The sequence below is a fragment of the Oryctolagus cuniculus genome, chromosome 1, assembly GCF_964237555.1.
Source record: "Oryctolagus cuniculus chromosome 1, mOryCun1.1, whole genome shotgun sequence".
NCBI lineage: Eukaryota > Metazoa > Chordata > Mammalia > Lagomorpha > Leporidae > Oryctolagus > Oryctolagus cuniculus.
The window spans coordinates 93,996,401-94,068,489 of record NC_091432.1 but is presented as its reverse complement, the minus strand read 5'-3'; the positions used below and the strand labels follow the sequence as shown (position 1 = coordinate 94,068,489).

General features: G+C 43.5%; 1 protein-coding gene across 2 annotated transcripts; it reads right to left on the bottom strand.

Moving 5' to 3' along the window:
• Window positions 1-12,823: 12,823 nt before the first annotated feature.
• Window positions 12,824-32,281, bottom strand: BIRC3 (baculoviral IAP repeat containing 3). 2 transcript variants are annotated; one of them, XM_008262123.4, is made up of 9 exons: window positions 32,070-32,281; window positions 26,001-29,167; window positions 25,792-25,891; window positions 21,477-21,555; window positions 20,532-20,580; window positions 17,646-17,888; window positions 13,699-13,953; window positions 13,403-13,444; window positions 12,824-13,278 (listed from the first exon to the last, which is right to left on the bottom strand). In XM_008262123.4, exons 2-9 carry the CDS (start codon window positions 26,851-26,853, stop codon window positions 13,085-13,087), a joined length of 1,815 nt encoding a protein of 604 aa, XP_008260345.2. In that variant the 5' UTR covers window positions 26,854-29,167; window positions 32,070-32,281; the 3' UTR covers window positions 12,824-13,084. The 2 variants fall into 2 exon arrangements, with proteins under 2 accessions (XP_008260345.2, XP_002708629.2); XM_002708583.5 differs by having other exon boundaries at window positions 32,064-32,230.
• Window positions 32,282-72,089: the final 39,808 nt, after the last annotated feature.

Genomic DNA, 72,089 nt, shown 5'->3' with positions numbered 1-72,089 from the left:
CCGCGGGGTGCTGCGGCTCGTTCGCCTGAACTTGGCGTTTGCACGTTTTAGCCGCGTGGTTGGCGCCCCTGTGACATCTGCCTCTTCTCTGCCGCGGACGTTCTCCTGAGGGGGACGTGGCAGAGCGTGAGCGGTTGCGTTGGAGGCTCGGGAAACCCTGCGGAAACGCCCTGGCGCAGGGACTGCACGTCGCGGGCCGCCCCCTCGTTGGGTCCGGGCCCCCGCGGGACTCTCGCCGTGCTGCCCCTCGTGCGTGTCCCGCAGCGCAGCCCGGGAGCAAGCCAGGGTGCACAGCCGAGACATGCAGCGAGGACGGCGTCAGGAGATTGCTTTTGAAAACTTGAAGCTTTTTTTTTTTTTTTTTTTTTTTTTTTTTTTATCAACCAGCGTTTCTTTTTTTAAACTTTCGGTTTCCTGCTCTGGAGACAGGCTCCAGGGGAAGAGCTGTGTTTTATTTCAAATGTGCATTGTTAGCCACGAGAGTCAGGCTTCAGTCCGAGGATTTGCTGGGTTTGAATAAAATGGAACGTATACGTTATGTACGTGCACACATATACAGGAAGCGCCAAGGAGTTCACTTACGAAGACAAAGGATTTTTTTCCGTATGGGGACGTGATGGAACACGCGTAAATAAACCTTGGTTGCATTAGCCTGGGCCATTTGGCTCTCGTCCTCTGCGGCGTGGAATGCGGCTGCGCTCCTGGGCCGTGGGGTACATGTTGTATCGCGGTGTCTGTGAAAATAGGCTTTGTCAATGAACTCAGATGCTTGCTTCTTTCCGGGGAACTCCAGGGGCAAACATTTCAAAAACTTCCAAATAAGCCACTTAATTAGGCAGCCAGGGGAATTCCAACACACTGAACCATTTCCCATTTCCTGTCCTGTCATTTCTGCCTGCCAGTCAGTCACAGAGCAGGAGGTCCTCTGTTCCATGGTTGGTAGTAAAAAGAAAGTGTGATAGAGGAGAAATGCCACGGCTCCCAATGACTAAAAACTTCCAAAAATGCACATGGGTCTTGGTAGTAGTTTAGTATTTAGTTCAAGTTATGTTTCTCGGAAAGTTACAAAACATTCCCAAAATATGTGGGAAAAGTATATAGCAAGAATTGTTCATTCTGAATTCAAGATTATTTCTCCTTTTCAGTTCTTGTCCTGACCAAAAAAGGTAATGAATGTACTTCTGTAGAGGGGGAAATTTTGCATTTCAAAAGCCTTAGATATTTTTCCCCAAAATATTTCATATAATTTAGGTATAATAAATAACTTTTAACCCTATTTAACTTTGTAACCTCATGTTAAACTTATCCAGTGATTTTTTTTAACTGACAGTGTAAAATCGTTGGAAGTTTTTGAAAATAGGTTATTTGTTCTGCTGAGGTTGCCATGCTAACATCTTTAATATTTATATAGAAAAAAAATACAGGATCTGAGCCAATTTTGAAGAAGAAAAGCAAAGTTGAAAGGACTTATCTTACTAGATAGCGTGTCATATAATAAAGCCATAGAAGTTGCGACATTATTATTATTAAATGTAGAAGGATGGACAAAAAAAGGAAAGAGCTGAAAAAAGAGACCTATGTATGCATATATGGAAACTTGGTCGGTGACCTTGTTATTACATATTAGTGAGAAAAGGATAGCTAGTCAATAGTGCTGAGTGAATGGTTATTCTGGAGGAAAATAAAATTATATCACTATTTAAAACAATTTCTGGTGGATGAGCTCCTTGTTAATGGCCTGGTGAAAGCAGCTGAAGTTGGCCCAAGTGCTTGGGCCCCTGCTGCCCACAAGGGAGATCTGGAAGAAGCTCCTGGCTCCTGCCTGGCCCAGCCCTGGCTGTTGTGGCCATCGAGGGAGTGAACCTGAAGATGGAAGAATGGAAGATTCTCTTTCTCTCCCCCTCTCCCTCTCTCCCCCTCTCCCTCTCTGTAACTCTGCCTTTCAAATAAATATAATAAATCTTAAAAAACATTCTGGTGGATAAAAGCCCTTAGAAGTGAACAGCCATAATTACGAATCCAGTGATGTAAATAAACTTGCTGAGCTGTATCCATTGAATTTACTGTCACTGTTGGTGCTCAGGTTATTTCATCTTGGGCCCATAGGAGCTGTCCTGGTTGGCTCCTGGCTCTTTTTGACACAGCTGTGGTAGTTTTTGCTTCTTTTTGAGGCTTAATTTGCACATTTCTTACCCATTCCTCTGATAAGCCATTTATCTGGAGTGCCCCAATTCTTTAGTGGGAAATAGTGTTCAAAGACCATAATCTGAATGTATATCATGCTAATTGCTAATGAGTTCTATGGTGTCTATACCTGTCCTATGGACAGAGCTGGGTAATATGGTTTAGTTTGTTGTTGTTTTTTAATAAAATGCATCATGATTACAAGTTCCTATTCAAATTAAGATTTAAGGCAGACACTGTGGCACAGCAGGTTGGGATAAGTCCATTTGGGATGCCTGCATTCCATGTTGGAGTGTGTGATTCATGTGTAAGATACTTTGTGTGTCCCGCTGATATACATTGGGAGCAACAGATGATGCTCAAATGCTTGCGTTCCTGCCATCCACAAGGGAGACCCAGATGGATTTCCTGACTCCTGGCTTTGGCCTGGCCCAGCCCCAGCTATTGTAGGTATTTGCAGAGCAAACCAGAGGATGCAGGGTCTCACTCCCCTGCCTCTCTGTCACTACTCTGCCTTTCAAATAAATAAATCTTGAAAACAAAAAGAATTCAAGGTTTTATTTAGCCTTTTTTTATTGTAGATCTGTAAGTCTTTTTTTGTTTCTACTTTTCTTCAGTAAAGAGTAGCATATTTTTCTACTTGTTTTACACTTAATAATAAATTCAAGGGACAGGCATTTAGTCCAGGAGTTAAACTCCTGATTAGGGTACCTGTATCCCATATTTGAGTGCTTCTCTGATGCTGACCCTGGGAGGCAGTGGTGATTGCTCAAGTCCCTGAGTTCCTGCTACCCACGTGGGACACTGGATTGAGTTACCTGCTCCTGTTTGGGGTGCAGCTCAGCCCCAGCTGTTGTAGACATTTAGGAAGTGAACCAGCAGATGGGAACTGTGTGTGTGTGTGTGTGTGTGTCAATGCTTCCCAAATAAGAATAATTATGAGCTTAGGCACTCAGTAGTAGTATATGCAGATAGATATTGCTCCTTTCTGTACAATAGTACTCCATTGTGTAGTTGTACCAGAAAATATCCAACTTGAATAGTTTTATTCAAAAAAGCAATCAAATACCACTAGGTCTGTGCAAAAGACTCTGGAGCCAACCTAAATAAACTTCCCTGGTCTAAGATAAAACTAAAATCATAATATATTCAACTACTTCCCTGTTGATGGACATCTAGGTGGTTTCCTTGTGTCTTTTGCTGTTACAAATAGTGCCGTAATGAATAGTCACAGGCATGCTTCTTATTTTAGGATAAATTCCCAGAAGTTGGATTGCTCTTTCAAATGGTAAAGTCACATGTGATTTTGCTGGATGTGGCCAAATACCACTCTGTGTGGATCCTGGATTCTTGTAATCCGACCAGCAATGTATGAGTGCCTGTTTTCCCCCACAGCTTCACTGGTGGACTATATTGTCAAACATTTGGATTGTTGCCAGCCTATTGGAAAACAACAGGGCCGGCGCTGTGGCGCAGTGGGTTAAAGCCCTGGCCTGAAGCGCCGGCATCCTATATGGGCACCGGTTCAAGGCCCAGTTGCTCTACTTCCGATCCAGCTCTCTGCTATGGTGTGGGAAAGCAGTGGAATGGCCCAAGTGCTTGGGCCCCTGCACCTTCGTGGGAGACCCAGAAGAAGCTCCTGGCTCCTGGCTTTGAATCAGTGCAGCTCCAGACGTTGTGGCCAAATAGGGCGTGAACCATTGGATGGAAGACCTCTCTCTCTCTCTCTCTGCCTCTCCTTCTCTCTGTGTAACTCTGACTTTCAAATAGATAAATAAATCTTAAAACAAAAACTGACAAACTGGGGTCACATCAGAACTTTCCTCCCCAACTTATAGTTAGTTACAAGCATCTCAAGCATCATCTTAACATCTTTTGGAAAAAAATCACTCTCTATTTCTTGTAGTAAGCTTTGGAGTTTTTTCATAAGAATTTCATTGGGTTTTGAACTTTGAAAATCCAGTAGTTCACTTGTTTTATTCAATTGGTTTTATATTTGAGGATTCAGCCAAGGTAACTGCCAAAGAGATTTTTATAGATATATTAAGGATCAGAACACATATAACGGCTTTAAAATTTTAATATCTATTATCAAAAGTCATATTTTTAAAATTTCCAGGAAGATTTTAATTACATAGCATTTTGTTACTATAACAAAATCCCTGATACATGCTGTTTATAAAAAAAGACGTTTATTGGTGGTGGGCATTTGGCTTAGTAGTTAACATGCTGCACAAACCGTATGCAAACCACAACAAATTATTTAAAGATTTAGCTAGTAAACCTTAGTCATTTAAATTAGAATGGCAGAAACTACAGTTTCAAAAATCCATGAGCTAAAAGTTAGGATGGGGGCAAAAACTGGGGTGAGTGAGTGAAGCCAGCACATGGGCTGTGCACATTCCACACTGGGATCAAGTCCTGCCTCCATGTTTGATTTAGCGTCCTGGTAGTGCACACACCGGGAGGCAGAAGGTGATAGTTAAGAACTTGGCTCCCTTCCACTCGTGTGGGAGACCCAGATGGAGTTCCTGGCTTCTGGCTTCAGCCTAGCCCAGTGCTGACTGTTGCCTGCATTTGGGGGGTGAACTAGCAGATGGGATCTCTCTCTCCCTTTCCCTCTCTCTCAGTATCTTTCTCTTTCTGTCTTGCTCTGCCTTTCAAATAAATAAAAAATTAACAGGTAAATTTTTTTTAAAAAACGGGATGATAAAAGTGTTAAGAAGGACCCCTGTATATTGGACCTGCACTGTTTACTTCTTCATAGCAGACTGGGATCAGTAACTCAAAAGCTCACTTGGCCAAACCCACATTTTTACACATCCAGCTGCTTTACCCAGATAACCACATTTTTAGATATTTAGCTAGAGCTGCCTGTGCTGCACGCCCGCCCCAGGAAGCGGCTCCTAGCATCTGCTCGCCCAACACCTGGGCCATCAAAACCCCAAGCCTCTGCTTCCTTTCTAGGCTCTCTGACCCAGAGACTCCCCATCTTAGTGCTGTGCAACATTGTCTAGACAAAAACAAAACACCCTCTCCGGGTCACTTCTCTCCCCGCCCCCCCCCCCCCCAGTTCCTTTGCCTTTCCTCCTCTGGGTGATGGTTCCACATCTGTCTCCTGAGGGCTCCAGCTTGGGGCACTTTCCCTTTTGCACACTGCCAGTCAAGGATCACCCGCAAAAAAGCTGTGTGTGTGTTACTGCCACCACGTGGCAGTGTCTTTCCCTTGATTAGCTCCCAAATCCTTGAAGTCAACAAAAAAGCTTTATCTTCAGGGAAAACCAGTAACAGGAAGCCATGACAGCCCACCCCATATTTCCTGTCAAGAAAGGAAAGAGGAATTCTAGTATCCAAGAAATTGATGGAAACCTCAGGGAAAGCCCTTCCCACGAGTTTCCAGAAGGCAAGCACGTGAGAGACGGAGCACACAGAGGCACGGAAGTGTTAAATAATTTTCCTAATGTTACTCAGCTTTTTTATTATTTTATTTTATTATTTTTTAAACTTTTATTTAGTAAGTATAAATTTCGAAAGTACAACTTTTGGATTATAACGGTTCCCCCCCCCCATAACCTCCCTCCCACCCCCAACCATCCCATCTCCCACTTCCTCTCCCATCCCACCCCTCATTAAGATTCATTTTTAACTATCTTTATATACAGAAGATCAACTTAGTATATACTAAGTAAAGATTTCAAGATACTCAGCTTTGATTTGGACCCAAAGCCTAAACTTTTCCCCCCTGTGCTTAAATCGCCGGTCTTAAATTACAGTAAGACTCAAAAATAGTGTCTATAGATGCTTGGTAGATGCAGGTTCATTCAATGTTAGTGGAGGAAAGTTTGAGATTGACCTCATCCCTCTGAAGATTGGATAACTTCAGTCTGTCAAAGAAGCTGACAATAGGCAGATAACCAGGAGAGAATAACTGAATTTTATGGACATGCCTCTACGAGGGAGTCATGCACACGAAGGAAACCCAAAGAGGGGCAAGATGGCTGAGCCATGCAGAGGGAAAAAACAGGCTAGGGTTTGAGTTTCTGGGTGCGCAGGGAGCAAGGGTTGTCCTGCTGTGCAGGTGAGTCTCCCAGGTAACAGCCTCCTTAGTCATCTCGGGGACAGGTCTCAGACCTCCCACCGCTCCTTCCCATGACAAGTTCTTCCCTAAGCGGAAAGGGGGGCTAGGAGATGGAAAAGCCTCTGCCTGCCTCTCTGCTGACGTCACTAATGTAGCCAGACTGAACTGCTTTTTATAGGACAGCTTTTCAGAGCCCTTCCTGTGCCTGCAGAGGTCTGCAGTTTCTCTGAAGAACCAAATCAAAATATGCCAAAGGAATACATTTGGGATGGGATATTTTTTTTCTCCCACATCTGTTTGTTATTAAGATTCTAATGCCCATATATGTGTCTTGTCTTGGGCTCTTTCCTGAGGTGAAATGCTGTGCCTTGTCATTTGGAAAACATTTTCAACTACCACTTCCCACATGAATTCATTTTTTTTTTTCAAGTTAAGAGGGCGGGGGTGGAGAGAGGAGCGGCATATGCTCCCATCTGCTCCTTCGCTCCCCAAATGCCTGCAATAGCCAGGGCTGGGCTGCCCAAAAGCTGGGAGCTGGGAACCTCAGGTCTCCCATATGGGTGGCAGGAAGCTGCTGCCTCCCAAGGTCTGCATTAGCAGGAAGCTGGCATTGGGAGCTCGAGCCGGGCCTGGGACTCAGGCACTCTGATGTGGGACGTGGAAGTTTCAACCATTAAGCCAACACCTGCTCCTGACTCCTTTCTAACTAGGTTGATCTTTCCCTTCAAAAGAGTTCTTTTTATATGTAAATGAGGGCAGAATTTGGCCCAAGACTCTCTACTTTGTCAATGATCACGCCTTGGTGCTTTATCAGCAGTAGTGTGAACAGAGCCCCTATTTAACTCACTAACTGACAAAGGGACTGACACAGGATCAGGCTGGCCACACAAGACCCCAGATGACAACGATTTAGAATTTAATTGTCACCTCAATAGTTAATAGCCTAATGCTAGACTTTACTTAAGAGCTTCATAGTAACTCATAGACCCTGATCAAACGAAGTAATAACCAATCTACCTGAGACCACAAAGTGGCAGGAGCCTACTTTACCATCCCAGGGTTCTCAGACCCCGCTGGCTTCCTGTCACTGGCCCACTGGGGGAAGGCCATGAGCACCAAGGATCAACCAAGAACCCACAGGCAAGCCAATCATGCACTGCTCGACCCCAGATTTAATCCGTAAAAGTCACCACCCTAATCCCTTGGGACATTTGAGACTTGAGCAATAGCTGCCCAACTTCTTGCTTTGAATGTTGCAAAATAAACATCTACTTTCTTCCGCCACCTCAGTGTCAGTGATCCGCTTATAGAGGGTCAGGGTCATGGACACAGGTTTTTCTGTGGGGTCTGCAACAGATTTTAAAAATGTATTTATTTGAAAGATACAGTGACACAGAGAGAGAGAAACAGAGGGGAAAGAGAGAGAGGGAGAGGGAAAGAGAGAGAGAGAGAGATCTTTCATCAGGTGGTTTACTCCCCAAATAGCCACAACAGCCAGGACTGGGTCAGGCTGAAGCCAGCAGCCAAGGACTCCATCTGGGTCTCCCATGTGGATGGCAGGGGCTGGACTGAAAGTGGAGCAGCCAGGACTGGAACCATCATTCATATGGGATGCTGGTGTTTTAAGCTGTGACTCAACCTACCACACCATTCATCTGGCCCCACAACAGTATTTAAGAAGAAGTTCCCCTCACATCCAATGCCACTCACAAGAAGTCAATCATTTGTTCACTTATTCAAGAAGTCTGTTGCTTTTAAAAAGAGGATAAGGCACTAAGCAAACAATTGTTTAGATAAAGTGTGTTGTTATGAAGAACAAAGGGACTATTAGAGAGACAATCAAACAGATATAATTTAGAAGAGAGAGATGAGAGAAAGCCCTTCTGAGAGGGTAAACCAAAACTGTTTTTTAAAGATTTTATTTATTTATTTTAGAGATAGAGTTACAGACAGTGAGAGGGAGAGACAGAGAGAAAGATCTTCCTTCTGTTGGTTCATTCCCCAAATGGCCGCAACGGCTGGAGCTACACCAATCCGAAGCCAGAAGCCAGGAGATTCTTCCTGTGGGTGCAGGGGCCCATGCATTTGGGCCATATTCTACTGCTTTCCCAGTCCGCAGCAGAGAGCTGGATTGGAAGTGGACCAGCCAGGACTAGAACCGGCGCCCATATGGGATGCCAGCGCTGCAGGCGGAGGATTAACCTACTGCGCCACGGTGCCAGCTCCAAACCAAAACTTCTAAAAAATGCATTTATATTTCTGAAAGGCAGAGAGGACACACACGGACACATACACATACACGTTGGGGCAGGGTGGGGAGAGAGCGCTGCCATCCACTGTTTCACTCCCTAGATGCCAGCAACAGCTCATGCTGAAGCCAAGAAGCCGGAACTCAGTCCATGTCTCCCACGGCGGTAGCAGCGTCCCAGTGACTCGAGCCATCATTGCTGTCTCGCAGGGTCTGCCCCGGCAGGAAGTTGGCGTCAGGAGCTAAAGATGAGCATCAAACCCAGGTCCTCCAACATGGGACCTGGGTGTCTTCACCAGCATTTTAACTGCTCTGTGTGCCACAGACAAAAACTCTTCAGACTGAGAAATCTGAAGGATCTGACACTGGAGGGATTTCTGCGCTGTTCTGAATGCTAGCTAGAAAGAAAGGGCTGGTCCTGGGCTAAGTTCCTGTAGCCACCAGCAGCAAGGCTAGGAACCACTGGAAAAATGTCTCTCAACCCAAGGAGCCAGAGTAGCTTATAATGACAATTTCAGGGAAAGGAAGCTTAAATTGCTTACGCTGACCAGACATTGGCTATAAATAAGAATGGGATAAGACAATGCAGGCAACTCCCAGGATAGGAGGGCTGTCTGTGAGACGTGACTGTGGCTTCTGGAATAGCAGGGGTTGTAAGCAAAATACCGTGTTTCCATGGTGGTCACACCCCCATTAACTTAACTAACTCTTTTCCTCTACATCCTCTGACCTTTATGACTACATCTAGGCTATCTCAGAAATTTCCTCTTAGGGTTAACTTTTTTTCAAGGGTTAATGAATCAGTAAGAATTTTCCAGGGAAAACTAAAAACATTCCAGCTGTTAGGGTTCAGAAAACTACATGCCAGAGCAAAGGCCTCCCAGCAGTTTCTCTCTCCTTGTCCTGCCCACCTGGCTCTCACCACTCATTCTGCCCTGAAGAAGCCAGAGGAAATAGGAATCCTCTTTCCCAAGCTGGGGAATGGAAACACAGAACTCCCAAAGCGAGCCCTAAAACTCGGAACCGTTACCCTAATCTCCCACCCCCATCTATCTCTGGCAGAGCTGGCCACAAAGAAATTAAGACCCTCATTCCAGGCCAGCCCTTCCCCAAACCCCCAAACTTAGGAGGAAAAAATACCACAAGGGAGGGGCCAAGAAGAATCTGAATAAACAAGCCTTGCTGGTCACTTCCACCCCCACCCCAGTCTATTTTCATTCACACACCCCCTTTTTATCCAATTATATTTCTACGCGGCCGTCACTGAACCTGAGCATAAAGGGATAATTCTTTTGGGTCTTCAATCTGAAGAGGCTCCTGTGCCCCATGAAACTATGACAAAATCAATGTGTATGCTCTTTTTCTTGTTAACCTGTCTTTTGTTACAGGGTGTCAGTCATGATGGCCCCTTGTGATGAGCCAAAGGGACCAGCCCTTTTCCACCTCATACACAAAGTATGAAATATTTGGAAACTGAAGAAAATGGAAGAGTCTGGGTGATAGTGAGGAAGGGGCAGAGAGGCAGAAAGTGAGGCCAAAGGCTATGCAAAGCCATGTCAATCTGATGGGACGCAGCTATATTGTGCAAAAAACAACAACAACAACAACAACTGTCATTTGCACAGTACAAACACTGGAAATCAGGCCCTGCCTAAATCCTCTTGACAAGACTCACAGGGATGGCAGAGGCCTTGCCAGCTTCCTGGTAATGCACATACAAGGAGGCAGAGGTGAGGGCTCAAACAGCTGGGTCCCTCCCACCCACATGGAGATCTGGAATGAGTTCTGGCCCCTGGCTTCAGCCAATCCCGGTCCTGGCTGTGGCAGTATTTGGGGAGAGAACCACTGGATGGGAAGATTTTGGTTGCTCTGTTACTCTGACTTTCAATTAAATCAACATTTTAAAAATTAAAAAAAAAACTGTAACTCTTTCAAATAAATAAATAAATAATCTTTTAAAAAATTAAAAAAAAAAGCAGCAATACTGGGGCTGGCACTGTGGTGTAGTAGGTTAAGACCCTACCTGTGGTGCCAGCATCCCATATGGGTGCTGCTTCGAGTCCCACCTGCTCCACTTCTGATCCAGCTCTCTGGTGTGGCCTGGGAAAGCAGTGGAAGATGGCCCAAGTGCTTGGGCCCTTGCACCCACGTGGGAGACCAGAAGAAGCTCCTGGCTTCAGATCGGCCCAGCTCTGGCTGTTGCAGCGATTTGGGGAGTGAACCAGTGGATAGAAGACCTCTCTCTGTGTCTCTCCCTCTCTCTGTAACTATCCCTTTCAAATAAATAAATAAATAATTAAATAGTAAAAAAAAAAAAAAAGCAATACTAACCCTCAGATAACTTTTCAAAGGTTTTTAGTTTTGCTTCTGAAATAGGGACTCCCTTAAACATCATACCTGATAGCTTTGCCAGGAATCTATTTGGTAAATGTCCACACTGTATTCTAGGATGTGGAAGATATCAAAAGGAGGTAGTGACACCTTCGCAAAAAAGAGGTGAAGATAAGTTAAATAACAGTGCCTTAATGGCACTTAATGACATCAAGTAACACAAGGAAACTAATGAAAAGGCTGGATGGAAGCTGTAACAAGTGTGGCCTAAGTATGAAATTAAATCCCCTGAAAATTACAACACTTATTATATATTATAGACTGAGGCTTAAATCAGCTATCTAATTATGATGGTCAAAGCAGTTAGATGGAGGTGGGGAAGGAGGCAGTCAAATGGGTGAATGTATGTCAGAATCCCCAGAACAGTACCAGACGCACTCAGCAAACAGAGCTCCCTTTATTACCTAGAGTGATTTATTGTTTTCCAAAACAAAATTGCGGCTTAACTAGTCCTAGGGCAATACATATTTAAATCAATAAGATGGTAATGGTAGCTTTTTGTTACCAAAATGATTAATGAACAAGAATGGAGGTGAGAAACATTAACTATAGTGCGCAAAAAAGAACCACATAAAAATAGGTGTGGCAAATAGAACATTTACCATCCAACTATTTATCCTATAGCTGATTGATGAATCACCCAAGCAAGACTACAGTTGATTCAGCTCATTTCTCTCCAGGAGCACACTGGTGAGCATGTGGCTAGCCAGCTGAGTCTTTCAGCAGCGGTAAAATTGCATACATGCCTCTCAACATCAGAATGGAAGATGGGCTCTTCTCCCTTGTGTGGTCTCTACATATTTTTTAAAAAGATTTTATTAATTATTTATTTGACAGGTAGAGTTACAGACAATGAGAGAGGTCTTCCTTCCGTTGGTTCACTCCCCAAATGGCTGCTATGGCTAGCGCTGTGCCAATCTCATGCGGGTGCAGGGCCCAAGGACCTGGGCCATCATCCTCTACTGCCCTCCCTGGCCACAGCAGAGAACTGGACTGGAAGAGGAGAAACCAGGACTAGAACCGGTGGCCATATGGGATGCTGGCGCTGTAGGTGGAGGATTAACCTAGTGCGCCACGGCACCGGCCCCTGTGTGGTCTCTAATCTTTCTCTTTAGAACTAGCAGATATCTAGGGCCCGTTTAGATGATTGGTCTTTGCCTGTCTTCCCCACCCTACTCTCCATTACCATTTTACTTCTGGCCTTTAAAGTCCTAATACCTCTAGAGGGAACAAAGGATAGAGAAATATGTGTTGGACATGTTGAGTATCCATGAAGCTATGTAAGGGAGGCAATGTTGCCGTCCTAACAAAACAGAACACACTTCCTCACCAGGACAAGCTATTGGTGCCAAGGGCTACTAAGTTCCAGAATAAATACTCAAGTGGTGAGAGTAAGATGAGGGGCTTTTCCCCATGGGTAGGGATGGCGAGAGACTTCCGGAATGAATCAATAGAAAAATGAACAAATTTACTGAGGAGATGGTTTGATTTTTGTCTCAGGCATCCCATAAAATGCTACAGATGAAAGCCAGGTGTGTTGATCTTTATGCTGTACCATTATAAATGAAGAAACATCTTATAGGAAGGGACCTAAGCTGGGGCTCAGCCCTGAGGAGGTCTTAGGGAAGTATGGAAGTATGGAAGAGGTCTGCGGGTGAAATAAAGGTAGAGAGTAATTTCTATTGCTTTAATAAACTGTTCCTCATGGAATTCCTCAAAAAAAAAAAAAAAAAAAACCCACCATGTTCCTAAAAAGAATCATTCAACAAATATCAAGACTTTCTATGTATAGGATGCTGACTTATACATAAAAAATGCAAGGAATTCCTGTTAATATTCAACAAAAGCCCAAGATATTTAAAATTTTGAAAGATAAAACTCCAATATCTTAAATGTTGCTTCACTTATAATTTCAGTAATGCTGCAGTTTTCACTGAGTATTTTATTTATAATGTTGTCCCTATTTTTTGTTCATAAGAACAAAAGCCTATTATTGTCTTGTTATCTAAAATATGCATGGCCACATGTTCTAGATACATATTTATGTAGGCATATTTCTACAAAAAGTTTTCTGAATTGTAATAAAACATTTACATCAAAATCACTATCAAATCAGTGTAAAAGTAAACACTATGATACATTTAATCCATTAATTCTAAAGTATATCAAAGTTTCAATCTTCTTTATGAAAGAAATGTGCGAACTGTACCCTTGATTGTACCCCTACAAATAGGACATTTTCTTAGAGAAGGGGCACAATCTTTGCATACAACTAGGTGACCACAAGGAATAAACACAATGGACACTTCTTTGTCCATACACACTTTACATGTTCTTTCTTCTTGTAATCTCCGCAATTGTTCTTCCATTGGTAAATCTAAGAGAAGAAAAGAATTTTTAACAGTTATTTGCTTCTCTTCCAACAACAACAACAACAAAAAAAAAAACCAAGAAAATAAAAGCAATGTTTTCTACTGACTTTAAAGTGTTAATGCTATTACCTGAAACATCTTCCGTGGGAATGTACTTTATGTCCTGTTGCACTAAGGAGGGAAAAAGAAAAATCATTACAATGATGAAGCCAATATTATCTCTAGAATATATTTTTAAATGAACAGTTTAGTTTTGGAGCAAAAATATGAATAATATCAAGGTAACACAGTTATCAATCTGTTATACAATTAATGTTTATAAATTAAATTGAATTGTCAAATAATTTTAATAATCATAAATTATTAGTGAAAGACTACTTTCAGTTGATATAGAAAATTCCCAGAAATAATTTTTTAGCACTCACCAAATAAATGCTTGTATAACACAGGGTCAGTTTCTTGTAAACAATCTTTGAATACGGTGGCTGCAATATTTCCTTTTACTAAAATAATATCAATGAGTTCTCTGGCTTGTAAAGATGTTTGTGTTTTCTGTTTAATAACAGCATGTTCTTGCTTATTAATCACTCCAGAAGTTAGAAGACTGTCCAGGATTGGTATCACACAAGTCAAATGTTGAAAAAGTGCCATTCTATTCCTCCGAATTAACGACAGATCATCTTAATAAAAGAAGAAAACAACAAACATGCTTAAACTTTGCTCACAGACTTCCTCCCATGCTTGAATGTAACTGAATGAAATCCACCTTTAATTCACAGTCAGATAGGCACTGATGTTCCTTGCTAGGCTTGGGGGTAGCTGATCCCCTGTGTCTAATAATAATGCTGATTATAAGTTCTAACCTGAACACTGACTAAGCACTTTACATGTGTTAACACATTTCATCTTTACAACAGCCTTTTGAGGTATATGCCTCATTTTAACACATTGGGAAAACGCAGTCACAGTGAGGCAAATAAGTTACTGGGGCTGGCATTGTAGTGCAGCGGGTAAAGCTGCCACCTATAATACCAGTACCCCATATGGGTGCCAGGGCATGTCCCAGCTGCTCCACTTCTGATCCAGTTTCATGCTAATGGCCTGGGAAAAGCAAGGACAGATGGATGGCCCAAGTCCTTGGACTCCAGCCATACACTAGATGAAGAACCTGGCTCCTGGCTTAGTACTGGCTGTTGTAGCCACTTGGGGAGTGAACCAGCAGTTGGAAGATCTCTCTCCCTCTCTCTGTAACTCTGCTTTTCAAATAAATAAATAAATCTCTTTAAGTTACAGAGACAGAGGGAGAGAGAGAGATTTTCCATTTGCTGCTTCACTCCCCAAACAGCCACAGTGGCCAGGGCTGGGCCAGACCAAAGCCAGGAGCCAGGAGCCTCTTCCAGATCTTCCAGGTGCAGGGGCCCAAGGACTTGGGCCACCTTCTGCTGTTTTCCTAGGCACATTAGCAGGGAGCAGGATTGGAGTGGAGCAGCCGGGACTTGAACTGGCACCCATAAGGATGCTGATGTAGCAAGCGGTAGCTTTACACGCTCCGCCACAGTGCTGGCCCCAATAAATCTTCAACAACAATACAAAAAATATAAGTTGTCAAAGGACACACAAGTAGTAGAGGTCACACTGAGGCAGTCCAGTGTCACAACACCTGCTTTTGACCATTCTGCAATTATGCTAAACCCTAACCCAATAAAAGTTAGAGTCTAATAAAACTGAAATTTCAATTCAATCTAGTCAAAAGGGGAAAGGTAAAATCAAGATAATTTTTTCTTAAAATATCATTCTTCCATAAAATGTCTTCAATATTTCACATTAAGTTGAAAGTTTAATCATTTCCCCAAATTCGGCATATTGTCACTACCTATTTTATGATAAGGAGGAAATGGCACTAATATTTTGAGAAATAACCCCCTTTGTCAATGACTACCTTCTTGTCTTACAGGATCATCTCATTCCCTTTGAGATCTAGATTTTCTAATGGTTAAAAAAACCTGTATTTTGAGATAATAATGTTATGATCTCTTTATAATATGACTCATGGATCTATATTTATTAATTATCATATAGTTTATTGTGATCCATAAAGCCATTTTCATAACCTAGTTAATGGCACAAATTGGATCATCTGAAGAATTATTTTAGAAGAGTTGATTATTAGATTTTATTTTAGACACACTGCCTCTATCAAGTAACAGGACCAATAAGTATAACCATCTTTAAAAGTATTTCTTAGTCAAAAGGTCATAGCTACCGATATGTGCTTGAAGATATTTGAAGCTCTCTCTGAGAATCAAGTGAGAAAAGACTAGCCCTAGTCCTGGCACAGAATCAATATTCCATAAATATCTGGTGAATAAATGAACAACAAATCCTTAGTGATTTAGAATAGGAACTCAAAAATGGTAGCAAAAGAGTAGAGATGTGGAGCTTAATATAATCTGTTAAATTGTCTTCATTAGGGTGGTAGTGATATATTAGAAAATAAAAGTATAATTTATTGGTGTTAAAGTACATTAGCTTTTCCATCTAAGATTTATTTTTCTAATTACCATTTACATAACCGACTATAATGAATTCTTCAAAGTTTTTAAGAATTCTAAAATTTGATTGCCAGTAGCTGGGAAAAAGTCTCATTTCAAAGTCATGGACTGTTTCATGGCATATCAATTGTGAAGATTTGAATATTCCCTTAAAGAATATTGTTCTCTTATTCTGGAAAAAAAATCCTAAATCACCTGGTTAGTCACATACCACCCACTCATCTTCGGAAACTGCAAAGTAATCATGAACTTCATGATTCATTAAGTCATTCGGAAAAGACTTAGCAAGTACTGAGGGTAACACACCACATGAAGGTAGTGGAGACAGCATGATGAGGCTGAGGGGCTAGGACTCTTGTTTTGACAGTGTAAATCACTGTGTATTGTTGACTTGAGGTCACCTCTAGAGTCTTGTTTAGGAAGAAAGAAAGTTGATTTTCTGTGGAAGAAATAAATATTCTACGGGTAGATAGCTTTGGATTTTGTGGTGTTGCAACGATTGCAGAGATGAGAGTTCTCCGAACAACTGCTGACACCATGGCTATGACTGAGAGTGAGAAGGCCACTTCAAGAAAGGCATTCTTGTTTAATCCTCACCTCCTAAGGAAGGAGGTAATGGATGCTGGGCAAACAGGAACTTCAACTGTGCTGCTGCTGCACTGGGGTGTTTAGGACTGAGTAATCCACACTTTGGTAAATGGATAAAGCTACATTTCTATAGTTTTATTATGTATGTCTGGACGGGACAGAAGACAAATCTATCTTCATGGGCAGGGACAGATTTATCCCTGAATGGAGTGGACAGTTGGACTGTCAATCATCCTAGAAAGAAATAGATTTCAGATGGTCTTGGGCACAGATAATGGGTACTCTTTTTCTCTTTCTGGGCTTGGTAACTATCTGTGGGCTTGAGCTTTGATAAGGGAAATGCTTGGGATTTTCTTAGTCATTTGCTGCTAACTGACCAGAGCTACACAGAGAGGAACCAGAAGCCAGCAGAGGAATTTATGAGGATAGGGTTGGGGTACCAAGAGCATTCGCATCTAGTTACAGCTGTAAATTTTCATCTGTAATGTAATTCCCTTCCATGATCCCTAAATCACCAGTGAGCGCTTGTGGAAGGTGAAGTCTGTTTTCAGCTGTGTTGGGAAAGCATGGCACAGAAGACAACAGCATTTCTCTTTGCCTAGGCCACAGCAATGATAGCAGTCAGAGAAGAGGACGGAACTGCTCAGAGGAAGAGACATTGGAAAGAAAAAAGAGGAGAGAACAGAGCAGCCGGCAAGGCAGCATGGCAGGACTTGGACAACTTGTCTTTAAAGAAAGTGACACAGCATCCCTGGACTTCCTAATACTAAAGAGCACCCTGAAAGAGAACACAGTACTTGTGTGGACAGGTAGGGACTTAATGCTAACTTGTGAATTTATGTATAATCACTAGCTGAGATATACCTTTATGCTGATAATCAACGATGATAATAATGTTCCCTGATCGTATCCTAATTAATAGCAGAGGGGAACAAGCAACTAGCCGGGATCAAAAGTGTACCCTGAATAATTGCATACAGAGTCAACCACTCAGAGTAAAAATATGGATTAAGGAAAATATACTTTTCATTTACTGCATGCATTTTCAGTTTAATGACCAATTCAAATATAATTCAATGTGAAGTCAGTTTCCAGAATTTGAATTCAGAATATTAAAAGTAAGAAAATCTGACTAGGTTGGCTGAATTGATTAGTGTGTATTTCCAGTAACTTCCATGGGGTGATGCTCAAGCCTCTATGGAAATAGAGAGTATGTCAGTCAATACGAGTACCTGACTCTTTTTCCTCGCTTGCTCTTTCCTTCTCCTCTTCCCTTATTTCATCTTCTGCATTTAGCAAATCCAGTACAAGATCGCTGATGGTTTTGTAGTTCTCTCCAGTGGCTAGGATTTTACTCTGGACTGTCTGCTTCACTAGCCTTCTGCTGAAGCCCATGTCCAAGGCAGCTTTAACCACTGGCGTATTCATCATGACTGCATCTTCTGAAGGGTTTTCACCAGGTCCAAAATGAACAACTACAGAACAAAGAATTTCACACCCAATAGGATCATTTGCATATTTTTAAAGTTGAAAGTTACTGCATTATCAGAAACATAAAACCCAGAGAATGCGTAGGTACTATTTTATATTTGTTAAATTTAAAGTTATACACATTTTTCAGTCACCAAAGTAGGAATATGAAATATGTATTTAGATCTGAAATATTCATGTCAAGAATCAACCCTCATAAGAATGAAGAGTTGGGGCTGGCTTTGTGGCGTAGTTGGTAAAGCCACTGCCTTCAATGCTGGCATCCCATATGGGTGCTGGTTCCAGTCTCTGCTGTTCCACCTTCAATCCAGCTCCCTGCTAATGCACCTGGGAAAGCAGTAGAAGATGGCCCAAGTGCTTGGACCCTGCACCCACGTGGGAGACCCGGATGAAGCTCCAGGCTCCTGGCTTCAGCCTGGCCCAGCCTGGCTGTTGTAGCCATTTGGGGAGTGAACCAGCTGATAGAAGATCTCTTTCTCTCTTTCTCTCACTCTCACTCTACCTCTCTAACTCTTTAAAATACGTAGATAAATCTAAAAAATAAAAACACAGATCTGCTTGCATTATACTCATTAAATTCCACCAGCAATGCTGCTGCTCCTAGGATGAAATCCAATCTTTAACCATGGCTTACAAATTCTCATGCAGTCTGGATCCTGTTGACCTCTTCAGCCTCCTCCCTTGCCAAAACTGTCGGCTCTTGGATCAACTTCTGCCTGCAGTGCTGACCACTTTACTGCTGGCCTGCTTCTCTCCTTTATCTGTTTGAAACTCTTTCCTTTTGTTCAGCTCTTCAAATGTGCCTTTTCTAGATTTCACTTGGGCCTATCAGATGCTGTGCTCTCTACTTGCAATTCTCTTTTCCTCCCTTTGTCATATTAATTCCTACTCTTCCTTTGGGTTCCCTGCTAATACAAAGCCTCTTCGGATTTCTGAGTCTGGGTTACTTGTCCCTCATGGGGATCAGTGTTGAGGCACAGGAGGTTAGACACTGCTTGCAATGCCAACATCCCAAATTAGTGTCAGTTCAAGTCCTGGCTGATCAGCTTTATGCTAATGCACCTGGGAAAGCAGCAGAAGATGGCCCAAGTGCTTGGGCTCCTGCATCCATATGGAAGACCAGAGGAAGCTCCTGGTTCCTGGCTTTGGCCTGGCCTACCCCTGGCCACTGCAGCCACTGGGAAGTGAATCAACGGATGGAAGATTCTCTCTCTCTCTCTCTCTCTCTCTCTCTCTCTCTCTGTAACTCTATCAAATAAAGAAAATAAATCTTTTTTAAAAAATGTCCCCCATGTACTCACATATTACACTTCACTTTTCTTACCACAGCCCCTTCTCCTGTGTGTTTAACTATATTCTGCAGATTAATAGCTCATGAGAGCAGGAGTTATATTTATTTGTTCTCGAGTCTTTCTTTAGAACAGCAGATACACAATAAATTATTGAATTAAATTGAAAGATAATACAATAGATGAGCTCATTAAAAAACTGACTATAATGTGTTCTTAGGCTTTAGTTGATGGACAGATCACTTAATCTCTCAGAGCCTAAGGGTCCCTAAGGAAAAATAGGAATTTATTTTCTACCCTCTCCATGTTACAGAAAAAATATGTGAGCAATTTAATTTCATGATACATTTGTTCCCACACTGGTCCAAGAACCAGCGCTGGGCTAGTTGCATGTAGTTTACTAAAACCAAAGATGCATGTGGCCAGCAGTGTGGTGCAGTGGGTTAAAGCCACAGCCTACAGTGCCGGCATCCCATATGGGTGCTGGTTCGAGTCCCAGCTGCTCCAGTACCAATCCAGCTCTCTTCTCTTTGCTATGCTCTTTGCCTGGGAAAGCAGTAGAGGATGGCCCAAGTCCTTGGGCCCCTGCACCCACATGGGAAACCTGGAAGAAGCTCTTGGCTCCTGGCTTCAGATAAGCTCAGCTCTGGCCATTGCGGTCATTTAGGGAGAGAACCAGTGAATGGAAGAGCTCTCTCTCTCTCTCTCTCTGTAACTCTGTATTTCAAATAAATAAAACAAATCTTCAAAAAAATAAAATAAAATAAGGACTGGAGCCGTGGCTCACTAGGCTAATCCTCCGCCTGCAGCGCTGGCACCCCAGGTTCTAGTCCCGGTTGAGGTGCAGGATTCTGTCCCAGTTGCTCCTCTTCCAGTCCAGCTCTCTGCTGTGGAGGATGGCCCAAGTCCTTGGGCCCTACACTCGCATGAGAGACCAGGAGGAAGCACCTGGCTCCTGGCTTCAGATTGGTGCAGCGCCGGCCGCAACGGCTATTTGGGGGGTGAACCAACAGAAGGAATACCTTTCTCTCTCACTGTCTAAATCTGCCTGTCAAAAAACCAAATACATTTAAAAAATAAAATAAAACCAAAGATGCTCAAGTCCCACACTTAGATATTCTGATTCATTTCATTAGGTCTGAAGCAGAAACTAGAAATCGACAATATTTTTAAAGTTCTCTAGGCAAATCTGATATGCACTCAAATTTGAGCAAAACCAACAGAGTATATTTGAAAATGTATCATAAACTAATACAAGTGTATATTATTCTTATGATCAAATTTCAATCTTAATAGCACCAAAGAATTGTATTTCAATGCAGCAGTCAATATACATACTTGGTGGCTCTGCATTTTCATCTTCTGGAGTGTCTGATGTGGATAACAGCTATGGGGGAAATTTATATAAATTAAAATACAAATATTACCCTACCATCACAACAAAAATAAGTAAATAAACTGTTTTATTCAATTTATTGAAAAAGGACTTGCTTACAAGCAAAATAACTTTTAATCACAAGCAACATTTCATTTAGATTCAAAAGTTATTCCCTAGACTAAAAATGAATAGAATTTCTGTGTGAATGTATTTCTTGACAAATCTATTTTCATTAAGCAGGAAAAGTTACACTGTTTCAGCAATCCATGAAGCAATCGGTTTGTCTTCCATCTCCATATCTCACCTTCCCTGGGTCATCCTCTGAGATAAGTTACACCTTTGATCAGTTCCACTGACCATGACTAGGAAGAGTTTAACTATCAAACTGTAAGAGTATTGTCTTCCAAAAACTCATGCAAAATACTTATTATGGAAAATTCTTACTATGAAAAACTGCATGCATTTCAAAGTTGTTTTGCATAAAAATAAGCTTATCCATTTTTTCATGAAATGCCTTTGTATAAGTTCTTAATTGCTTTCCCAAGAAGACCAGAAAGAACAACAAAATTCTTAAACATTTTTAAGAAAAATATATATAGCAAAACTACTATAGCTACCATTGTTGCCAATTTTCCCCCTTCAGTTTAATTTATAGCAACTTGATCAGAGAAACACTTAAAGAAAAACTTACCAAATTCAACTTTACAATGTTACTAATTATGAATCTACATTTCTCCAAATAGTAGTTTCTAAGATAATTTTGGGTTTTATAAAAAAATAAAATATTTTTTAAAACACCTATTGTATTTTCATTAAAATACCATCTTCTGTAATTAACAGAAAATAACTTCTCTCTTATTAGCCAATAATTTAAAAAAATAATAAGAAGGAAAAAAATGTCCTACCTGCTCAAGTAGATGAGGGTAACTGGCTTGGACTCTACTGATGAATTCCTGTCCTTTAATTCTTATCAAATATTCACACCTGAAAAATAAACAAAATAAAGTTTTGGGAGCTTATTTTATAAAGGTGAAATGCCAATGTAATAATGCAAATTCTTCATCTTTTGGTGTTTATCCCATTTCAAATCCAATAAAGTCTTTGCCCCAAATCACAGTCTTTTAAGATCACTGATCTAAAGTTAGAATAATATAATAAATAGATCCTAGCCAAGAGGGAACTGATTTTATACTTTTCTTTTTCTTTCAAAAAAGCTTTCATAAAATTAACCTATAAGGGGCTGACACTGTGGCTTAGAAGGTTAAGACTCCACCTGCAGTGTCAACATCCCATGTGGGCGCCGGTTTAAGTCCTGGCTGCTTCACTTCCAATCCAGCTCTCTACTGTGGCCTGAGAAAGCAGTGGAAGTGGCCCAAGTCCATGGGCCCCTGCACCTGCATAGGGGACCTGGAAGCTCCAGGATTGGCCCAGCTCCAGCAGTTGCAGACATTTGGGGAGTGAACCAACGGATGGAAGACCTCTCTCTCTCTCTCTTTTTCTGCTTCTGCCTTTCAAATAAATAAATAAATCTTTTTAAAAAGTTGTTACTTACCAGTTTACTAGGAAGTTTTTCATACAGTTTGAATTATTTACAAAATTAGTATTATTTAATATTACTGAATAATTTTTGATTAATAATTGATCTTACTATAAATACCAGTGTACTGTATGCTTCAGCTAATTTTGAAAAGCCTTAACCATTTATATTAATTTGTGCAGAGCTAATCCAGCCATTTGTGGACTGGTCGATATTTCAAATGAACATCAGTAAACTATGACCACTTCACCATTGATTTGGTATGTGGGAAGGAGGAAGAGACACTGCAGTGGAAGGCAAGTTGATACAACAAGAGGAAGAATTAACTGGTACTCTGCCATGGCTGAGGGTAAGGGTCTATAGCCTCTCAGCCTGCTCTGACAAGAAGCTCTGTTGGAGCTTCTCGCTGCTCTGTTCAACTACTCTGTGGTTCCTAAAAGCACCCTGATACATGACACTAAAAACAAAGGACAGGAAGGCAGGTAGAAAATCCTCCATGTGATACTGCTCATCCCTGGAGCCTACAAGCTGAAAATGCACAAACAAGGACAAGAGAGGAAAAAAGAAGGGAACAAGACATTTTCTCATGCCAGATACTCACAAGTTTGGCAATGACTAGATAATATGCAGTCATTTTCAAATTTAAGTACAAAACAAATACCTAACAGTAGCAAATTAAATTTGCCATTCATTTATGTATATGACCAAATTACCACAATGGAAAGTTAGTACTTTTCATAAAACTTATGTAAGTGCTGTTTTTTAATTATTTAATATTTTTTAAAATATCTATTTACTTATTTGAAAGGCAGTTTCCGAGAGAGACGGAAATACAGAGAGAGAAAGAGATCTTCAATCTACTGGTTCATTCCCCAAATGGCTGCAACAACCAGGGCTGGGCCAGGTGGAAGCCAGGATCCTGGAGCTCCATCCGATTCTCCCAGATGGGTGGCTGGGGCCCAAGCACTTGAGCCATCTTTCACTGCTTTCCCAGGTGCATTATCAGGGGGCTGAATCAGAAACGGAGCAGCAGGATTTGTACCAGCACTCATATGGGATGCCCACATAACAGGCTGCAGCTCAACCTGCTGAGTTGCAAGGCCAGTCCCTTAAGTAGTGTTCTTTGGAGTTTACATAATTAAAAAAATATATATTTGTTTGAGAGGCAGAAAGAGTAACAGAGATAGATAGATAGATAGATAGATAGATAGAGTCCCCATCTACTGGATCACTCCCTAAATGTCTACAACTGCCAGGTCTAAGTCTGGGCTGGAGCCACGAGCCAGGAGCCAGGAGCCAGGAACACAATCCAGGTCTCCCACGTGGGTGGCAAGGATCCAATAGCTTGAAGCAGCACCACTGCCTCCCAGGCTCTGCATTGGTAGGCAGCTGGAATCAGGAGCCAGAGACAGGTATCAAACCCAAGCAGTCCGATATGGGATGTGGGTGTCTTAGCCAATGTCTTAGGCCCAATGCCAACATTCTTCACAAGTCTTTAAATCTGCAGTAGTTAGAGAGCACAAAATTGCTATAAAGGAAGATAAAGTACTATATTTAAAAATGTATATATAATGGAAGTTTAGAATGCCAAGTTTAGTAATCAACATTCAATAATACTCAAAGTTTTGACCAAAAAAACTATAGCTATGGGTCACCTGACTGAGATAAGAAGGACAGCATAGAGTAGAATAATCCAAAGTGTAAGACATAACAGTAAAGTGTGAATAGTGATGAGAACAGATGAGATGAGTCTACAGAGGCCCTGACACCGCATTTCATGTTGCAGCCTGCCTGGCCCTTTCTGTCTCCCTGTTCTCCTTTTTCTCTTTATCCATAGCACTTATTATCTTCCAACATGCTATCTAATGTAAGCTTTTTAAAACTGTCTGTCCCTTACGGCTATAAAGTAAGTTTATAAGACCAGGGGTTGGGGCTGGCACTGTGGCGTAGCAGATAAAGGCCACGGCATTCCATATGGGCATGAGTTCAAGTCCTGGCTGCTCCACTTCCGATCCAGCTCTCTGCTATGGCCTGGGAAAGCAGTGGAAGATGGCCCAGGTCCTTGGACCCCTGCACCCATGTGGGAGACCCGGAAGAACTCCTGGCTCCTGGCTTCGGATCCATGCAGCTCCGGCCATTGTGGCCATGTGGGGAGTGAACTAGCAGATGAGCAGATGGAAGACACTCTCTCTCTCTCTCCCTTTCTGTAACTGTCCCTTTCAAATAAATAAATAAATCTTTAAACAAAAACAAAAAATAAAATACCAGAGGTCTCTGTTTTGTTCAACTATTTTATGCACCTAGAATAGTTTAATGAAAGGAAATATGCTCAAAACATACATGGACTGACAAAATTACATATAACATCTAATTCATATAAAATTATATACATATATGTATCTATGTATATATACATCAAGAAATATCTGGGCCGGCGCCACGGCTCACTAGGCTAATCCTCCGCCTTGCGGCGCCGGCACATCAGGTTCTAGTCCCCTTCGGGGCGCCGGATTCTGTCCCGGTTGCCCCTCTTCCAGGCCAGCTGTGGCCAGGGAGTGCAGTGGAGGATGGCCCAGGTGCTTGGGCCCTGCACCCCATGGGAGACCAGGAGAAGTACCTGGCTCCTGCCATCGGATCAGCGTGGTGCGCCGGCCGCAGCAGCCATTGGAGGGTGAACCAACGGCAAAAGGAAGACCTTTCTCTCTGTCTCTCTCTCTCACTGTCCACTCTGCCTGTCAAAAAAAAAAAAAAAAAAAAAAAAAAGAAATATCTGCAGGACAGGCCTTTAGGCTAGCCATCAAGACACTCTAATTCCACAACAGAGTGCCTGGATTTGATTCCCAGTTCTGGCTCCAAATTTGTTTCCTGCTAATGCAGACCCTGGAAGGCAGCAGGTGATGGGTCAAGTAGTTGATTCTCTGCCACATATGTGGGAACCTGGCTTCAGGTATTTGGGAAATGAACCAGCAAAAGGGAGCACTTTGTCTTGCTTGCTCCTTCTTGCTTTTTCTCTGCCTCTTTTTTTTCTTTAAAAAAGGACATCTTGGGGCTGGTATTGTGGAGCAAAGGGTTAAAGCCCCGGCCTGCAGTATAAGCATCCTATATGGGCACAGGTTCGAGTCCTAGCTGCTCCACTTCTGATCCAACTCCCTGCTAATGTGCCTGGGAAAGCAGCAGGAAGATGATCCAAGTGCTTTGGCCCTTGTACCCACGTGGGAGACCCAGAAGCTGTTGGCTCCTGGCTTCAGCCTGGCCCAGCCCTGGTTTTGCAGCCATTTGGGGAGTCAATCAGTCTCTCTCTCTGTAACTCTGCCTTTCAAATAAATAAAAAAATAAATAAATCTTTAAAAAAAGGACATCTGGAGGGATGTCCACCAAAATAACAACCGTGGTCATTTTAATTTTCTTTCTCTGCACTTTTCTACCATGTATGAATTTGTTCTTACTCTGAACATGAATTATTTTAATATATATTCCTTTAAAAATTAAATAAAATCAAACCTACTTATTCTTTCCCTTAAATCCATCAAAATTCAAGTAGTTATTTATTTAACTAGCCAACTTATTCACAGATGTGTTTTGAAAGGGAGGCAAGGTAAAATAATGGCTAATTATAAAGTCAACACATAAATCCCACCGAAGAACAATCACAAAGTTTGCAAACAGAATTTGACAACAATTACCTTGGAAACCACTTGGCATGTTCCACCCACGGGTCATCTCCCAGTTCCCAGCACCTCAGTCCACCATCGCAGCAAAAGCACTTGACGTCGTCACTGTGACCTGAAATGAATTTTGGACCAACACTTAGGAAAAATGTATCATTGGACCACTGGAATGTACAAGAGAGCCCACATGTTGAATTTTGTTGTTCTCAGGTCAAGTTCCTTACCCACATAGTAAAATCCTGCGCTCGCGAGCTGCTCAGGATGAACTAGAAGACTCGAGGGCCAGTTAAAGAATGTTTTGAAGCGGGCAGCATGGGTCTGCATGCTCAGGTTCGAAATGGTGTATCTCGAAGCATCTTGGAGCTGATTTTCTACAAATGGACAGTTGGGGAAATGTCTCAGGTGTTCTGACATAGCATCATCCTTCGGCTCCCAGTTGCTCAGTTTTCCCCCACAGGCGAAGCAAGCCACTCTGTCCCCCGGTCCTACGTAGTAAAAGCCTGCTTTTGCCAGATCCATCGGTGACAGAAAGGTCAATGGCCACGACTGGAAGGTGAGTAATCTGGCTTTTTCGGTACTCATCGCAGAGTGGTAGGGACTCACCCTGAAGGCAGAAAAATCTTGATTGGCTCTGGAGTTTACAGGATTTGATGGAAGACTTGAATACGAACCGCTGTAATAGCCACTGTGTTCCCAACTTGGGAGGAATGAATGTGTGGAGTTTGTGACGGAAGAGGGAAAAGTAGACCGAGAGTTTGCTTCCCAATTGTTGACGGAGTTGAGACTCTGCACAAAGCTGCAACTAGGATACAACTTCCTGTGCTTTTCGATGGGTTTGTCTCCTTGTTTCCAGTTATCCAACATCAGGCCACAACAGAAGCATTTGACCTTGTCATTCACTCCAGTGTAATAGAAACCAGCACGAGCAAGACTCCGTTCCGAGACAGGGACCCCAGCAGGGAACGTGGAATATGTGGACATTCGGTAGAGCTCACACGAAAAGTCGTATTTCAGTTCAAAAGTGTTGGCGCTTTTCATCAAATTCGCTAAAAAGATGCTATTTTCTACTATGTTCATGATGAAATGTAAGCAGAGGAAAAGGGACTAGTCTTTCTCTGGGGAGGTAGTTTTGTGCATTGTTTTTGATTTCCTTAGTTTGAGCATCATGGAAAATAAGAAATCATTCATTCTTTTTTCTTCTCTGAGTATAGAGTTTCAGCTCTGCAAGATTCTACGTCCTAGACAGACATTTTTAACAGACAGTTACGCCTCACCACACCATGATACACTCCTGTTGACACGCAATGAAAACATGAGTGACCTGTGACAAAAGCTAACTCAAACTTGATAGAAGCTAAAGTGTTCTAGGTCCTCAAGATGCCACAGAGTGCCGGGCACAGGTCAACTCCTGCTTCAGCGGCATTCAACTAAAGACAAAATGACTTCAAAGCAAGCTGCTTTTCATGGCACAAAGCCGTGCTCCACAAAGGTCTCTAGCAACATATTCAAATCATATTTATTTAGCTTGTTGGAAGTTGTGAAATTTGTTTGCCAGGAAAAAGAAATAAAAGCATGAGACTTAAGTCAAAGGAGGAAAAGAATTAAGATCTTCCATTGCTTCTAAGGTGCCTGTTTGAATACCTGTTATCGACAGTTGTCTAACCTCTGATGGCAAAACTTTTTAATTAGCAGCATTCTTTACTTCTTAAGGTACACTTCCTCACAGATCATGAGAAACATGCTTGCTTGGAGTGATACTCTAAGATCTTAAAAAAAATTCTATTTTAAATAAATCATCAGATTAGTATATTTGCTTGGTTGGTCTTTTGGACCCAACTTCATGCTGTTAAAGCAACTCAACATTACTGCTTTGTCATCCTAAAGGCATGGTTGGCTTGACCCTGAAAATACCCCTTATAATTATGGTAAATAACAGGTGTTGCAAACAGAGATTGTGCCACAAGCCCCCAATAACAAAATTGCACTAAATTACTATATTCAGGGTTCTTTTGGAAAAACAGAGTCATTTTACATATTATGTTCCCTTGACTAAACAAAAATTTTCTTAAGATAATTCGGATATGGTTATAAAATAATGAATCCTTTCCAGATGTTTTGTTTGGGGCTAACATGGTAGAGTTATTCAAGTTATCACCTGCTTAAACAATTTTGTTTTCCTAATTGTCCCTAGAGCCAACATTAAATTTTCCACTCTGGAATTGAATTTTTTAAAAAACAGTTCAAAAGACACAAAGTGGCAAGTCTAAAATGGATAGTCAAATTACACAAATTTAGTTTGGGGCAGAACTTACTTCACAGATAGCATACCTCGAACCAGAATGTATCAACACAAAAATAATAATAAATTTACCATTTGAACAGCAGAAACCTTGTCAAAATTCAGAATTTCCCAATTATGACTTACTAGCCATTGGTAAATGGGTTCTCTGACAATAATACTCTCAATGACCAGTAACAAGTCATTGTGATTTGCAAGCATGGTTTCCTTGATCTCACAGATGTTGGGGTTTTCTAACTGCAGATTTCAGTACTCTGTGTCCAGGTGGTGGGAGAAACATCCTGTCTCACTACCCATGAATACTTCCTGCAAAGGGAAGTCACTGTGTCTAACTTCATCAGTCCTTTCACTCAGCCAAGATTTCACACATGGCTATACAACCTTTCTTTATATTTATCACTGTCTTTGTACAGATTTGCTTTCCAAGTCACTTTGTTCGTTTACCAAAAGGTAATAATTCTACCATCATCCTCAGAAATAACAGCCCATTTGAACAAATCTTGCAACTGGATAATTTCTTCACCAGTCATCACGTTTATCTTTCCTATTTCCTCTAAATTTGTTGTACCTATCAAAATATTTTGTTATTGACATTTCTTGGCAGAAAATTCTTAACAGATCAAAAGTTTCAATTGCATACTTCCCTAATTTTACCACGTGTTGACTATTGACTTTTTGTTCTAGATAACTGTCGATCATTGTTAAATCTTACAAATACAGATTTGTTGTTGTTTTATTCTACACAGCAGTCAGCAGGAAATTGCCAAGCCAATCTTGCAAAAGAGTGCTTCAATAGTATGCCCCAGCTACAATCACTCCTATTCTTTACTCCTACAAATCTAATTAAAAATCAAACTCATACAGTTATACCTCATATAATTAGATCAAAATTTTAAAATGAACACTTTTTGGCTTCTGTAACAAAAATGCCGGTTAATTGATTAATTTGTTTATTTATGCACAAAACTACCTCCCGAGATTAGACTAAGTCCCTTTTAAGGGAATTAAGCCTCCATGTTGAGATGTTTTGATTTGTAGAAGAAATTAGGGGAAAAAAATCTTGAAGCAAAACGGTTTTCCTCCTTCGTAAACCTGTTTTTAAAAAAGAGAGACAGTTTTAAAAGTCAAATAATTCACAGATGTAATATAATTAACTTTAAAACATTTTTTTCTCCAAATAGAGTACAATACTAGCACAGTATTAGCAATACTGTACTGAGTATGTGCTATGTACAAGATGATATAGTAGACACTGCAGGAACCACGAAATCCCAGATAAAGACCAGAAATATCCTGTGACCAGGAGACATACTATGTTAGGCTGGCACAGAATTAGATTATAATATCTTACTAATTTTTTTAACTTTTTGTGTTAAAATTAATTTATTCTTAGAGAAAACTTGTAAAAAGACTATTCACATACTCTGCACTCAGCTTCCCCAAAGTTAACATCTTCTATAACCATAGTATAATTATAGAGACCAGAAAATTAACATTGATAGAAAGCCAATTTTCCAAACCAGGTTTTTTTTGGACCACAATATCTTCAAATCTTATAGTAAGTTAATTGCCGCATTTTTCAATGTAAGAGATTTCCTAAGACATTCTAGATTCAAAACTTCTCTTAAAAACAAAAATAAAAACAAAACATGAGAATCTGGCAGCTCAGCCCTGTATCCCTGCTTGGCAATCCTAGCAAGAGAGCAGAGCACCAGCCGTACCTTTCAGACGGGGCACCTGCTCTCCACTTTGGCACTGTATTTTGACTGCCTGACACAGAGACCGTCAGTTACTATTTGTCATTCACCTGGCACTGTTATTTTTCTTACAATAGAATTATAAGAAACATGAAATTCTTACAACTCTCATGTTCATCAATAGTAACCAAATGAGAGGTAGACAAAGAGGGACACATATTTGGAGAAAAATGAGAGGGAAGCATATTTCTTTGTGGAGATGAAGACTATCTCAAAGAAGCTCTGATACCTATATTTAAAAGACCATATATTTATATTATTAAAATTGATTTTATTTGTTTTATATTATGCATAAATTATATAGATGTTTTATGAAATATATTTCAAAGGCTATAAAAGAAGATTTGGTATGGAAACAAAGCATATGTTTGTGGAAATTTAGGCAACATCCAATACACAAAAATAGGCTAAGACGTTACCTTTGGATCAATTCAACCTCTGCCTTACCCATTCCCAACACAAAGACATCCAAATGTTGCAGGATTCCACCTACCGCCCTACAGAATGGGACCAGCACTCCGGGCCCTGGCAGCTCCCTAGCCACCTGCCCTCTGCCAGCTCCTTTCTAACCATTCAGTACCCTCCTCTGCTTTCTCCCTCACTACTTGCCATCCCACGATCGAGCACTGTTTTGCTTTCTATTTCTCAAGGAAAAGGGATGTCAAGGAGCAACAGTTTTCTCACGCTCTCATAACCATGTCTTTTTGCTCACAACCCCCCACCCCAGCTGCTTCTTCATGGGACCCCATCCTCTCCTCCTGCCTCAGAAATCTTTTCAGCCCTTCTCCCCTCATTTTTTCAACTGTTAGTCTCCACTGGCCTTTTTCATTCCCTGTAACAATCTTGCTTAAGTTTCAGCTTTCAAGTGAAAACAAACTAAAACAAATCCACTTTCCATTGCAGCCAGTGCCCTGTGTCTCACCTGCCTTTTTCAGTGAGCAAACCGAACCTGTGTCTACGGTTAATTTTGTCCGTGTTTTGTCTCTCATTTACTCCGTACAACCAGCACCATGGCAACTACTCTCAGCACCAAGGCTTTTCTGCCAGAACCAAGGGGAAGTTTTGCATCTGCCACTGGGGCCCACTTCCTCTTAGCAATGGGCCCAGCTGCTCCAACACCACCCCCTTGGAATTCCTCTTTCCTTTCTGGCAGTTCCCCCTCAGGGCAGCTTGTGTCCCCAGCCCTCTCTCTTCCTAGGTCAGAATTTCCAGTGGGCAGCATCCCTGACTCCTGGCCACTGGGAGTCCCTACGCTTTTGGGCACTCAACAAACTCGTTTCTCTGAGGATGGAGGACCTGAACTTTCCCCTTCTGCCTCCTCTGGACTGCAGGCTCCTTCAGAACAGGAACTTGCCTCAGCTCCCCTCCAGCCCCCCCCAACCACAGCATCCACAGGACTTGGGATCCCACCTAAAGCCTGACCTTTGGGCTGCAGATGGAAACTTAGCCAACATTTTTGCTAACCTGAGGAAAGTTCTGCATGGCTGCTGTGCCCTCATCTGCCTGGGGTTGAGGACATCAATTTTACATTAATGATAAAGACTGCTCAGCCTAGTGTCAGGCACTGGGGCCAGACGTCTGTGCTATCCAATACCAACCAGTCTCCCCTAAGCAAGAGCAGGACTTTAGACAAGTAAATCTACAAGAGCCTCAGTATCAAAAGGCAGAATACATTACAGTACCTGCTTCTTAAGATGGTGATCATCAAACAGGAAAAATACATGTAAAATTACTAGAATTGTTCTTTTGGCATTAAGTAAAACACCTCCAACAATTTACTGATTGGTTTAAGAGCCCCCTTGGGTTTCCATGGTGACCCCAAGCAAGTGCATGTGCCACCACCGCTCAGGAGCATCCCTCTGCCGGTTCCCTAAGTATTTTACTGAGACTGCTGCGTCCAGCTCCAGCTTGGGCTTTGTCCTGAAGCATATCTGGAACCCTCCAAGCCCCAGTGACACTTCCCGGCAATCGAACTGAGATGTCAAAGCTTCACCATTTCCACTGGTGCACCCCTAAGTGAAATAGAAACTGCAGCCGGCAGGAAGGTGGGATGGAACAGGAAGGAAGGAGAGAAGCCCGCCGGATCCTGCTGCGGCGCCAGCACCCCTGGGCGGGCGGCAGGGCGGGCAGAGGCTCGGCAGCCGCTCGCCCGGAGCCACCTCTCTTCCCCGCGCCGTGGGCGGAGGGGCGCACAGAGACACAGACAGAGACACAGACACAGGCACACGCACACTCACTGCAGCCTGTCGCCTAGGCCGACCGCGCCAACACCGACGAGCTGGGTCCCCGCGAGTGACACCTGCCGCCCCGCTTGTGGCTGCCTTTAAAGGCCTCCGCCAGACACACCGCTTCCCCACCAGCTCTTGCACTTTTGCATGAGCGCGGGTGCTTTCCTTTTAGGACCTAGGGGAATTCCAGCGGTAATAACCACACATACTTCCCCTTAATCAGTGGCCTGGCAAACCCAGTCGGGGATTTCCGTGGCCCTGAAAGATGACTCTTGCTTAACGTATTTACTGCAAGACCTTTGCTCCATTGTTCCTGGGTGGAAGGAAATCTTGATAACCAGTGCAGAATGGTGGTCAGCCTCACCCTGACCCCTACCCTCCCATGGCATGTACTTGGCAGGTGCAAAAGGTCAGACTTTCCAGCCTTCTCTAGGGGCCTCGAGAAGTTCAGTATTTAAAAAAAATACAAATACATTGAAAATTTGTGAAATCGTTTGTTAGTTTTACTTTTAGTTCTGATTATAATAGAGCTGAAAGGAAATGTAGGGTATGTTAAAAAGTCATGCAGCTTTCCTTTTCAGTTTATTTTTTACTGTTCTAAAGATTGAAATGACTATTTCCTAAACTGAAAGGCTTTCCATTTTGTCTTCTTTTCTTTGGGTGGGGTTTTTAACAAGTAGGGTGGACTTGGCTAGAAAGAAGAAATTCCTCTTTTTTAGCCTTTTGTCTCACAAGGGAGGCCTTTAAGTTGTAGTGAGGTTGGCATGGAAACCTGAGGCCTCTGTGTCTAACTACAGGGCCCTGTTTTCCTCCATGTTCCCTAGGCAGCACACTGAAGGCTCTTAACTAAGGGCAACACTGGCCAAGGCTCCAGATGGGCAAAGAGAGCCTATCTGAATTTAACATTTTCCAGTAGAACAACGGTAGTCACCGACCAAAGGCAGAGCCCACCAGCGGTACTCAGGACTTCATTCTGGGGCATGCAGGCAGAGGGCTGAGGTTGCGGCCCAACCAGGCCACGCTGCTGCTTGGGGTGTGAGCATCCCATACCAGGCTGCAGGTTCCAAGGTCGGCACCTCTTCTTCCCATCCAGCTCCCTGCTGATGAGCCTGGGAAGGCAGCAGATGATGGCCCAAGTGCCCAGGCCCCTGCCACCCACACAAGAGACCCAGGTGAAGTTCCTAGTGTCTGATGTGGACTGGCCAGCCTTGGCTACTGGAGGCATTTGGGGAGTGAACCAACGGAGGTAGAAGATGTCTCTGCCTACCTCTGGGTCACCTCTGCCTTTCAAATAAATAAAATCTTTGAAAAAAAAAAAAAAGCAAAACATGGTCTTTATACATTTCTAGTCATGTACCCACCAGAAGAATTTTGCAAACTCTACATTCCCTTACCCATTTTTCACTTAACATCAAAACATAATAGTTGCAAAGGAACTGCAAAGCATAAATACTGATATTTTGAAATAAAAATTGACATAGAACTTTCAGATGTATGTGATGGACTCTTAACACCATAGCCATTTGGCACCCAGCATCATCCATTAAACTCTAAGTCTGGTCATCTTTAATAACTGCAGAATGCATTACTGCCTTGTGTTCTTGGACAGCCCAGTTCCCATACAGAAAGCTAATAGTAGAAAGGGTCTTCAAAGTTTATGAAAAATATGTATAGTGAAAAAACTAAGCATGTGTTTCAAAATTTTTGGCAGCAAAATGAACTTATCTTGTGGTTGGCATTGTGGCGCAGTGGGTTAAGTCGCTGTCTGTATCCCATATGGGCGCTGGTTCCATTCTTGGCTGCTCAACTTGCTTGCTAGCGAGCCTGAGAACACAGTAGAAGACGGCCCAAGTCCTTGGGCTCCCACCACCCACATGAAGCTCCTTGTTCCTGGCTTCAGTGTGGCCCAGCCATTTGAGGAGTAAATCAGTTTACGGGCGATCTCTGTCTCTCTGTCTGTCTCTGTAACTCTGCCTTTCAAATAAACAAATAAATCATTAAACTAAATAAATGGATTTATCTTTTAATTCCATTTCCTCAAACTTTTTGAAGTATCTCATATATTCATGCTAGATATCTTTTCTGATCATTCTTTCACATATTTCTGAAACTAATACAAGATCTAATTGTTTATCTGGGTTCACAAAACTCAAAGTATTCAAGAAATTCCTCATTGATTGTAATACCATTGATATCAGTGTCATTACTTCTAGTATAAAATTGTTCAAAATAATATAAACATATTATGTTAATAATTTTAAAGATAAGTAAAATTTTATTATGAAGGGTTGCAGCTCCCAGTGTATTTGAAACAAATCATTCAAGTATGTATGCATTCATGAATATTACACATTGCTAGAATATAATAGAGCTCAGCATAAATTCTGTTCCCTATTTGCATTTCTACAGATCCTAAATATTAAAATCTTTTTCACCTAAATAAGTATATAGGCCCAGAAGAAATACTGCCTTAGCAATTTCCCACAACCCTTTGAGTAGATGTTTTGTTTTTCAGATATCATTTCATGATTTATAATTTAAAAAATTTAGATAGGGCATGGGCATTTTAACCTAGTAATTAAGATGTCTGCATTGGGGCTGGCGCTGTGGCGCAGCAGGTTAAAGCCTCAGCCTGAAGTGCCGGCATCCCATATGGGTGCCGGTTCTCATCCTGACTGCTCCTCTTCCAATCCAGCTCTCTGCTGTGGCCTGGGAAAGCAATGGAAGATGGCCCAAGTCCTTGGGCCCCTGCACCTATGTGGGAGACCGGGAAGAAGCTCCTGGCTCCTGGCTTCGGATTGGCACAGCTCCGGCCATTGCTGCCATCTGGGGAGTGAACCAGCGGATGGCAGACCTCTGTCTCTACCTCTCTCTGTAATTCTGTCTTTCAAATAAATAAAATCAATCTTAAAAAAAAAAATGTCTGCATTCCACTTCAGAGTACCTGGGCTCAATCCCTGGCTCTGGCTCCAGACCCTGGGAGGTCATGGCGATGGCTCCTGTAGCTGGGTCCTTGCTACCCACATGGGAGACCCAGGTTGAGTTCCTAGTTACCAGCTTTGGCCCAACCCAGTCCCCACCCATACCCAGCCATTGCACAATCTGAGCAGTGAACAAATGAATGGGAGCTCTCCCTCTCTCTCTCAAATTAATTGTTTTTAAATTTAATTAGTTATGAGTGAAACAATTAAATTTTGAGATCAATGAACCAGAAACCACTGAACTTTTGTTATCCAGATAGAATTGCCAGAGTTAGCAAATTAAAGCACAGAACAATTTGTTCTAATAAACTTTTCAATAGATACCCAAAACTCAAACATAGCTAGGTGTCCTGTATTTTATCTGGCAACCCCCTATCTAGGTATTAGAGTAACTTATTTTCTCAACACTAACACCAATTATTTCAAATAGTCAAGGAGATTTTTACAACCAGGGGCAATAGGAGCATCATTGTAAAACCCAAGCTGGGTGAGAGGTGAGTCTGTCCCTTGGAGGAAGAGTGAGAACCACTGGGAAAAGTGAGGTGAGAAGACAGAACAAGCCCAAACCCGTGACAGCCTTTGTTTTCAGGCAGATTAGTTTTAGGAAAAACTACACAGAAACACTGAAGATCAGGCTGGTGATTCCTTGAAACTGTCTGGGCTCCCTCATTCTCATTGGTAAACCTTTATATACCCAAAGGAACACTTACCCCAGTGTCAAGACAGTCTAAGAAACTGACTCTGATTCCCAAGTCCTTTCAAATTGGTAATGAGATCTAGGATCAGATCTATCATGAATGAAGCAGATCAACACATCTCCTTCACAAAATTTTGCACAATTTTATTTATTTTTAATAAAGTAATTGTTTCCAGGCTGGCACCATGGCTCAATAAGCTAATCCTCTGCCTTGCGGCGCCCGCACACCGGGTTCTAGTCCCGGTCGGGGTGCCGGATTCTGTCCCGGTTGCCCCTCTTCCAGGCCAGCTCTCTGCTATGGCCCGGGAGTGCAGTGGAGGATGGCCCAAGTGCTTGGGCCCTGCACCCCATGGGAGACCAGGAGAAGCACCTGGCTCCTGGCTTCGGATCAGCGCGACGCGCCGGCCGCAGCGTGCTGGCCGTGGCGGCCATTGGAGGATGAACCAATGGCAAAAAGGAAGACCTTTCTCTCTGTCTGTCTCTCTCTCACTGTCCACTCTGCCTGTCAAAAAAAAAAAAAAAAGTAATTGTTTCCTGTATATTTTTAAGTTGCTTATGTTCACCATATTATTTCAGTTCTAAGTCTTTATTGACTAATGGAAATGGAACCAGCCGGCCCCGCGGCTCACTAGGCTAATCGTCCGCCTGCAAGTGCCGGCACCCTGGGTTCTAGTCCCGGTTGGGGCGCCGGTTCTGTCCCGGTTGCCCCTCTTCCAGTCCAGCTCTCTGCTGTGGCCCAGGAAGGCAGTGGAGGATGGCCCAAGTCCTTGGGCCCTGCACCTGCATGGGAGACCAGGAGGAAGCACCTGGCTCCTGGCTTTGGATAGGCACAGCGCCAACCATAGTGGCCATTTGGGGGGTGAACCAATGGAATGAAGACCTTTCTCTCTGTCTCTATCTCTCTCTCTCTCACTATCTAACTTGCCTGTCCAAAAAAAAAAATGGAACCAATGAATCCACTGGGGCTTTCTCTATTCTAAACCACATCCACAATTGTAATAGTGTAACATAACTTCCATTTTCCTTCTAACCCTTGGTATATCCCAAATATTTTATATAAAAACTTGCATTTTCCTTTCAGCATCCAACTTACCTAAATATATTTTCACTCCAAATACTGCTGTAGAGACAGAAGTAAGCCAGGAAATATTTACGAAAAGCAACAAGGTAAATAAATATAGACATTACTATCTCTAGTTTGCCAGTTTTCCTCTACTGTCACTGCGTGAGCAATTTAAGAGTGAGGGTTGGGGCCCACACTGTGGTGTCATAGATTAAGCCTCTGCCTATGGTGCTGGCATCCCATATGTGCACCAGTTCAAGTCTTGGCTGCTTCGTGTCCAATCCAGCTCTCTGCTATGGCTTGGGAAAGCAGTAGATGGCTCAAGTACTTGGGCCCCGGCACGCACTTGGTTGACCAAGAAGAAGCTCCTGGCTCCTGGCTTTGGATGGGCTCAGCTCTTGTTTTGTGGCCATTTTAGGGAGTGAACCAGTGGATGGAAGACCTCGCTCTCTGCCTCTCCCTTTCTCTGTAACTCTTCCTCTCAAATAAATAAATATTTTTTAAAGTGGAGTTTTCACTCCATTCCTTAGAATTCTGATTACTTCTAACAGGAGTGTTTTCTCAATATCTTCTCATTAAATTCACTTAGAATTTTTTTTACCCTGAGAATAGTCATGACCAAAATTTTTCTTTCCCTCTGGGGAGAATTCTACATAACAAGAATGTTGTATGCTTTCCTCATTATAAGTTTTTTTTTTTTAATTTTTACAGGTAAAAATTCTACCCAGGAATCTAGAACTTAAAGCAAAAGTGAAATCTAACAGGGAACATGCTGTTCTGAGTCCAAAGTAAATATAAGAGTCATCAAAAATGCCAAGAATTTCCTGGCACGTTGGTAAATTCATGACATCTTGCAAATAGAATGCTATTAGATCATCCTTGAACAAGTGCCAATGAATATGAAATTCACACACAAATCCTTTTCTCAATATGATGAAGCTTGCTTCTTAGAAACAGTGGCTTGTTTTATTTTATCCTGGGAGTGCTATAATGAAGTGTATTTTCACAGTGTAAGTTATACACAGATCTGGAGTGTACAGCTCTAGCATTCTGGCAGATGACAATTTGTCTCAGGTAATCATCAGCCAGAATACCAAGAACATTTTCCATCATCTAGAAAAATCCTTTATTCCTTCTTCCAGTAAATACCTAGCTATAATCTTACTACCATCACCAGTTCCTACAACCATTATTATGACTTCTAATGCTATAGGCCTGGTGTGGCTCTTCTTGAACTTCATACAACTGGAATCATACCATATATACCTCCACTGACTTCTTTCACTCAACATATACTTGTTCCTCATTTTTAAAAATTTTTTAAAAGATTTTATTTATTTATTTGAGAGGCAGAATTACAGAGAGAGGGAGAGACACTGAGAGAGGTTGTCCACCCACTGGTTTACTTCCTAAATGGCCAAAAAGACAGGAGCTGGGCCAATCCAAAGCCAGGAGCCAGGAGCTTATTTGAGGTCTTCCTTGTGAGTGCAGGGGCCCAAGGACTCGGGCCATCTTTCACTGCTTTCCCAGGCCATAAGCAGAGAGCTGAATCAGAAGAGGAGAAGCTGGGACACAAACTGATGGAGGCTTAGCCTACTATACCACAGAGCCAGCCCCACATCACTATTTTTTAAGAAGATTGATTGATTGATTTGAAAGCCAGAGTTACAGGGAGAGAGGAAGACACAGAGAGAGAGAGAGACAGACAGACAGACACTGACTTCCATCTTCTGGTTCACTCCCCAAATGGCTGCAATGGCTGAAGCTGGACCAATCTAGAGCCAGGAGCCAGGAGCTTCTTCCAGGTATCCCACGTGGGTCTAGGGGCACAAACACTTGGACCATCTTCCGCTGCTTTCCCAAGTGCTTTCACAGGGAGCTGGATCAGAAATGGAGCAGCTGGGACTCCAATTGGCACACCTGTAGGATGATGGCACTGCAAGTGGCAGCTTTACCCACTAAGCCTCAGCACTGGCTCCCTGTTTCATCACTATTATAGTGCATATCAGAGTTTATTCTTTTCACTTAATTTTTACTTTATTTCATTCTATGAATATGCTGTAGTTTATCCATTCTCCTCTTAATGGATATTTGGGTTGTTTCCTGGATTAAAACCTTGTGAAAAGCTATAAGCATTTTAGTTCAAATCTCTTTGTGAATGTAGGAATTCACTTCTGTTGGATAAATACCTGGATGTGGAGTTATCATTGCATAGGCATAAATTTATTTTTAACAGAAACTGCCAAAACTTTTTCAAGTGTTTGCATCATTTACATTCCCATTAGCAATATATGAGTTTTAGTTGCGACCCAAGATCGTCACCACGGTCATTATCAGGTGACCTAAATGCATATGGATCCAGTGGTGAAGTGACCATTGATTGTACATAACCTCCTGGTGTCTCAACCAGGGAGTTCCCCAGCCATGACTAACACAGCAGAACTCCTGTACCCATCCTGTCTTGTCTTCCCTCTTATTCCTTTCACTAGTGAAAAGCAGCAGGTGGTTCTGTCCTAATAAAAGAGAGAACTCTCCTACCTGGGAAATTGTGGAAAAGTCATTCCTCCGCCACCCCAGGTTTGCTCACAAATTCTGCCCACCCATGAAACATGTTCCTTTTGTGAGTCAGGTTCCAGTTGAGTAGGGAACCAGCTGGGCTGTCAAGTAAGACCTGGATGGAACCAATACCTCCCTTTCATTGCGTATTTGGAAACTCATGGGCAGTTATTTCTGAGGTCAGATTCCCTTTTCTGGCCCTGGACGCAAACCCAGGAAAAAGGGGTGAGGTGATTAATCCACCTCCTCTGCCATTTAAATGGAGCTTAATGACCTTAGGCCCTGTTGTTGGGATTGGCCTTGGAGAGGTCCTATATTTGATTCTGGGACCCTCACCCTCCTACTGAGATCGCATTGCAAAAGTCCCCAAGAATAATTCCCTCCCTTCGGCTGAGAGAGTTAGGGTCTTAACCTGGGGTTTTCTCCTGCAGCTTTGGTAGACAATCAGTTGGTTTTAAAAGCCATAGGCAAGGAGTTGTCCATATTAGGGTGGATTGAGTGCCATTATCTGGGACGGAGGTGAGATTTTGAGGTCTTGAACCCACCACAGGTCTCGGCAAGACTTTCTGGGCTGCACTGGAATTTCCTTTTTCAGGGATGAGGGATGCCTGACCCACAGGCAGATGGGAGGCCCTGGGGATAGCCAACTCCTAGCCAACTTCCTTCTTCCCCTTTCCAGTTGGGAACCACAAGCTCCAAGATTCCTACACGTACAGCATTCCAATGTTTGCTTAATCACTGTAGGGAATTGGATCCCCAAAGACTGAAGAGCCATGTCCTCATTTTTCTATCCCCAGTCTTGGCCCAAATACCCTTTGGGAGATCAAGAGAAGTGGCCTGAAGAAGGGACCCTCAACTACGACACCACCCTCCAATAAGAGCTCTTCTGTAAAAAGGATGACAAATGTTTGGAGGTCCCCTAAGTCCAACGCTTCTTCACCTTCTGAGAGCACCCTTGGAGGATAGGGAAATGCCACCTAGACCTAGCTACTGGCCAGAGTAGGAGTTTCCCCTCCACCTCCTGAGACAACCCCGAGAAATACATCGGCAGTTTTGAGTGTGACTCTGTGCCCTGTATGACTTAACCTGGAGAGACGTGACTCTCGTAGTGGATAAGACCTTAAACTCAACTGAGAGAACAGTAGGGGAACAAACCATACGATGTGCCCAGGGCCACTGTACATTCCACTTTGAAAGGCACAGTCATGTCCGCATTGGGCGAGAAGCAGGGCCTCAGGTCGACCCTGACGGGGACTCCGAGGACCCTTATGAAGAATGGTGCTTCAAGCATTTTCACTGCTGTGTCACACAGGGCCTCAAGGGCTCCAGAGTAAATCCAGCTGTCACTGGTTCATCAGAGAGATCAAGAGCCCCCCCCCCACCCAGTTCTCCTACAGAGCCTAAGAGAGACTATGATTTTTTTTTTTAAAAAGATTTCTTTATCTATTTGAAAGTCAGAGTTACACAGAGAGAAGGAAGGGCAGAGAGAGAGAGAGAGGTCTTCCATCCACTGGTTCACTCCCCAGATGGCCGCAATGGCCGGAGCTGTGCTGATCCGAAGCCAGGAGCCAGGAGCTTTTTCTGGGTCTCCAATGTGGGTGCAGGGGCCCAAGGACTTGGACCATCTTCTACTGCTTTCCCAGGCCATAGCAGAGAGCTAGATGGGAAGTGGAGCAGCCGGGACTCGAACTGGTGCCTATGTGGGATGCCGGCACTTCAGGCGGCAGCTTTACCCGATATAGCATCGGCTGGAGACTATGATTAAAATCACTCTGGGGGCCGGTGCTGTGGTATAGTGGGTAAAGCTGCTGCCTGCAGCACCAGCATCCCATATGGGCACCGGTTAAAGTCCTGGCTGCTCCTCTTCTGATCCAGCTCTCTGCTATGGCCTGGAAAAGCAGCAGAAAATGGTCCATCCAAGTCCTTAGGCCTCTGCACCCGTGTGAGAGACCCAGAAGAAGCCCCAGACTCCTAGTTTCAGATCAGTTCAGTTCCAGCCATTTGGAAAGTGAACCAGCAGATGGAAGACCTATGTCTGTCTGTCTGTCTCTCTTTCTCTCTCTTTCTCTTTCTCTCTCTCTGCTTCTCTGTAACTCTGCCTTTCAAATAAATAAGTCTTTAAAAACACACACACCCACACTCTGATAACTCTGGAGTCACTGGGGGGGAGGTGCTCCTTAAAGACAAGTTCCTCAATCAACCTGCCCCAGACATTCATCGTAATCACGAAATGATGATGCCAGAGGCTAACAAAACCCAGTACAATTTGGCACCTGAAGCCACAAAGGTTTGTTATAGTCGAGACCAGGTAATAGATGAGGAAAAGGAGGAGAGACATTATGAGATGATGGCAGCTTTGCGAGATACCCCTGTGCCAGGCCAAAGAGAGGGAGGAGAAAACTGGTCTGTTTCCATCATCGGAAACCAGGGCATTTCAAGAAGGAATGTCCCCAGAGGAGACACTCACATCCTGGACCCTGCCCCAGAGGTAAAAACCATTGTCCCCAGACCCCAAGGAGACTGGGGCCAATGACTGACCAGTGCTGGTCCCCCAGGGCATACTCTACAGGGCCCCCTTGTTTCAGCACAACTCAAAGAGCCCCAGGCAACACTCACCACAGGGGGCCACCCAGTAAACTTTCTGGTGGATATGGGAGCCCGTTTTTCTGCCATTCCGTTCTCCCCTGGCCATAGGTCTCGTAATAGGGTGGCCATTCAGGGAGCTTATGGACAACCCATAGAGATTTCTCTCAACCTGTCACTTGTTCTTGGGGAGACCTCCACTTCACCCACTCCTTTTTAATAATCCCAGAAATACATGCTCCACCATTAGGATGAGACATCTGTTCCCAGATTCACGTATGGCTCCTGTTACCACAGGGAGCCACAGGCTCTTTTCCCCTCCTCCCCCTCCTGCTAAAGGTAGATCCTCAGGTATGGATGGGACCACTGTGGGACGAGCAAAGACAGCAACTCCCAAAAAAGTCATTTTAAGGATCCTGCCCATTTTCCCCACCAAAAACAAATCCTCCCTGTCTGGAGGTAAAGAGAGCCTTAGAGCCTGTAAAGGGCCTGCTTGAACAGGGAGTACTCAAGCCATGTGTCAGCCCCAACAACTCACCCATTGCAGGTGTGAAAAGGGGGCCAGAAAAATGGGGAATGGTTCCAGATCTGAGGCTCATTAATGAGGCAGTAGTCCTGCTCCATTCAGTAGTACCCAATCCTTGCACTCTCCTAACCCAGATACCCCGAACTGCAGCTTCTTCCCATACCAGACCCTAACAGTGCCCTTTTCTGCAAACCTCTAGACCCAAAAAGCTTTTGAAAATCTACTGACTGGTGTTGGACAGCTAACCTGGACAGTACTGCCAAACAAGGATTTATACACAGCTCCCACCTATTTGGACATGTCCTTCCAGAGAACCTAAAGTATCAATCTCTTGAGGGGGTAGAGAGATGATTTAAAATGCAGATGGCTTGCTAGTCTTTTTCCCACCTGAGGCTCCAGTTTTGTGCATTTGATTAGCACTGTTGCTTTCCTAGTAGAGCATGACTATTGGGTATCCAAGAAAAAGCACAACTAGTCTATCAGGAAATAAACTATTTGGGGCTCAGCCTCACCTCTGGGGAACATAAACTGGTCCCCAGAAAGAATATAATCCATATAGCAGATTCCTGTTCCTACAACCTTAATACAGCTCCAACTAGCAGGTTATGGATCCCTAGAAAAAGGAAACAGCAAAGCTTTATAGCAGGCTCTGTGTCAGGATCTCAAGACCAATTCAGAGCAGGGCCCCCTCCTTTGGAAAAGAACAAAACATGGCCTTTGCCCAGCTGAAGGCTGTTATGACTGGGGCCTTGCTCTAGGGTTGCTAAACCTAGTCCTTCAAACAGGCAGGCACTTAGACATGCTAACTGATGTCCACGGGGGTGTCTGTGTCATGCTACAAAAGGTTTTTTTTTGGGGGGAGGGATCAGTCAAACTGGACAGGTACAAACAATGTTCACCATTTCTTGGGTAAGACCATGCAATTCTAGGACCAGACTGAACAAGGCTTGAATTTTTGGCCTAAAATCTGGTCATGGAAATCTTGGTTATAGCTCCTCTTTTACCCTATAGTTTCCATATGCTTGTGGCTTGTCTTTGGACCAGGTGTCTTTAAAGTACTTGTTCATTTTGTCTCTAACGAGTATAAGCCACCCAGCTCCAGATGGTTATAAGACAGTTTATCCCTTTAGATAATATGACCAGTCCTCTGGAACGTGCAAGACAATCATTTCCGAGGCCAGGTCTGAAAACCATAGACAGATAGCAAGAGAAGAACACCCATAACCAGCTCTATGTCCATATGTCAGCTCTGAAGAAAATACAGATGAACCTTCTTCTATGTTGCCCCCATAAGATTACGGGTTCCTTCTTTTGAGGGACGAAATATTAAGGTAAGTAGGAAGACATGAGCCTACGTGTGTGGGGGCAGAAGAAAAATGGGGATTTCTGTGTGATGGAACAAGGAAGCAAGCCTTGAGAGCAAACCAGCATTTACATAGCACAAGTTTTACCACTGTTCAATAACCTGGGCGGGACCCAGTCCTCTCCCTGGGTGCAGGTTAGGGTAATCTCATCTGCCCTTCACCGAGGGGACTACTATGAAATTCTGGGAGGGATTCCATACCCAAAAAGCCCTCCATCCAGCAATATTCCAGAAGTATGGAGAGGGAGGAGAAAGAAGGCCTACACCCCATATCCACAAAACTCTACTCTGAACGCAGACTGGGCTCTCAGGGCTTTACTGAGATGCCCACCTGTTCTGTCAGGTGTACTCCCTTCATTATTTCTCTTCACTAAACCTTGCCAGCATACTTAACACTAAAAAGAAAGAAAGAAAGAGAGAGAGAGAGAGAGAGAGAGAGAGAGAGAAAGAAAGAAAGAGAGAAAGAGGAGAAAGGAAGGAAGGAAGGAAGGAAGGAAGGAAGGAAGGAAGGAAGGAAGGAAGGAAGGAAGGAAGAAAGAAAGAAAGAAAGAAAGAAAGAAAGAAAGAAAGAAAGAAAGAAAGAAGAAAAAAAGTATTGTCAGCTTTTTTATTTTTAGCTCTTCTTTTGGGTAGGTAGTGGTTTATGGGTGTTAAACCAATGTAAGATGAACTTCTGCCTAGTCATGTTGTAAACCTTTATTATATAGTTTTCTAGTCTTTTGTTAAGGATTTTTGTGTCTCTATACTGCAGTGGTCTTTTTTTTTTTTAAGATTTATTTTACTAATTTGAAAGGCAGAGTTACAGAGAGAGAGGGCGAGACAGAGAAAGAGATTTTCCATCTGCTGCTTCACTCCTCAAATGGCTTCAAGACTAGGGCTGGGCCAGACCAAAGCCGGGAGTCAGGAGCTTGTTCTGGGCCTCCCAGATGGCTACAGAGGCCCAAGTACTTGAGCCATCTTCCCTGCTTTCCCAGGCACATTAGCAGAGAACTGGATCCAAAGTGAAGAAGCCACGATTCAAACTGGCACCCATATGGGATGCCAGCATTGCAGTTAGTGGCTTTACCCACAGCACCACAATGCCAGCCCCTGCAATGGTCTTTTATTGTCTTTGTACAATTTAGCATCATGGTTATGCGAGCCTGATAAAATTACGTAAAATAAACTGTTTCCTCCTTTATTTTCTGCAAAAGTTTGTGTAGGCTTGTCATTATTTCTTCTTAAATATTTCGTAAAATTTTCCTTGAAGCCAGTTAGACCTGAGGTTTTTTGGTTTTTGGTTTTCGGTTTTTTTTTTTTTTTTTTTTTTTTTTTTTTGTGAGGGGAGGAAATTCAACTGTAAATTCAATTTATAAAGATATTCAGATTCACCCCACCGAAAGATTCAGCCCTACAGCAGTGTCAGACAAAGCATGGTGGCTCGGTTCATTCATGGTTAAAGCACTGGGCTTTGTTTCTAAACACCCACTCACTTTACTGCAGGCATATGACATGAATATAGATTACACTGAGTTTATGTTACAAAATTGGAGAAAGTATTTAAAGCATACTGTTTGACTACTGGATATTTGAAGCTATTTGAGTTGTTATTTATTTCTAGTGTAATTCCCTGTGGGCAGAGGAAATAGATTCTCTGGATGATTCCAATCCTTTGGAAAGTATTGATACTTTTTCCATGGCCCAGCATATGACCCATCTAATTTAGTGAATGTCCCATGTGAACTTGAAAAGAATGTGAACTCGGCAGTTGTTGGGTTGCAGTATTCTATAAGCGTCCGTTTGATCAACTTGCCTAAAATGGCTGTTTGAATCTTCTATATCTTTATGGGCTTTTCTATATGCTTGCTCTATCAGTTATTATGAGAGGATTGCTAAAAATCCAACAGTGAATACAGAATTGTCTATTTTATTTCTGCCAATTTTTGCTTTTTATATTTTGAAATTATTGGGCACTTATGTGCTTAGGACTGTGATATTTTCGAGATAAATGTGCCTTTCCTGCCTCTTCTAATACTCTTCCTTGAAATCTAGTTTGTTTCTAATGCCAAACTAACTGCTGTAGGCATTTGGGGAATCAATTAGTGGACAGAAGATCCTTTTCTACCTGCCTGTAACTCTTTCTTTCCCTGCCTTTCACATAAACACACTAAATAAGAATGTTTAAAAGTAAAATAAAATAGGACACTGTTGAAGAAATAAAGTACATTTGAAACTGTCCAAAACTTTATTGGGTATTTAATTCTGATTTCAGGTGACTAATTTCATCTTTCCTTGTCCATTGTTTTTTTGACTGTTGAGAGGGAATGCCTCATCAAATTCACCATGTAGTTTCTAGAAATATTCCTAATATTGCCTACCTTATGATATTAAAGAAGGTTTTATGTGGGGCAGGTGTTTAACCTAGAGGTAAGACACTCCTGTCCCATCTTGGAGTACCTGCATTCCATATCTGGTTCTGACTCCCGACTCCAGCTTCCAGACCCTGGTAGCCAGCTGTGATGCTTCAAGTCACTGGGTTCCTGCCACCGAAGTGGGAGACCTGGACTAAGTTCCCTGTTACTGACTTCAGCCCAGCCCCAGCCATGTGGGCATTTGGAGAGTTGAGCCAGCGGATGAGAGGGCCCTCTCTGTCTGTCTGTCTCTAGCTGCTTCTATTTCTCTCTCTCAAATAAATAAATGATTTTAAAAGTTTTTATGCACTAAACAGTTTTTTCATTTTGTTTTGCCACAATAAATAATAATTATGATTTACTATGAAATGTGAGACATCTTTTTCCAGGTTCCCCCCACCCCCCAACCCCTATTTCGGTTATTGGCTTCTGCATCTCTATTTGATTCTAGACAACTATAGTACCTTAGCTTTGATTTTACTTAAAACATTTATTTACTTAATTAAAAGGCAAAGTTATGGAGTGAGAGAGAGGGAGACACAGAGAAAGAAAAAGAGAGTGAGAGAAAGAGAGAGAATCTTCCATCTCTTGGTTCACTCCTCAGTTGTAGGCAGAGGTTTTATATGTTTTGCCACAAAGTCAGCCTCTAGAGTACTTTAGTTTTAAACTCAAACTATTTTCCACATTTGCTTTTTGAATTAGAGCAATAATTATGGAAGAATAAAATAGTATTTCTATTTAATTGCTAAATACAATTTATACAGATATAGTAACTTACACTATCTGATTAAAACATTCAAATAATCACATCACAATGTTACATCAGTGAATAAGAAAAACCACTTTTATTGTTTCATTGATAACAACTAGATTGGTGATGAGCTTATTTGACAAAATACAGAAATGCATCCGCAATGCACAGTATAATGTCACAATATCTTACATGATGCAATAGTGAAAATAGTCTAATCAAAGTACTAGAATTCTATTAATGAAAAATGTATCATTTGAATTTTAATTTAAATATAAATTAATTAAATCCATTCAAGGAGGGCTGGCTTTGTGGCATAGCAGGTAAAGCCACCACCTGTGACACCAGCATCCCATCTGGGCACCAGTTCAAATCTCAGCTTCTCCACTTCCAATGCATAGTCCTGCTGATGGCCTGGGACAAGCAGTAGAAGATGGCCCAGGTGCTTAGGCCCCTGCTACCCACGTGGGAGACCTTGAAGAAGCTTCTGGCACCTAACTTCAGCCTGGCCCAGTCCTGGCCATTGTGGCCATCTGGGGAATGAACCAGCAGATGGAAGCTCTCACTCTGTCTCTCTCTCTCTCTGTGTAACTCTGACTTTCAAACAAATAATGAATAAATCTTTTTTTAAAAATCCAATCAAAAGAATTGACTTCCTGGGTAGTGCTAGCCACATTTCAAGTGCTCTAAAAGCTATGTGGCTGGCAGATGTCATTTTTGTCACAACAGCTTTATACCATACTTGCTTGATCCTGGCTTGCTTTCGAATCCCACCTTTGATGTTCTCACTATTTGCTATGCATTGGCTCTTTATCCTCCTTCCAGACACTATCTTACTCAGCTCATTGTCAGGTAAATCAATCAATCATCTCTCAGATCCTAGCTTCAGCTTTTTTGGTCCTTATTCAGCAACAGCACTTGGCTCATGCTTCTCATAGACAACGGGGCTCCCCTGCAAGGTGGGGGCAACAGGATGAAGCAAACCCTCATAAGCAGGAAACAGGTCAAGGTAAATGAGGAAGTGATTTTCTTAAAAAGCAAATAGCAATAATTTTTGTTTTAGATATATAACTTCCACCAAAAAAATGCAGAAGACATTACTTAACTATGCCATAATTTGTTAATTTTTTTTATTTGAAAGGCAGACAGACAGAGACAGTGACAGAGACTGACAGACAAGAGAGATCTTCCGTTTGCTTGTTCACTCCTCAAATGGCTGTAAGAGTAGGGGCTGGTCCAGGCCAAAGTCAAGAACCAGGAGGTGAACCCATGTCTCCCATGTGGGTGGCAGGGATCCAACTACTTGAGCCATCACCCGCTGCCTTCCAGAATGCACACTACAGGGTGCTGGAATCGGGAACACACCTGTGACTCAAACCCAGGCACTACAATGTGGGATGCAAAGCATCTTAAGCATGCTTTAACCACTCTGTGTCCAACCATACAAAAACTGGAAATGGCCCATGATTCTAATCTTCAGAAAGGGAAAGAAAACAATCTTTGAACAATCCATACTATATAAATTGAGTATCTATCTCTTAAACAAGATCCTAGTATAAATTTGTTGAAGAGTGGCAGGTGCGCTTTTAGAAAACGAAGCCGTGATCACAGGAAGATAACTCGCAATCATACAGAACAATCTGAGCCCAACACACCCCACTTCCTGTTTTGTTACGCTTATGGGATTAGCGGTAATGCTGCAGACATGTACCTCATCAAAACACACTTAGCAACGCCTCTCACGGTATCTTTGCAGCAAAATGGACACGAAGAAGCCAGATGACAGTGTCACTTTGTGTCCGACACTCACCCCAACCTGAGGTCTGTTAAACAGGTTTCCTTCCTCCCAGCAGACGATATGGACAATGTCTCTAAAGAGAAGGTGCCTCAGGATCTGATATGAAATCTGTCCTTTGTAATATTTTAATGAATATAAATAAAATTAGACTGAATGAGGACAATGCCTATCGTTTACAGATAGCAGAAATTTAGGATTAATGGCCAGAAAATTCAATAATAATTTTAGAATTTAAGGAGATCCCAACAGGGGCTGGTGTTATGGTGCAGCCGCCACCTGCAGTGCTAGCATCCCATATCAGAGCTCTGGCCTGGCTTTCAATCCAGCCCCCTGCTAATGCGCCTGGGAAAGCAGCAGAAGACGGCCCAAGTTCTTGGACACCTGCCACCTACATTGGAGACTCAGAGGGAGTTCTGGGCTCCTAACTTCAGCTTGGTCTAACCCTGGCTGTTGCAGCCATTTGAGGAGTGAATCAGCAGGTGCAAGATCTCCTTCTTTACCTGTTCTCCTCCTCTATCACTTTGCCTTTAAGTAAAATAAATAAATAAGTTTTTTCTAAAAAGATCCCAACAGTTGATATCTATGGTGTGTGTGTGTGTGTGTGTGTGTGTGTGTGACAGGCAGAGCCAGACAATGAGAGAGACAAAGAGAAAGGTCTTCCTTTTTCCGTTGGTTCACCCCCCCAAGTGGCCGCTACAGCCGGGGTGCTGCAGCCGGTGCACTGCGCCAATCCGAAGCCAGGAGCCAGGTGCTTCCTCCTGGTCTCCCACGTGGATGTAGGGCCCAAGACCTGGGCCATCCTCCACTGCACTTCCAGGCCACAGCAGAGAGCTGGACTGGAAGAGGGGCAACCGGGACAGAATCCGGCACCCCAACCTGGACTAGAACCTGGGGTGCCAGTGCCACAGGCAGAGGACCAGTCTAGTGAGCCACGGTGCCGGCAGATATCTGTGGTTTAAACTGACCTCACCAGGACATAAAATTGGTCAAGGATAGAATTGCAGAGCTATGATTTGTACAGATGTGAGGAATGCACATAGTCCCAGGAAAGTGGGCAGTGGTAACAGCAATGTCTGGTGACTGTCATCACTGGAACTCTAGATGCATGTGAACCTTTTTGCCTGGACGACACCCTGGGTGTAGCTCTCCCTTCTCTCACTGAACGGTGAAGGTCTCCTGGGAACTGGCACTGGGGTAGCACTATTGCCTGGTAGCCCTGCTGCTGGTGGTGGGTTAAAGTTGGCTGTTGCTGCTGCAGCCACTCCTGCCTGGGCACAGACCGCCAGTTCTCTGGCCCACTGCTACATATGTGCTCCCAGGTTGTAAGAAGGAATCAGCTCCCAGCAGAGTAACAAGTACTCAAGGTCCACTGAGCAGTGCAGAATAGTCATCTTTGGGGCTGGCATTGTGGTGTAATGAGTTAAGTCACTGCATGCAACACTGGCCATATAGCCCACATGGCCACCAGTTCAATTCAAGTCCCGGCTGCTCCACTTCCAAATCCAGCTTCCTGCTGATGCTCCTGAGGAAGCAGGGGAAGATGGCCCTAATGCTTAGACCTCTGTACCCACATGGAAGACTGGATGAAGCTCCTGGCTTCAGCCTGGCCCAGCATTAGCAGTTGCAGCCACTGGGAGAGTGAACCAGTGGATGGAAGATTGGAAGATCTCTCTAAGTCTGCCTTTCAAATAAATAAGACGTATCATATAAAAAGAGAACAGTGATCTTCAACTATGAAAACTTCTTTCTTGCTGAGGAAGAGCTTCTGCAGACAGAATCAAAGGGGAAAGCAGGAATATGTAACTTTCGCCTGCTTTTCCAGCCTCTCCACATCATCTGGATGTTGACATTGGAGTGCCTTAGGGCTCCTCCCATCGTCATTTACTCATCATCTGCGAAATGCATGAGCTGAAAGCTCCCTATTTTTTATCTAGAATACATAGCTCTATCTGGAGCTTTATTCATTTTCCTTCTTAGATGTGCCTGCATAACACAGAGAGTATTGTGGGACACCACCTGGCATAGTGTATATTGTTTTATTTATCTAATCTTTGTACCCACTAGAAAGTATGTCTGATGAGAGCAAGGACTGGGATGCCCAATACACAGAAAAGTGCCTGGCACATAGTAGACACTTAAAAGATATGTTATGTGAATGCATGAACAAAAAATTCAGCTCCATATAACTTCCTAACCACAGAAATATTAAAAAATGGAAAGGATGTATTCCAAAGACATTGAGTTCCTATGACTGAAGACAGTTGCTTGTCAGGGATAGGGGATGATATGAGTAATTACTAACCAGGAACAGGAAAGGAACTAAAAGAGACTACTTTTTGCCTATCATAGGATTAAGTATGCAAATATAGTTGGCCTTTTCATAAACAAACTTGATATGTCTTCCTATCCTCTAATTCTGTAGATATCTGTTAGGTCCATTTGGTCTATAGTGTCGATTAACTCTGCTGTTTCCTTAATGATTTTCTGTCTGGTTGATCTGTCCATTGCTGAAAGTGTGGTATTGAAATCCCCCATTACTATTGTATTTGAATCTATGTCTCCTTTTAGATCCCTTAACATTTCCTTTAAATAGCCAGGTGCCCTGTAATTAGGTGCATATATGTTTATAATAGTTACATCTTCCTGTTGAATTGATCCCTTAATCATTACATAGATCACATACATTCTTTGTCTCTTTCAACAATTTTTGTGGTAAAGTCTATTTTGTCTGATATTAGGATGGCTACACCAGCTCTTTTTTGGTTTCTGTTGGCATGGAATATCTTTTTCCATCTCTTCACTTTCAGTCTGTGTGCCTCTTTGTTGGTGAGATGTTTCTTGCAGGCAGAAAATAGATGAGTTTTTTTTTTAATCCATTCAGCCAGTCTGTATCTTTTAACTGGCCATTTACATTCAAGGTGAGTATTATAAATAACAACTTTGCCCTGCCATTTTTTCCATAAATATTCCTATTTTTTACTTTGAATTTCTTTTGTACTTTTAGCTGGGAGATTTCCATTCTTTACCTTCTTTCACAGTGATGACAATGTTTCTGTGTTTCTGTGTGCAGCACATCCTTATTAAGCATCTTCTGTAGGGCTGGATTGGTGGTGACAAATTCTTACAATTTCTGTTTGTCATAGAAGGTCTTTATTTAACTTTCATTCATAAATTCTATAAAGCATAAATACTGTACATTTGCAGGGTATAGTATTCTGTGTTGACAGTTCTTTTTTCTTAATGCTTGGAATATATCTCACCATTCTCTCCTAGCCTATAGAGTTTCTGATGAGAAGTCAACTTTGAATCGAATTGGAGATCCTCTGAAAATAATATGGCATTTCTCTCATGCACATTTTAGAATCTTTTCTTTATGTTTGACTGTGGAGAGTTTGATTAAAATGTGTCGTGATGAAGATCTTTTCTGGTCGTGTCTATTAGGAGTTCTATGTGCTTTCAGTACTTGAACATCCTTTTCTTTTTCCAAATTAGGGAAATTTTCTGTTATTATTTCACTAAAAAGGCTTTCTAATCCTTTATCTCTTTCCAAATATTCAGGAACTCCTAGAACCTGTATGGTGGGTCGTTTGATAGTATCCTGTAGATTCCCAACAGTGTTTTTTAGTTTTCCAATTTCTTCTTCTAGTGTTTGATCTAACCATATAATTCCCTGTGCTTTGTCTTCTAAGTCAGATATTCTTTCTTCTGTTTCACTGATTCTATTATTAAGGCTTTCCACTGCATTTTTAATTTCTTCTATTGAATCCTTCATTTCCAAGATTTCATTTTAATTTCTCTTTCAGATCTCAATTTCATGGGATAAATTTTCTTTCATGTCATGTATGGATTTCATTAGTTCATGCATTTGCTTCTGATTACTTCTAGGTAATCCTATGATCGATTTTTTTTGAACTCTGTTTCTGGCATTTCTTCAATCTCATCATCTTCCCAATCTAGTATTGAGATGTTGTGTTCTTTTGGGGGTGTCATGTTGTCTTTATTCTTTTTTCTTGAATTGGTGCATTTGTTACTCAGCATTTGTGGAGTTACTCATTGGTTTCTTCTTTGTTTTTGCTGTGGTGGCTTTTATCTTTGGACTACATCTGAGTGGATTAGTGGAGTGTCTGCTTTCAGGGAATACCTAGAAGTGACACATACTTTTTTTTTTTAACTTTTATTTAATGAATATAAATTTCCAAAGTACAGCTTATGGATTACAATGGCTTCCCCCCCATAACGTCCCTCCCACCCGCAACCCTCCCCTTTCCCTCTCCCTCCCCTCTTCCATTCACATCAAGATTCATTTTCAGTTCTCTTTATATACAGAAGATCAATTTAGTATACATTAAGTAAAGATTTCAACAGTTTGCACCCACATAGAAACACACAGTGAAAAATACTGTTTGAGTACTAGTTATAGCATTAAATCACAATGTACAGCACATTAAGGACAGAGATCCTACATGAGGAGTAAGTACACAGTGACTCCTGTTGTTGACTTAACAAATTGACACTCCTGTTTATGGCATCAGTAATCACCCTAGGCTCTTGTCATGAGTTGCCAAGGCTATGGAAGCCTTTTGAGTTCACCGACTCTGATCATATTTAGACAAGGTTGTAGTCAAAGTGGAAGTTCTCTCTTCCCTTCAGAGAAAGGTACCTCCTTCTTTGATGACCTGTTCTTTTCAATGGGATCTCACTCGTGGAGATCTTTCTTTTTTTTTTTTTTTATCTTTTATTTAATGAATATAAATTTCCAAAGTACGACTCATGTGTTACAATGGCTTCCCCCCCATACCGTCCCTCCCACCCACAACCCTCCCCTTTCCCACTCCCTCTCCCCTTCCATTCACATCAAGATTCATTTTCGATTATCTTAATATACAGAAGATCAGCTTAGTATACCTTAAGTAAGTATTTCAACAGTTTGCTCCCACACAGAAACATAAAGTAAAAAATAATAGATGATTTTTTTAAAATGATGATGAAATCAGATCAGACCTATTGTCATGTTTAATCCCAGTGAGAGTCAAGTTGGGAATTGAAAATTTCTTTCTTTTTTTTTTTTTTTTTTTTTTTTTTACAGAAGATCAGTTTAGTGTACATTAAGTAAAGATTTCAGTCGTTTGCACCCCCATAGAAACACAAAGTGAAATATACTGTTTGAGTACTCGTTATAGCATTAAGCCTCAGTGTACAGCACGTTAAGGACAGAGATCCTACATGAGGAGTAAGTGCACAGTGACTCCTGTTGTTGACTTTACCAATTGATACTCCTGTTTATGGCATCAGTAATCTCCCTATGCACCAGTTATGAGTTTCCAAGGCTATGGAAGCCCCTTGAGTTCTCCGACTCTTATCTTGTTTAGACACGGTCATAGTCAAAGTGGAGGTTCACTCGTGGAGATCTTTCATGTAGGCTTTTTTTTTTTTTTTGCCACATTGTTTTAGCTTTCCACGCCTGTAATACTCTCATGGGCTTTTCAGCCAGATTCGTGTGCCTTAAGGGCTGATTCTGAGGCCAGAGTGCTGTTTAGGACATCTGCCATTCTATGGGTCTGCTGTGTATCTCGCTTTCCATGTTGGATCGTTCTCTTCCTTTTTTATTCTATCAGCTAGTATTTGCAGACACTAGTCTTGTTTATGTGCTGCTTTTGGCTCTTAGTCCTATCATTATGATCAATTGTTAACAGAAATTGATCACTTGGACTAGTGAGATGGCATTGGTACATGCCACCTTGATGGGATTGAATTGGAATCCCCTGGTATGTTTCTAACTCTACCGTTTGAAGTAAGTCAGCTTGAGCATGTCCCGAATTGCACATCTCTTCCCTCTCTTATTCCCACTCTTATATTTAACAGCGATCACTTTTCAGTTAAGTTTCAACACTTGAGAATAACTGGTGACACACACTTTAATGTAACCTGGATGCTGCTACCTGCAGATCTCCCTGTCATTTGAGATCTGGTTGCCTTAAGCCCAAGTTGCCTGACCCCAGATACCCAAGATCTCTGTGGACCTCTGGAAATGCAAGTGGCTTATGATCTATGCCTTGAGATTCCTCATCTGCACTTGCTGTCTCTGTCCAAGAAGCAGCAACACTGATTTGCTCTCTCTTACTTTCTTTCAAAAACAAAAACAGTACCCAAAGTGAAGGGCTCAGATGCAAAGTCTCTCTCTGATCTTCCCCTGCCCTCCTGTCTCCCATTCTTCATTCTCCACCAGAGTGAATCACAAGAACAAGAATTTCTCTTCCTCTAATGCTCATAGAAATCAGAACCTATTTTCCCTGAATGCAAGCATAATAATGAGAATTATTGTTCTATTATTCCACCCCTCCCCTGCCTTTCTGTGTCAGAGCTGGCCATGAAGAAATTAAGGCCCTCACTCCTGAGGTAGCCCGCCCCAAGCCTCGGGGGAAGGAACACCACAGCTGAGACGCCAAGAAAGAGGTAGCCAGGGCCCTCTGGTTTCCCACGCAGCCTATTCCCATTGGCTTGCCCCATTTTTGTCCAATCCTGTTTCTCTGGGCTGTCCTTGCCTGATCAAGCTAAAGCAGAACACTGGATCCCTTCTCTACATCACCAAGTCTTCAACCTGAGGGCTTCTGTGTCACGTAAGACCGTGCTTTTCTCTCGATGCTCTGTCTGTGTTAAGGGTGTTAACGTTGACCCTTTATAAGAAATTGAAAAGAGAGCACACCCTCTTCTGCCCCTACATTAATAATAAAGTGTTATGGTTAGATGTGTTCCCACGGGAACGCCAGAGCAAAAACTGTCCCTGCATGTTGCCTTTTCAAATCAGACTAAGTTCAGCAAATTTTGCAAAAAAAAAAAAAAAAAAAAAAAAAAAAAATCACACACACACATTACCCCGAACCCAGTGGGCTTCTTTCCATGGTTTGACAGACTTGAAATATTAGTGAACTTTTAACAGGGTTGTTAGCACCTTCTAGTGGTGAAAAACCGAAAACCTGGCTGTGACTGTTCAGGTTTATGGGTTGCTTTTTTTTTTTTCTTTCCAAGTAAAAAAAATAAAATAAAATCATAATCTGTAGCTTTGTAGTATTTTTACTTTTCTTTCCTTCTGTTGATGCAGTTGCAAAAGCTCCAAAACTTGAAAAAGAGACTGAAATACTTTGAAGCTGATTCAGAGTATAATAAGTATGAAACCACGAATTATGTTTGGTCATGACAGGTCAAGATATTTCAGGAAATGTTAGGTGTTCTTTTTAAATGCTAACTTTTCACAGTGCCTTGGATTTCTAAACACCCACTTTAGCTGCAATTATCTCTGTGTGTAATGACTTGCTGTATTGCCTCCAGCTCAGCACACTGGGCCTTTGTTTAGACAGAATGGTAACGGGCTAGCATTGCGCTGAATCATGTCCACCCGGCAACAAGAACAGAAGATGTGACGCTGCACATTTGACAACAAAAGGAAGAAAGGAAAATACCATGCTCCTAAGACTGCAGAGCCCTGAATAGGAGCTGTGCTCCACTATCTTCTGACAGTATCCCCCGCACTGGGTGGCCAAGCGGACCCCGTCCTGTCACCTCGGGGACACAGCTAAATCAGCTGCGGACAGTTTATCCGGGTGCAGTGGGCCAGGACTGCTCTTCCTTCTGGGCAGCAGCATCTTGGTTGTGCATGCTCTGGGCTGTGTGCACCTCCCTGAGGGAGTGGCAGCTGAGTTGAGCCCCGGAGGAGGGACCAAGAAGTAGGGGGTGGGGTGGGAGGACAGGCCTGTGGGAACGCAGGACCTGTGTGATCCATCTGAGGCCATGCATTGGAGGCTGTGAGGGAGGGGACAGCAGCAGCAGAGAGCTGGAGGGCCTCTCCACCCTGGCACTATGGACACTGGGCCCGGGAGGGGTCCTGGCCATCAGAGGGCCTCTGGCAGTTTCCCTGGCCTCTCCTGACCAGACACTGGCGACACCTTCCCCCAACCCCAGTTGTGACAAAAATGTCTCCACACACGTCCAGACGATGCACCGAGGGCCCCATCATCTCGGCTGCGAAGCACTGGGCCAGAGGCTTAGTCCAGCAGGGCCGTGAAGGCCGCAGTAAGTGGCCTCTGGCTGACTCTGAGGCCATGGTGTGGTACACTGTGTCCCCTCAACATTTGCCTGCAGAACCCTAACCCCCAGTGTGATGGTGATAGACGGTGGGATCCTTGGGAGGTGAGTGGGTCCCCAGGGTGAAGACCTCATAATGGGAGGTACCATTATGTAAAGTACCCTTACAAGAAGAGGTCAGGGGCCCACACTGGCTAAGTGGTTAAGGCGACGCTTGGGACATCTGAAACCTGTATCTAAGTGCCTAGATTCAAATCCTGGCTTCTCGACTGTCACTCCAGCTTCCTGCTGAGGTCATGCTGTTCCCAGAGGGGCCCCGGGGCCACAGTACCTCCACCAAATGCAGGCTCCTCTAACGGGTCATCTCGCCCCAGAGGCTGTCCGAGCCTCTCCAGTGCAGCATGGCCACCTCCCTCCCACTGTCCTCCAGAGGCATTACCACTGTCACTCCAGCTTCCTGCTGACTGCACCCTGGGAAGCAGCATGGAAAGTTCCAAGTGGGAGAAGTAGATGGCCCCACTTACACTGGGAACCATCCCTGTGGAGGTCACTGGGCAGCTGTGGGCACCGGCCTTTTGACCGATACCTGCCAGTTCCACTCATCTGTAGCCTGCACTGCCCTGAAACCTTCTCCCTGGGTCTCTCCCTGCAGTACTTCCGCTGGTTCAGGCAATCCCTGATGAAGCTCACTCCAATCAAGCGCCCAGAGCTAGGGTAAGAACCAGGGACGAGTGTCTGCCAGGCATCTGGGCACAGGGACCCCCCGGAAGTCTCAGGAAGAAGCGGGACGAAGCACCTCCCATGGCTGACAGGGAGTTGTGTCCCGCGGATCTCCCTCCAGGAATACGCTGGCTGCTGGGCTGCCAAGAATGAAGTTAGTGACGGCCTCCAGCTGTTGCTGCCCTGGGCTCTGCCACGTGTTAGCTGAGGTCATGCTGTTCCAGGAGGGGCCCCGGGGCCACAGTATTTCTGCAGGCTCCTCCAATGGGTCATCTCGTTTCAGAGGCTGTCCGAGCCTCCCCAGCGCAGCATGGCCGCCTCCCTTATGCTGTCTTTCAGGGGTATTACTCCCAAGCTGACCCCGCCCCAGCGTCTGCCATCCAGGGGACACGTGCTGTATTTCCTTTGGCCTCTGCCTGGAACATGCCTCTCCTCTGGGCCTCCAGAATCCCATCCACCCTCCCAGTTCCATCACCAACATCACTTTCTTTGTAGAGTTCTCAGGAAAGTCGTGTTGCTGCAAAACTTTGATCCTATTTCTATCACAAAGAAGGGGAAGGGAGCTAGTGTTGGGGCGAAGAGTGGTGAGGGGTCCAGGTTCTTATCTCTGGAGCATGAAAGGATTCGAGGAGGAGCTGGAAGTAAAGATTAGCAGGGGAACAAGATTAGCAAAGTGCAAGTACACACTCAGAGGGAGTACGGGCAGGCTCCAAAGCGAGCTGCTGCCCACAAGGTTCAGGTCCATGTGTGACCTGGAAGCACAGGGGGTGCTTTGGGCAGAGTTTGCCAACAAAGTGCAAGGATTTTCAGGAATTTGGTGACTGCCCATTTTCTGACATTTTTGGGAGGTCTCAGAAGTATCAAAGTGCATCATGGGAGTGTCAGCCACAGTAATTTTGGTACAGTGATACTTGGCTACACTGGTCATGTGGAACATCTTCAGTCAGCACTGGTTTTGGGCCTCAGCTTTGCTACAATAGTGATTTCCGGTTGCTGGTCATGGACGGGTTTTTTAGAGGCGACCCTGGGGGTGGGGGCAGAAGGGTGTGGTGACACATTTCCTCTGGCTCTTTTTCTCATTCTCTCTCTTACCCTAAACTCTAGTACTTATTGAAAATCTACTATGAGTTAGGAGCTATACTAAGATAAACATACACATACACATCCATGAATTCAACCAATCCTGGGTTAAAATTATTGAGAAAAAATTTGTATCTGGGGGTGGGCATTTAGTCTGGCAGTTATGACACCCGGGTCACACATCAGAGTACCTAGGTTTGATTCCTGGCCCTGCTCCTGACTCCAGCTTCCTGCTAATGCAGAGCCTGGGAGGCAGCAGGTGATGGCTCAGTTGGGTTCTTGCCACCCACATGGGAAACCTGGACTGAATTCCCAACTTCCAGCTTTGGCTCAGCCCAGGCAATCATAGCACTTGGTGAACAAACGAGCATATGGGAGTGCTCTCTCCCTCTCACAACTAAAAAATTTTTAAAACTGCATCTGTGGCCAGCGCTGTGGCTCACTAAGCTAATCCTCTGCCTTGCAGCGCCGGCACACCAGGTTCTAGTCCCGGTCGGGGCGTCGGATTCTGTCCCAGTTGCCCCTCTTCCAGGCCAGCTCTCTGCTGTGGCCCGGGAGTGCAGTGGAGGATGGCCCAAGTGCTTGGGCCCTGCACCCCATGGGAGGAAATTTTTAAGCCATGAAGTACTAGGATTGTATAAAACCTTCCCAGATCACTTTATAAAGCTTGTTTTACACACCTGTATTTAGTATTTACATAGTGGATTCAGCAGAGAGTTGATGTTGACAGTGTCAATCTGAGAGGACTGACCAGGAGTACTCTTAGTGTTCAGGGAATAGTAAAACCTATCTGTACCCTTAACTAATATGTGAAGTAGTCTTTTAGTTAGGTTTAAGTTCGAGTACCTGTACTTTGATTACACTGGGCACACTCCTGAGTTTTTGTATACATTGTCTTGTGAGTGTTACAAATTTGACTGAAATCCTGTATATATAATACTTTTAAAGCAGTTAATTCAATGCTTGCTCATTAATGCCATAAATTATTAGATTTATTCAACTGGATGTACAATGTAAAGGAAGAATCATTTGTTATTACTTGGGACACTGGCACCCAATATTGGAATGCCTGTTTTGCAAGTTCTGGTTCCACTCCCATATCCAGGGTGAGGTTGGATCACTGCCATACATGTGGCATACCTGGCTTGGATAACTGTCTTAGTTTTCTTCACCATCATCTCCCTAGACCCACAAACAGTGTGATTTGCATCTACATTAAGTAGTCCAGTTAATATCCTGGGGCCAAGCCATCTAATGCCCAGCAGTAGAACTAATGCTTGACAGCAGAGACGACTCTACCTGCTGTTAGCAAGACATTCAGTGTGTGTCTGTTTGACATAGGTAGGTAGTGATGGAACAAGGACGGAAGCCTCAGCCATTTTAGGTATCTGTTACCCTTACCTTCTTTCAGGGGACCAATTTAGTCTCACAATGTGCTGTTCTCCACCCCACCCCCTGCATTCTGCCCCATGTTTGGAATCCAGGGGGCCAAGCTTGAAAAACTTGATTGGAGAAGCTTACCTCTACTGACTGCCTCCCCACCCCAGTGCACCTAAGATATAAAAAGGCCCAGCCAGTTGGGGTCTGGGCACCCTGGTGTATATTGTGTGTGTGTGTGTGTGTGTGTGTGTGTGTACGTGTATGCACGCACGCACATGCTGGCATTTGGTCACCCATCTCTGCAGATTTATTTTCTTTGGATAAGCTTTGTCTGGCTGTGAGTTTGCATTCTGTCTTTTCTCTGATCTGCACCCTTTTGCTTACATTTGGTGCCCCGAGTGAGAAGTAGAGGGAGGGGCCGGCATCTTGCCCCAGTCTGCCACTCTTGTATGCTCTGGTTGAGAGCTGTGACACCCCTCCCTTCATCTGGACAAATTCTTCCCCTTTTTAGTGTCTCCACCCGGCCCTAACCTTCTCTTTCCTGCAATCTCCTTTTTCCCTTCTGACCTGGAAGACCCTATTGCAGAACATTTTCTCCCTCATGCTTGCACTGCTCATTTTGAGCGAATTCACAGCCAGAGCCTTTGCCTGCTCTCATCATCACAGGCCCACGTCGGACCTGGTTCTCCGCCCATCAGATTGGTAAGAGAGGTCGCTCTCACCCCGTGCCTGCTGGGGCAATGCTCGTGGCCAATTCATCCCCCCTCGTGGGGCCTGGGTGTTTAGTTGGTTTCTATCACTGTCTCCTCTTAGAGGACTCAGGACTTCAGTTCTCGGTTGAGGTGATTCTTTCCCAGGGAAGCCCTGCTACAAGAACCTCTTCCCTCAGACCATAGATTATTTAATCCATGGGCTCCAAATTTCAACTCCCTTCTGGCCTGTCTCTGAAAAGACTTGCACAAGCTGTCCTGAAGGGGGAGACAAAGCCAAAGCCAAAGCTGTTATTCCACCTCAGTGGTTTTTTTTGTTTTGTTTTGTTTTTGTTTTTGTCTCAAAATTCTCCAAGATTTTAATAACTTCACACAGAGAAAAGGCAAATGGTCAGAAGCCCCTATTCCAAGCCTTTTTCTTCCATTGGGGTCAACTTTCCTCACTGTGATTTCTCATGGAGGAAGAAGGCCTGGAGCCACCCCTTAGATCGATCGTCAGCCTGCCCACCCCTCCTTTCTCCTGCACCTGATAAGCTGGCCTCTCAGGAACACAGGCCTTTGCTCACTCCATTCCCCCTCTTTCTCTAGCGCCTCCTTTTCCCTCTCCACTGGCAACAAGGAAAGTTACCACCTTCCAGCCTCTTCTCCCCGGAATTCTCTTTCTCCTGCTCTTCCTGAGGGAGCTAAAACTCTCTGTACGCTCTCCTCCCCTCCCTCATATCATCCTCTCTCAGATCCTGGCCCAGGAGTGTGACCCTCCTCCCTGCCCACCCCAGGGGCCTCCCAAGCATCCATCTGGTGATTCTTGTCTGGCCGACCCACCTGATTCCCATTCTTAAGCCTCCTCTGACGTCAGCTTTTCTCATTCCAAGCCCACAAACCAGAGAAACACTTGGAATCTCCCCTGGCACCCTCGACTTTCCCTTCCACTGTTCTCTCGGGGATGCTGCAGCCTCGGGACCATGACCCTCTCCTTACCCTTGTCCCCTGTCTGGCTCTTAACCACTCTTGTCACCGGCAGCCAAAACTGCCTCTTTCCTCTCTTCCTGACCTCTCCTCTCCAGTCTCCTCTGCCAGTCCAGTCCCTCCCCCTGGATGTAGAAAGATAGTCTAAAGTCTAGCAGAATGTGTATTGCTCTGGACAGCTCTGCACCTGAGACATGCCACGCTCCAAAGACAATGCACTGTCAGCTTCAACTAGGGGCCTTTCTCACTTCTGCCCACCGTATCAGGGTCCGTGTGGTGCTCAGCACCTCCCCCAACAAGAGCTTAAGAAAGGACTCTGCCTGCCGCTCAGGTGCAGTGAAGCCTGACTTCAGCACCACCGCCCACACTCCCACACTCCACCCTCTGTCCCACAGGCTCAGCCCCTGCTCTCTTTACAGTCCCCCCCCGCTTTCTGTCCTAACTAAAACAGTCTTCTCTACCTGTCTCTTCCCCCTCCTATGAACCCGAAAATCCTGAAACTTAATGGAATGGAGCTGCATCTCACACTGCTCCTCTCACATCTAAGTTCTCTCTTGCACAAAGACAGAACCTCTGCTCCAGCCATCTCTAATAATATATTTGGCAGAACTGAAAAAAAAAAAAAAAAAAAAAAAAAAAACAAACAAACACCTGAGGAGCAGTAGTAAGTCCTGAGCAACTTTGTTCCAAAGAATGCTCCATGCCTGTTGTCTTCCATCTTTCCCCCTCCATTATCTAGTGGCAGACAAAAATCTCTCTGCTACTAACAAACTGTTTTATCGTTCTCTCCTGTACTGTGTCATATGTATGCACGTATTGTATGTCTTCATGGGAAAATTTATTAACAGCTCTCTGTTTCAATTGGGTTACACTTGTGTTGGATATTTGAGAAGTATTTCCAACTCTATGCACTCTTAAAATTGGTTGAAGGCATTGGACCTTTCGGTAGATGTTTTCATAAGTTATTTGACAGCTAAAATTGTTCGCTAAGTTTTCACTGGATTTTAAGTTACTGACAGTAAGCAATCTGGAAAGCCTGACTTGTTCCCTCATTTCTCTAGTCTCTTCAAGATGGGAAACTGATTGTATTCTGCAGAACTCCCCATCAGGGTGTACAGTTTGATCTTTAGACCTTTTATTAGTCAGTTTGGATAGGGTAGTCTTAATGTTTTGATCTTACATAGAAGAACATAGCTCTCCTCATTGGCATCATCTTACCTCACAGGAAGAATATTGTAACATGCCTGTGACCGTAGATTTCTAGCTCAGGCCACCAGAGGTTAGGGATGGGATTGAGCACCCCCTTGGCTGACATTCCTAAAGGCTGCTTCTGTGTTCTACTTCAACAGAGACCAGGAGAAAGAGGAGCGAGTGAGGCAGCAGGAGCAATGTAAAGATAGGTGGCAGGCCAATTAATGGCCACTTTACACTGTGATCTGCCATCAAGGAGACCCAACAAGGCCAGTCCACCCTTGAATGACACGTGTTTAGGAAATGAGGAGTCAGGGCATTGGGCAAGTAGCTGTCATGAAGAGCTCTGACAAGAGCCAGGCCACTGGGAGCGGAACTGCCCTCGGGGTTGAAGGACTCCTGGGTCAGAACTGCAGACCCTGTTGTCCCCAGGCTAAAAAGCCTTTCCCTCTGCCCAGCTCCCAAAGTAACCACTGCCATCAGGAGGACAGCCTAGGGTCAGTACCAATCAAGGCAGATGCCACCTATTCGATACTAACCTCCTATTCAGGCCAGCCCTCCTCCCTGGCCAGCAAGGTGGTGGAAGTCAACGGGGTGTCTTCCCCAAGGAGGTTCACACCTCCCTTACTATGTCTCATCCAGGGCTACATGTGAAGGGACACACAGGTCTGGACCTCACAGATTCCTTGGCCATGCCTCAAAACACACCTGATTATTACTGAACCCCTTCTGTCAGTTTCCGTTTGCATCTCAATGGGAAAACTCCCTCCTTTCTTAGATCCTGTAACAATGACTCTGTCCTGTGGTTTACACCCTGTGTATCTAATCTGCTTGTTAGACACCCTACACAAAATGGAGCAGTCAGGCATAAACCTGTCTTCCCATGCACTGGACAGGACTCTTGCTTTCCTATATCCCCCATTGTCCTCATTTCGGCATCGTTCCCACCATGGACAGTGTTTCCGATTTATCTTTTTATCCTTGTAATCATTTGCTGCCATTCCTACCATGTACAAGTAACACGTTTCAAAACCCCTTACAGGAGGGTTTGACTGCAGGAGCAACACAAGGCTGCTTGCTCTCTCCTTCTCCAATCAATCCCATCCAGTGTATAGATACCCTGCCCCTCGTCCACGCCCCATATCATCAGGAAGTAGCCAGAAGGAAACCGGCGCCCTGCCTCTTTATCTGTACTCAAAATCAGGATTGATGGAACAAGGACAGATGCCTCAGCCATTTTTAAAAAGTTCTGGCTGCTCATGCCTTCTTTCAAGAGACCAGTTTCATCTCACATCCCATTGTTCTTCCCCCCACAGCCTGCATTCTTCCCCAGGTTTGGAAGCCAGGAGGCCACACTTGAAGAACTTGTATAGAGACACTCATCTCTACCCACTGCCACCCACACCCACCCTGAGCCCACCTAAGATATAAAAAGGCCCTCCCTACCTGGGTCTGGGCCCTCTGCCATGTGTTCGGTCTGGTCTTGCTGGCAGTTTGTCCACTTCTGGGAGTTTCTTTTCTTTGGCTAAATTCAGTCTGTCTGTGAGTCTTTTTATTCTGACTGCTGTTGATCTGCACCCTTTTCCTTACATTTGGTGCCCCGTGTGAGGAGGCACTGCTCTGCACCCCTTTTCCTTACAGTTAGCACGAGACTTTCTGTTTAGTCTTTACTTCAAAGTTTGTACGACAATATGTCAGAAACAACCTGACACTTGGCAGCTTCTGCAAGCTTCTGGCCTGTTCTGTAGTCTGTGTGGGGGTGTGTGTGTGTGTGCACGTGTGTGGCTGATAGTCAAAACGCAGACTAATACTAGTAAAATTGTGTTTCTCTGGGGTGTTTTTGGTAGGATGCAAAGTGATGAATAAAATTTTTTACACTTAATGGTTGACTTTTGAAAACTGGTTTTTTGCTTTTATTTATTTAAAAGACATAAAGGCACAGTACAGATAGTGACAGAGTGACGGGGGCCTGGGGTCTTCCATCCCCTGGTTCACTCCCTAAATGATTGCCATTGCCAGGGCTCGCCAGAACAAAAGCTATGAGCCTGGAACTCCGTTGAGGTCTTCCGTGTTGGTGGGAGGGCTCGACTATTGAGACATCTGCTGCCTTGCTGGGCGCATTAGCTGGAGGCTGGATCAGCAGTGGAACAGCTGGAACTGGAACCAGTGCCCTTCTGGGATGCTGGCATCACAGGCCGTGGTTACTCTGCTGTGCCTCAGTGCTAGCCCAGGTGAGGAGCAGTTTTGCAGACAGTTTCCAGGTTCATAGAAGTATCTGCCTGTTGACTGTGGAGAGATGCATTCTGGTTTGGGATGGCTAGGGAAGTAGGAATGTAGAGGGAGATAAGTTGAAAGAAGTAGGGTTCTCTGTGACCTTCTGCCTTCTCTCTAGGTTTTGTGCTGGTTTCTGTTCCTGCTGTCTCTTGCTCCTTGGAATTAATCAAAACCGTTTGTGCTGAAGGCTGAATACACAAGTACCTGAATCTGTTATCAGGAGACACTGACTTGATAAAGGCTACTAAGTGTTCATTCACGTAATGTCCCTTTGTAAAACTCTAGGATTAATGACTTAGGTTTTGCATGGTTTTTAAATACAATGTATGTGAATTAAGTTAATATTTTAGCCCTCCAAATGTCCCATTTAATTTGATCTGGACTAGTTTTATATATGCCAGCATGTAAATGTTTAAGCTTTGATATTTTGTTCATACTGCATAGATGCTCATGCAGAGTTGTCATTTTTTTATCCAAGCCTAAATGGAATTTTGGTTTTAATTTGTCTCCTAGTTAGCCCAGATCTACTTTTGTTGAATCTAATTTTATGGCTTTTTGCAATGATCATTTTCTTTGTATCTCTGAACACCTTAATTGTGAAAACCTTTCAATATTCACATCTTTGGGTGACACAGAGATCTCTGCCCATTGGTCCAAGTCTTTCTATAACAAACATGTAATATAAAGCTTTTATATCGACTTTTACTTGATCTGCACTTTTCTTTCAAGTGCAATAAACTTTCTAATGTACTAGGATTCAATTCTCCCTTACAAAGCTTTATATGTCCTGTTTTTGTGTTTGCGTAGGTGTTTGTAACTGTTTTTGTAATGCCTTGTCTGAAACTATATGTGGGGACATGCCTGAAGAATGGCTTCTTTGTTGTTGTTAACTATTTATTCATTTGAAAGGTAGGGTTAAAGAGAGGCAGAGAGAGTGAGAACACTGGTTCATTCTCCAAAGGGTTGCAATGACCAGAGCTGTGCCGGTGCAAAGCCAGGATCCAGAACTGCTTCTGGTCTCCCACGTGGATACATGGGCCCAAGAATTTTGGCCATCTTCTACTGCTTTCCCAAGTCATAGCATAGAGCTGGATAGGAAGTGGGGCAGCCGGGACTCAAACCAGCACCCATGTGGGATGCCAGCACTGCAGGTGGTGGCTTTAGCAGTTTTGCCACAGCACGGGCCCCGGGAATGGTTTCTTGAATGTGTGTGTGTGTGAGAGAGAGAGAGAGAGACAGACAGACAGAGACAGACAGACAGAGAGACAGAGAGAATAATAGATAAAGATTTTTTTATCCACAGATTCACTCCCTGGATGACCACAATGGCCAGGCCAAAGCTACGAGCCAGGGACTCTTTCCAGATCTCCCACATGGGTGGCAGGAGTCTAAGGACTGGGGTTGTCTTCTGCCCTCCTAGGCGCTTTAGCAGGGAGCTGAATCAGAAGCCGAAGAGCCAGGATTCAAAATCATAAGTCCGATATGGGAAGCTGGTGTCCCAAATGCTGCTTAACCCTCTGAACCACACCTCCAGATCCACTCAGATCTGTCCAGCATCAGACAGAATCTACTTTGTGTTATTGATCGTTAATATATTTTCACACGAAATTTGCACTAGTAATGGCTCAGGGAATGCTGATAAATGGGGAAGCATGGCTATAAGTGTGCCTTGGTGAAGCGTGGGGCTTCCTAGGTAGGGAGGTGTAAGTGTATGGTGGCGGCAGCAACACAGAGGGCAGCTAGGGAACACCAGGTGGTGGGGGAGCTGGTGAGACGAGGGACAGCAGCGCTGAAGTGTAGTTCCTCATGGGCGGCGGCAGCAGCGGTGCCTTGGAAGTGTGAGGCATTGCAGGCTGGGAAAGGGGAGTCTGCGTTGGTGGCGCGTGGGGTGCCGTGGGCAGGGACGTGCAGTTCGGAGGTGGCGTTGACTGTGGCAGTGTGTGGGGTAGTGCAGAGAAGCAGGCAGCAGCGGAGAGGCAGTGGCGAAGAAGCCTCAGGCCACGGGCAGGGAAGTGTGGGGTGCAGGTCCCCTTGGAGCCGGTGGGCCTCTCGGGTTTTCATGGCCTGCACACAGAGATGCTCCCCTCCCCCTGCCTTTGCATTGTGGCATCCAAGAGGAAAGGGAGGGTGAGGGGTCAATATTCTTTGGGTGCTGGTTGTCCACAGCCACTGTCTGGCAGTCAGCTTTTCACCTGGGGACAGGCTGCCTGCTAGCAGGGAGTTCCCTGCATCATCTGGGAACCGCCGGCTCCCAGAGTTGGTGATCCTGGTCGTGCTGGGTTGAGAGCATCCAGGTGTTGGCAGCGCAGATGGAGAGCCAGATGGCGAGTGTGCCAGGACCAGCCTCTCTTGCCTGGAGGTTGTCGTCCACAGCATTTAGCTGGCTTTGTGATTTGGGTGCCGATGAGACTGCGGCTACAAGTTGTGGCAGGAGTGAATGTCCATTTCAGGTTGCAACCCCAGTGTCTGACAGGGCCCTCACCATTCATGGAGGGTCTGGGAAGCAGCAGCCGGCACACAGACGATGGGCTGCACCTGGGAGAGTGGCTGGGCACTCCTGTATTCCTGCTGGGACAAAATGTTGTCCAGTGGTATATTTTTTATGTGTTTTAATTATTTATTTTTTGTTGTTTCCAATGAAAACTCTAACTTTGGTTTTAATAAATTAAAAGGAATAATTACCGTGCATTCTAGAATATTTTTAAATTGACGGGATAGGCAGATGTATTTGAAATATTTTTGTCTTAGATGATTTACAGTGTGGAGGATTTTCCCTATTGTCACAGAGTTTGAGTTTGAGTTTCTTTAAATTTTTTTTATGTGACTGATGTGGAGAGAAAATTTAAGATTATCAAGGTTTTTTTGGGGGGGGGTTATTGCTGTTGTCATTTCCTATTTATTTCTGTTGACATGAATTGTTACTAAGCAGACATGTATTAATATTAACCAGTGAAAAAGGATTGTTTTTGGCCTGTACTCATGAAATCAGGACCGGACTTCAGTTAGGCATTACAAATGAAGAGATTGGAGAGGAAAACTTGTCATAATTGTTATAATATGCTAAATGAAGGGAAAGGAAGATATGCAAAAACATCCAAGGGAGTTTTCCTTTAGTTTTGAAAGATCAGCTAGTACTAGCTTTAGGCTTTTTAACAGCCTTTGGGTGTCATTCGTCAGTGCTAAAAGCTTTCTTGGGGGCACACATTTGGTGTGGGAGTTAAGTCAGTCCTTGGGATGTCTGTGTCTTGTGTTACAGTGCCAGGATTTGAATTCTGGATCCATCTCCAGTTCCAGCTTTTCTGGTAATGTGTGTTCTGGGAGACATCAGGTGATGGCAAAAGTATCTGGGTCCCTGTCACCTACATGAGACTGAGTTCCTTGCTCCTAGCTTCATCCTGACCAAGTCCTAGCTGTTTGCAGGCATTTGAGGTGTGAGGGAGTAGATAGGAGGGCTCTCTTTGCCTTTCAAATCAATGAAGTTAACATTCTGTTGGTTCACTTTCTAATTCCCACACCTACTGGTCCTGAGACTGGCTGAGTTGAGGAGTTGGGAACTCATTCCATGTTTCCCACATGGGTGATGGATGCCCAAATACTTGAGCCATAACCATTTCTCTCCAGGTCCACAATACAGGAAGCTAGAGTCAGGAGCCAGAAACAGGTACTCGGTTTCTTGAGCTATCACAACTGCCTTATAGGTCCATGTTAATAGGGAGCCAGAGTCCGGAGCTGGATGTGGATACTTAACCCAAGTACTTGTAGTGTGAAATGAGGTGACTTTAATTGGCATGTTAACCTATGTTTCAAAGATTTTTTTCTTGTGACATTGAAGAGTTAAAGCTTAAGCTTACAGGTTTAAACCTTCCTGGTATAGCTGTAAAAAATAAGACAGAGTAGCACCTTGACAGTAGGGACTCCATTTTGGAGCACTTGAGACTGCATTCTGGGAAAGCACCCCCTCACCGTGAGACTCTGGTCTGAAACTATGATCTCAAATAGTCGGACAATAGCAGTGCACTACATCACCCTTGGCAACACACAAAAACTCCCTAGCATGATTGCTCAAGCTTAAAAGTAGAAAGGTTGCACCTGGGTTACCTGGGCTAATAATAAAGATGTGATTTGTCTGTGTCTTACATTAATGTCAAGTCCTAATTGCTGATTGTAATATTGTAACTGGTATTGTCAAGATTATGATAAATATTAATTTCACTTAGGTTTTAGGTTATGTTGACCCCAGTAACCATATACTCTCTTTTGATTTTATGTACTCTCTTTTGATTTTAGCAACTGTGTATAGCAACCGTGCATAGCAACCATGTATTCCCCCCTTCCTGGTTTTGCAGTTTTTGCCTTTATAAACCCTAACCTTTGGTTATTCGGGGCTGCTCTGCTTTTGTATGATCAGACAGCCCCAGCATGCTGGATAATCAATAAATCTTTAACCCTTTGCTGGTTGCATGAGAGAAAAGTCTCTTGGAGTCGTTCCTCGGGTGGTGGGCTTTTTCAGACTCTAACAACATCACGTGTAGGTTTTTTTTTTTTTTTTTTTTTTTTTTTTTTTTTTTTTTTTTTTTTAATCAGGCCCTAAGGCATTCAGATATGGCTGAAGAGCCCATGAGAGTATTTTAGGCATGGAAAGCCAAGACACTCTGGGGGGAAAAAAAGAAAAAGAAAAGAAGACCTAAATGAAAGATCTCTGTGAGTGAGATCCCAGTGGAAAGAATGGGGCCATCAAAGAAGGAGGTACCTTTCTCTGAAGGGAGGAGAGAACTTCCACTTTGACTATGACCCTGTCGGAATAAGATCGAAGTCAGCGAACCCAAAAGGCTTCTATAGCCTTGGCAACTCATGACTAGAGCCTAGGGAGATTACTGATGCCATAAACAAGAGTGTCAAATTGTTAAGTCAACAACAGGAGTCACTGTGTACTTACTCCTCATGTGGGATCTGAATCCTACATTAAGTGAAGAGCACAACAAATAGTATAAAGAACAAAATCCTGTTCCTCAATAGTAGAGACAAGGGCTGTAAACAATCATTGAGCTCAAAATGGTTTCCTAAGAAGCACTCTCTGAGTTTTCTTTTCGTGTGGTTGTTTGGCCTAATAGTTAATATGCTGGTTGGGATGCCTGCAAATCATATTGGAGAGCCTGGGTTCAGGTTACTGCTCCACTCCTGATTCTGTCTTAGCTCTAATGCACACTATGGGACAAAGCAGATAATGGCTTATATGGTTGGGTCCCTGTTACCCGCATGGTAAACTTGGATTGAATTCCAGGCTTCTGACTTCAGCCTGACTCAGCCCTGGCTGTTGTGGAAAAATAAGTAAACTAGTGATTGGAAGATATCCCTCTTCTCTGTGACTCTGCATGCCTCTCCCTCTCTCCCTCTCTGTCCCTCTCTTTTCCTCTCTCTATCCATTTCACTTTCTTTCACATAAAAATGAATACATATTAAAATTTCGCTCTTATTAGTGTTTTGAAATGTTTCTACACTTGAATTTATATTACAGAAATAAAAGCAATTTGATAGAAGTGCCTTAGAAATTGAGTGAGATGACTTAACAAATTGACACTCTTGTTTATGGCGTCAGTAATCTCCCTAGGCTCTTGTCATGAGTTGCCAAGGCTTGATGTGAATGGAAGGGGAGAGGGAGTGGGAGATGGGAGGGTTGCGGGTGGGAGGGAAGTTATGGGGGGGGGGAAGCCATTGTAATCCATAAGCTGTACTTTGGAAATTTATATTTATTAAATAAAAGTTTAAAAAATAATGAAAAAAAGAAATAGCATCAGATGGGTCTGGCTTTGTGTCATAGCAGGTAAAGCTGCCATTTGTGACAAAAGCATCCCATACCTGTGCCAGTTTGTGTCCTGGCTGCTCCACTTCAACTCCACTCCCTGCTAGTGCCTAGGAAAAAGCAGCAGAAGATAACCTAAGTGTTTGGCCCCCTGCCACCCGTGAGGGAGACACAAATGAAGTTCCTGGCTCATGACTTTGGTTTGGCCAGGGGTTGGCTATGGGGCCAACTGGGAAGTGAACCAGTGGATAGAGGATCTTTCTCTGGCTCTCTGTTATTGGACTTTCAAATAAATGTCCTTTCAAATAAATCATCCTTGTCTAAGATTGCATTGCTGTGGTCCAGTTAATGGTGGTCTGACAACAATATGCCACTCTTTAAGAACTGGATTATGCCACTCTTTAAGTGCCAGATTGGGAACTCTATACATCCACCCACGGCCACTGCCAAGATGTAGAGATATAATACATCATACACTGAGTTGCTGAGGTGGTAACCAATGACAGGTAAGATCCCCGGGACAGCCCTTAACAGCTCGAGTAGTAGTCAAGGACGGGTAAGATCCCCAGAAGGGGGACAACCTAAGACAGACATGCTCCCTAAAGGGCTGATCCCGCTCAGAGGGGACAACCTAAGACAGGCACACCCTCCTCTCGGTTCCTCTTTTTCTCTCTTTTATATAAAACAAAAAAGGGGGAATCTGTGAGGAAATTAGGCACACATGGCAATTCAAAGATGGCGTCCAAAGGAAGTAAAGTGGGCAGTACCCGAAGTCGTTTACCACCAAAGCTGATTGGCTGCGCAGCATCTTCACAATTAAAAAAAGGAATAGAGCCACATAACCCAGGAAAAATTGTGGAGCTTTCTTTTATTTTTAGCTCCTGCTATCATGACTGTGGTAACTCAGTTCATTGATGTATGTGGCAGTGCTTTCTTAGAATTACCCTTTCCTAATAAAGATATATCTTTATAAATGGCTCTAACATCTTAGAAAAATAGACTGTCTTCATAATACTCTCAGGACCAGGGAACTTAACTTTGGAAAGTTTCATCTATTCAAATATTATTCAGATATCACATTCTTATAGTATGGTGGCTACATAGGTTAGATATCAGAGTGT

Excerpts from the sequence above, each read along its gene's own strand:
- BIRC3 (XM_008262123.4), bottom strand. The coding sequence starts at position 26,853 with ATGAACATAGTAGAAAATAGCATCTTTTTAGCGAATTTGATGAAAAGC. Across the intron at positions 25,892-26,000 it reads CGCAGGATTTTACTATGTGG|GTCACAGTGACGACGTCAAG; the intron begins GTAAGGAACTTG and ends AATTCATTTCAG. Across the intron at positions 13,445-13,698 it reads GTTATACAAGCATTTATTTG|TGCAACAGGACATAAAGTAC; the intron begins GTGAGTGCTAAA and ends TTCCCTCCTTAG.